Source organism: Eubalaena glacialis, chromosome Y (genome assembly GCF_028564815.1).
Source record: "Eubalaena glacialis isolate mEubGla1 chromosome Y, mEubGla1.1.hap2.+ XY, whole genome shotgun sequence".
Taxonomy (NCBI): Eukaryota; Metazoa; Chordata; class Mammalia; order Artiodactyla; family Balaenidae; genus Eubalaena; species Eubalaena glacialis.
The window spans coordinates 4,929,655-5,001,743 of record NC_083737.1 but is presented as its reverse complement, the minus strand read 5'-3'; the positions used below and the strand labels follow the sequence as shown (position 1 = coordinate 5,001,743).

At 45.6% G+C, this 72,089-nt stretch overlaps 1 protein-coding gene across 2 annotated transcripts; it reads right to left on the bottom strand.

The window, feature by feature from the left end:
- Positions 1 to 38,636: 38,636 nt before the first annotated feature.
- On the bottom strand, positions 38,637 to 67,951 carry LOC133082909 (matrix-remodeling-associated protein 5-like). 2 transcript variants are annotated; one of them, XM_061179582.1, is made up of 7 exons: positions 67,905 to 67,951; positions 65,429 to 65,644; positions 60,166 to 60,295; positions 59,533 to 59,923; positions 50,662 to 55,656; positions 46,433 to 47,333; positions 38,637 to 41,625 (listed from the first exon to the last, which is right to left on the bottom strand). In XM_061179582.1, the coding sequence occupies exons 1-7, from the start codon at positions 67,949 to 67,951 to the stop codon at positions 39,717 to 39,719; spliced, it is 8,589 nt and encodes a 2,862-aa protein (XP_061035565.1). In that variant the 3' UTR covers positions 38,637 to 39,716. The 2 variants fall into 2 exon arrangements, with proteins under 2 accessions (XP_061035565.1, XP_061035566.1); XM_061179583.1 differs by lacking the exon at positions 67,905 to 67,951 and adding an exon at positions 67,411 to 67,441.
- Positions 67,952 to 72,089: the final 4,138 nt, after the last annotated feature.

The window sequence follows — 72,089 nt, the reverse complement described above, 5'->3', positions numbered from 1 at the left end:
TCGTATCCTCTGGTCTGTGGCTGCATTTCTGTGTCTCATATTACAAAACCCCAGGCTCTAACGGTGTGCCGGTGGCGGTGTACTCAAGATGTAAGAAAGACGAAACATCTTGAACTTTCCAGGAAGGAAGGAGAGGGGCATTTATGGTCTTGACTGTAAGTATTCTAGGAGTCTGGAGAAGGGTGAGGGTACATGCTACTACAAAGACCACGGTCAAGTTCACAGGGAATTTGGAGCTTTTGTGAACGTCCAGATCAGTGTAGGTCTGGACAGGTTGAGGGGGCTGATGGGAAAGGATCATGTCCTACAGGAGTCAAGGTCACTTAGGGCCGAGACAAGGCTGATGGCCTCTACTTGTCCGGCCATGAGTGAGGACAGAAGCCATCCCTCACTGTGTGTCCTCAATCCTGACATGCGGTGCCCACCTCCCAGCCCAAACGTCCCCTGCCTGGGCTTGTGGGTTGGTGAGCTGTCTCCGGGCGGAATGCATTGTTGTTTCCCTGGTCAGTTTTTGTGTCTCTGATATTGTCTCCTTGTAACACCCCAGCTTGAGTTTTCCAATGAGGACGTGGAACATTGAATGACAATCATGTTCTACCACGTGGTAGGGCTAACACCTGGGCCCTGGCATTCTCAGACCAGGTAGGTCCCTCTCCTCCACCAGCGCTCCTTGATTCTCTGGCTTCACCTCTGAGCTTCAGTGATGCTTCTTGATTCTCTGGCTTCCCTCTGAACTGCAGTGATGCCACTGCAGTGATCAAGATTCTTCACACAATGTTCTCACCACACGCACCTTCCCAGCTGTGGGACCTGTGATATAGAGGCAATAGCTTGATGATCCATTGCAGACCTGCCTTGCAGCTGAAATAACCTTCTAGGAAAACTGTTCTGACATTTTTATAAATAAAAACCTCTTGACTAGGAGCCAATAAAAATACCCCTGATACTGAATTCTGCTGTGCCATGGTGAGCTAATCATAGGAGGTCACTTCCATTCACAGAAACATTAGCAGAAAGGAAAAGTCCTCGAGGAACAAAATGAAACCCATCTGGCCCATCCTTGAATAGAAGGAGAGGTTGGGTTTTCCTAGCCTGGCTCTTGTGAGTTTTCAAGGCTGGTCTAGGTGGCCACTGGTGGTCGATCCTTGCAGGGGTCACTAAACTGAGGATGATTCAAAGACTATGATTTAGACCCTACGGTGGACAGTTTGGGGTAATGGTTGTGTTCAGTGGCTGTGTTTCTGTTGGTTGCAGGTGGTGATTAAGGGCTTATACTTGCATTAAGGTGATCAAAAGTACGTTTTCATGAGATTAACCTGGCGACAGCAGGCACGATGATCTGTGGCTTCTCCCCGATGCTGGGCGTGTATTAGACTCCTGAGGAACTTATTAAGATGGAAAATATGCAAGCCAAATGATACTTTAATTACATGTTGCAGACTAAATATAATCCAGAGGAAGCCAGTCTTGTGACATGCACCAAGAACCTAAAACGTTTGCACGGCCTCCTTGTTTTACATGATCCCTCAGACCCTGAGAGCTATTTCGTTTATGTTTGGCTAAATCAATACATTTTGTGTCTGTAAACACCAGAAGCAATGCTTCCTCAGAGAAAAGTGTTTATTTTCAGGGCCACATAGAGACATTTCCCCCAAATAGAAGAGTGCGCTGAATTTTTTGACGACCCGTGGTTGCATTCAGCGCTGTAGCTCATGCTTGGATGGTTGTCTCACACGGAGCTGAATTTGTAAACTTTCTGAGACGTTCTGTCCATAAAAGCAGATTCAACCTACTTACTTCCAACTCTTCAAGCTAACAAACTTAATTACTAAATGGCATGCAGCATAGAGGCTGGATTCTTTTTCTAATTGAAAAAACCCACTTTGAAATCAAATGTAGTTTCCAAAACAGAGAATAAAGAGAGATGTAATTGTTTGCACTTTGAGACACCCAATCACATCTCTCTATCCCTATCTATCTATCTATCTATCTATCATCTATCTGTACATCCATCCATCTATTTAACCATCCATCTATCTAAATATAGTATATCATCTCTATCTATGTATCTATCTATGTATCTATCAATCTACTGAGTGTATATGGGTGTATTTTTTTTTCTTGCATTAAAAAAAAGCATAGCAAAAACGTTGGCCACGTGATTTTGGGTAGAAAACTATTTTATTTTACGGAATAATGACCTGCTGGGATCATGGACTTTTAAAGATATGACATGCCAGTTTTCTGAGGATCAATTACTTTTACCAGCCTAACAAGCATCCAAGAGGGGGGGTTCCTTGATGGATGTTTCTTCATTTAAGCTGAATTTGTACAGAAATAAAATGGGGAGGGGCTGTTTCTCTCCCACAGCCCCTGAATTTTCAATGCATCCATCGTGTAGGTCTTCGTTTGTGAAAAATATTCATAACACTATCAAAACTTGGATTAAAGTCCTTAAAATGGAGCCCATACACATGGGCATTTGAGAAGGATAAACCCAAGTGGTTACATTGTAGCGTAAATCTATTTTGGGCTTTGAATTATTCAATTTGGTGAGTCACAGTGGGTTAAATGGATAATTGCCAGTTCTCCACTCCCCTTGTTGGTCAGTACACATGCCCAGGGGTCTTGTAGAGCTATTGCCCCATGGTTAAGTTTAACTGTGGGATTGAGGCAGATTCAGTGGGTTTCTTTCATCCTGGCAGAAATTAGGTCCATTTCAGGGTTGAGTGTAACATCTGGACGTGGGTTGTTTAGCTCTCCTCAAAGCCTGATCTTCTGGCATGCGAAGAGGAGAGCTATATAATTAGTTTGAAAATTTTAAGGAACTTTGATCAGGCTGCACAGCTGTGTCATGCTTGTGGGCTTTGTCAAATGTGGAGAGCAAAACATTCTTTTCCTTCAGTGACACACATTCGAACGCAAGCCTGGTTTAGATGTGTTTGTTGTCACACGAAATCAAAATAAGGGACGCAGAAAACTTTTAGGAAGGGTGAGACCTCACCCTGTATCGTCTTTAATTTGGCAAACGTACACAAAACTCGTGAGGACATTTACAAGGTCAATTCAACCCACAGGGTTGAAAAAATTTAGGGTGCAGTTTTGAGAAACAGAACAGAGATGGTCAGGCAGATGCTGCCTATGGCTGTTAAAGAGTTCTGTGGGGTTTCGAGCACTAGTCTCCAAGCAGGAGCTGTACTTCCACCTCCCTGGGACACGTGACGATGCCCGTGGACATTTTTGGCTGTCATACTGGGAGAAAGAGGAGCTCCTGGCACGTGGTGGGTGGAGATCAGAGACGCTGTTCCACACCCCGCAGTACCCAGGACGCCTCACCCCAGCGTCATCGGGCCCCAAATGCTATCCTTCCTGAGGTTGTGAAACCCTGCTTTAGCACGGGAGACTCTTCTGCTATCTGTTTATCTGTCTATTTGTCTATGGTGGCGATTCACAGCCCAGGGGCAAATTTTCCTTCCAGGGGACATTTGGCAACATCTGGGGACAGTTTAGAACCATTACAACTGTCATCATTGACCAACTGGCGTTTCATAGGTGTGGGGGGGCAGGGATGCCTCTCAAAACCCTCCCATGCACGGGGGAGCCCCCCGCCCAGAGTAAAGAATTATCCAGGCCAAAGTGTGAGTTGTGTTGAGGTCAAGAAAGCCTGTTTGAGGGGTGACATGGCTAAGAAAAAATAAGACGTGGACCACGTGGGCAACACCGATGGAGGAATACAGAGGGATGCCCCTGGAGGTATTCTCTGCTTTTGTTTTGCATCTGCATGAAAGGAGGGCAGAGGAGAGAGAGAGAGACAGAGAGAAAGAGAGAGAGAGAGAGAGGGAATAGCCAGGCATCGGATGCCAGGGGACCGTCCTGGGGTGAGGGCACCCAGGACGAATTGCCACTCATAGGGAAGCTGAAAGGATCGGAAAGGACAGTTTCATATTCGATTTTTAACTATTTGTGCAGGTTTGCGATTGTTCTCTCCGTCATTCCCCAAACTTTCAGCGAGGTGTGACATACACAAAGAAGTCCCGTGCGACTTATGTTACGTACTGATTCCTTCGTTGAATTTTCCGATGGTTTTGGAGGAAAGGAAAGTCGTGCTTCCTTGACTAATTAGAAAAGGGGCAAAAGGGGCATGTGTTGGATGTGTGATTAACAGGGTGAGTAGCGGAGGGGAGCCTGCACCCCGCACCTTCCATGCACTGGAATCCCAAGAAAGGCAGCTGCTTAACGTCCTTCACAGGGCAGGGCATGGAGTGAGGCTTAGTTAGAGCTGGAAGACCAATAGGACCACGAAGGAAACGTTCATGAGATGCCTCTTCTCCAATTACCATGTCATGAAGATGAACTTGAGAAGTGATGTCTTTGGTTGCTTGGCTGTCAGATCCCTTTCTCTCATACCTGGAGAGAAACCTGAGCCTAGCTCTACGGGGATGCTTTGGGATAACATCTCTTGGCTGTAGGTGGTGGGCTTGCCTTCCGGCTGAAATAACCTTATAAGACATCGTCTTGAGGTCTCAGGAAGTGAGCCCCCTTGAAGCAGAGCCGATAAAAATACCCCCTCTATTTAGACCTGCTGTGCAAGGGTAAGATAAATCACAGAGGTCATGTCCACACACCAAAAGGTTAGTAACGGAAAAGTCCCCTGAGAACATAATGGCTCGTCCCACATCTAGAAAGAGAGGTCAGCTGGCTTGTTTCCAGATGGAAGACTAGTCTCTAAATCCAGCCCACGTTTTCTCCACCCCCCATGGCTGCTGGAAAGAACATCTGGCAGGTGTAGAATAAGAGTCATTTCAGAGATAACCAGAGAAAATCCGCCAGCCGTAAGAAATTGAGATGCAGTTATAAACTACAAGGTTGTGTCAACCTTCATTTCGTAAGGGTAGCTTTTATAAAAACATTATTCTATTTCATTAAAAGCGGTGGCTGCCATGACCACATCCCCTAGAGCCTGAAACCTAATTTGAACCCATTTTTTATTATTTGTAGCTGCAAATCTTTCTTGGGCAAAATTTCAGAGGTTTATTTGGAAAGACAAATTCCTGTATAAATTGGAATTAATAGAAACAGTAACAAATTTATATGTATACATATATGTACGTTATCTATAGGTAGAAATATATAAACAACATATAGAAATATATTTATATACATGTACGTATATAAAATAATATGCACATATTAAATATATTTATATACATAGATGAATATAAATAAATAATATATAAATGTGTATACTAATATTTATATATGCTAATGCGTGATATATACACACACACACACACAATATCAACAGTGAATTTAGGGGTAATGCAGGAGATTCTAGTTTGCCTTTGGTTTTGAGGATCATTTTGTTATATGTAGTAAATCATCTACAGGGTCTTCATCTGGGAAATAAAAGTCTAGGGTGGGACCCTGTTCCCTGCCTGAATTTCACAGTCTAGTCCATAATGGATAATAAAATACGTGTGAAGTGAAATAACTGTTTTAATCCAGGGAGGGATCTGGTGTGTCACTCATCATAAACCCACCCATTTTCATGGTTCGGGTTTTACCCAAGGCTGATTTGGATCCGTTGGCTTGTGTTAAAGCTGCCTTTACGATACGCGTTCTGACCTTCATATATTTTCAACGATTGGAGAGAAGAAAGAGGACGTGTGTCTAGCCGTGACATCTCTGTGAGTGTGGCCATGTGTCAGCTCCCTGCTCGGAGGTACCATGGGGCCAGCATCTGGCCGGGGATAAAATGACCCCTGGAAGCAGGGCGTGAGTGTCTGATTCAATGGGAATGACAGCATTTTTTCCTCTCTGCTTTGTGCTAAATTTAGCTATCGTGTTGTTTCACGTTGCCCCCCAGGGAAGTGAAGTCATGCTTATTTTGGGTTCACACCTCCGAGCAATGACCTTTCCAATCCAGTTGCTAATGTTTCTGATTGAATGGCTTTGTCCTCCCGCCAGAGAAAAGCCTGTGAATGCCAGAATACGTGTATGTGACAACGCACAGATTCAAAGCAAGAATACGATGGTGACAGCGGAGGTCCTGAAGAGAAGAAAGGACCCTTATTCTTCAGTGTCTTAGAATCTAGCTGGAAAAAGAGGCATTTCTACAACCAGCAAGTAATCAAAGAACACAAGGTCAGTAAGAGAGGTTATAAACATTCACCGTGGGAGTTAGGAGAACAGAGAGGTTCATCCTGATTTGGGGGGCTTAGCAGACATTTCAAGGAAGAGCTTGCACTAACTAAGCCTCTACAGTTGGGTTTTAAAATTTCAATAATATGAGAAGGCTGGAGATTCTTCAAACTGGGACTAGAGAGGGGAGATGCAGAGGCCAGCGTGGTGGATTTGAGACCAAGCAGAGATGGAGCTGACGTGAGGAACTGGGGCTGCTTTGCGGGACATGAAAGGTCTGCTCAGATCGGGATTGCCTCTCTTTAAGGACAGGGGGTTATTGGGAGAGATGAGGGCTTTGGGTCATTTCTCTGCTGTGGAGGCTGCAGCTGATATAGAGAAGAGACCTGACCTGGTGAGGATGTGGTCCCCTGTCCTGTTTGGTCTACGGGTCCAGGTTGAAAACTGCGCGTGCGCGCTACTTGAAAACATTGCCTTTGACGGTCATGAAACTTGCTGTTAGTTGAGGCTGGGCTGGCTGCTCATGGACGTGGCCAGAAAACTCCTGTCTAGGTTTTGTTTGCACGTAAACCCCTGAAGGCTGTGTGGAGTCAGACTCTTGCACATGCCTCGAAAGAATAAAAGATAATCAGAACTGGACAATGGAATCCTTTCACCTCTTCCCTGCTGAGTTTTGGAATCCATTAAAAAAACGACAACTCAAGTTCTTTGATTTGAAATATTTTGTTCAACGACCCATAACCGATGGTGAAAAGGATTCTGGCACCAAAAGCACTAGAATCTGAGTCTTTTATACCACGTGGCTGCCCTTTGGGGGATCACCCTTTTCTTTAACGTTTTTCCCGTCCGTGGCATTCGACCAGCACTCCGAGACCCTGGGCTGTGGGATTTTATCGTTTTGCTCAAGCCATCTGAGAGAGCCGGGCAGGAACCGCGGTTTCTCCCTCCCCGGAATCTCAGGGCAGAGCGAATTGCAAACTTCTCCAGAAAGGAAAGAGCAAGGCCCTGGGGACACATCATAAAAATCTGGTTCCAAGACAAACTGATGTTAATGGTCCTTACCAGGGAGGTTAATCCTCTATCCTGTGTCCCAGATAAAAATCAGTGAAGTCGGGCAAAAATCTTTCTTGGTCCTGTTCCTTCTTTTCCTATGAAATGTAGGGGAGCCAAAAAAGTGTTAAATTAGCACAATATGTGTGCCTCTCTGCCTTGGTGGGGTTTCAGCCGCCTGCATTCCTACTGATGCAGTGATAAGGAATTCTTTTTCCAGGATAAGAGCAACCAGCATGTTTGGTGAGGTCCCACAAATGAGGCCATACCAAGCATGCTGCAAAAGCTGGAAAAAAATGCCTTTAGATATATGACTGTATTTATATTTCTTAGTACTTTTAGGCTTTTAGCCTTTTTTTTGTCCCGGGCTCCAGGCATTCCTTGACTTGTTGCCACAGAGGGATTCTAAATCTCTGCCTTCATCTTCACGTGGATTCTCCTCTGTGTCTGTATCTCTCCTCTTCTGTGTCTTGTAAGGACCCTGTCCTTGGATGTAGGGTCATCCTCATCCAGGAGGACCTCATCTCAGACCCTTCACTTCATCACCTCTGCAGAGACTCTGTTTCCTAATAAGGTCCCGTTCCCAGGTCCCTGGTGTCAGGGTGTTCATACGTCTCTCTGGGGCCACCATTCAACCCACTGTACTCTGGATGCTCCCTAAGGGATGTGCATACAGGCTGCCCGGTGCTTTGACAGGTTGCGAGCTTTGGGGATATGAGGGCATCTTCCCATTCAAAGCTCCACCCGTTCTACAGAATTTAGCTCTTACTGAGCTCTCTCCTTTGATCTTCTTCCAAGGATGTGTTTAAACGACGTGCAGTCTTATTATTCCTGCTTTCTTTCCTTTCTCTCACACTGGGAAGTCTACACCACTGCTAATTCACCGAGTAGGTCACACATTGTCAGAGTCAATTATATCACCACCAGCACTGTTTATTCACCAATGCCCTTGTGCTGAAACCAAACAATAATAACAGCAGCACAAGCAACGATGACACATCAGCTTTTCTTAAATCTAGATGACGTTCCCCACTTGCCAACATCATCCACTTACGGTCACTGCAAGGTTAGAGTAGGAAATGGGTGTCTAAGAGGTTTTTATAAAGATTTGCACCTTGGTAGCACTAGATATTTGCCCCGAGTATAAAGTCGTTCAACTGAAGGACCATAGATCTAAATTTCAGAGCTGCCCAGTTCTTATAAGGAGTCCTAGCTCTTCCTAAGGTGGCGGAAGAGGGAGACGTTTTGGCCAATCTGGATGCTGTTCAGGAGAGGAATTTCCCCCAGAAAACACAGAAGCGTTACCACGTGCTTCTCCAGCAATGCCGCTGCCTGCGGTGGGGCTGTGTGGAGCCGGGGCACATCCCGCGAGCCCTCGTGTTTATGCGTGCGTGGTCTCTGGGTGGCTGTCCATGCTCTGTGCTTAGAAATGATTCTACCCTCGATAAATTGGTGCAGCCAGTACGGAGAAAAGTATGAGGTTCCTTAAAAAAACGAAAAACAGAACTACCATATGACCCAGCAATCCCACTCCTGGACATATACCCTGAGAAAACCATAATTCAGAAAGAGTCATGCACCCCTATGTTCACTGCAGCTCTGTTTACAATAGCCAGGACATGGAAGCAGCCTAAGTGTCCATCGACAGATGAATGGATAAAGAAGATGTGGTGCATATATACAATGGAATACTACTCAGCCATAAAGAAGAATGAAATAATGCCATTTGTAGCAACATGGATGGACCCAGAGAAGATCATACTAAGTGAAGTAAGTCAGACAGAGAAAGACAAATACCGTATGATATCGCTTGTATGTGGAATCTAAAATATGACACAAATGAACTTACCTACAAAACAGAAATAGAGCTACAGATGTAGAAAACAAACTTATGATTACCATGGGGAAGGGGTGCGGAGGGATAAATTGGGAGATTGGGACTGACATATACACACTACTATATATAAAATAGATAACTAATAAGGACCTACCGTATAGCACAGGGAGCTCTATTCAGTGCTCTGTAATGACCTATATGGGAAAAGAATCTAAGAAAGAGTGGATATATGTGTATGTATAACTGATTCACTTTGCTGTACACCTGAAACTAACACAATATTGTAAACCAACTCTACTCCAATAAAAATTGTTTAAAAATAGTAAAAAATTAAAATAAAAAAAAATGATTCTACCCTCATCCATCCCCTGGAGGACAGAAGGTCAAGAAGCCCATGTACCTTGGATGGAGCGCAGAGTTAAGATTTAGTTGATCTGGGCATGGAGCTCTTTTGTGGTGTTTATCCATGTCTCTCTGAGCTGTCCAGCATGATGCTGGTGTATCTGACATGCTCCCGGAGCTCCTGTAAAATGAGTCAAACCGTCAACGAATGAATGCATTTGGCATCACATAACCCAAACCCTTCAAGGCATTGCAGACAGTTCCAAACAGGGCGTTCAGTGTTCACGCACATCAGCCCAATGTGTAAACGTGTTCCTTGCCAGAAACCAAACATGTGAAAGTGATCACCAGGCACTCTCTCTAAATATATCGATAGTTCCCACCCCCGAGGACAAGTCCAGATTTTACCTTTATCCTTTCCAGACCCTTCTGGCTTGTCTTCACTTTGTGTTAGCTGGGCTTCTACATCTATTGTCTTTGAAAAAAAGGATGTGATTTATGCATGCCGTCTGTCAGCCACGATTCTGAAACGCCGATGATAAGAAGTGGTCCGCATGTGTTTCTGGTATAGTTTCCACTGAATGCAGATTTTTACATTCCACCCCGTTCCTTTTCGCTCTAACACACTGTCATTGAATGAGTTTTTGTGGAATGAATGCCGTTTTAACTAGATTCTGGGAACACACGAGGGTAGGACTTTGGTATGGCACTGCAATGGGATCCTCCCATGTTGCCTGCTGGAAAGGCTGGGGTTTATTTTCTTTTACTTCTCTGTTCTCTCTACTCTTGGGTTGAATCATAAACATCATCTGCATATACAAATGTCAAATCATCATGTTGTACACCTGAAACTCATACAATGTTTTATGTCAATTGTATCTCAGCTTTAAAAAGAGAAATGCCATCTGCATAATGTTTTATGTCAACGTATCTCAATTAAAAAAAGAACAATAAATGTTATCTGCTCCTTTCCTATAATTTTGTGTTTCTCTGCATAGGGGGTGTAGTGGGTTGAATGATGGTCCCTAAAAGGATGCTCCTATCCTAATCCCCGGAACTCGTGAATGGGACTTTATGACAAAACGGTCTTTGCAGGTCTAATTAAGCTGAAGCTCTTTAGACAAACAAATCATTCTGGATTGTCCAGGTGGCTCTAAATTCAATGACAAATGTCTTTATATGACATGCACAGAGGACAAGACAGACAGGACAAGGCCATGTGGCCATGAAGTCAGATATTGGAGTGACACGGTCACAAGTCAAAAAAATGCCAGCAGGTCTCAGAAGCTGTAGGAGGCAAAGAAGAGATTCTACTTCTGGGCTCCCCAGGGGACAGTGCATTCCTACCCACAGCTTGATTGAAGACGTCTGGCCTGCAGAGCTGTGAGAGGATAAATTCCTGCTGTCTTACGTCGCCCCGTTTGTGGTCATTTGTTACAACAGCAGCAGGAAACTAACACAGGAGGTGATTGCATTCTTTCGGTTGTGCTGATGTCATGCATTCTTCCGTCTGAAACAGACATTTGGTGAAAGTCAATAGGAATAACATGACTGCTTCCCTCAAGCATCGTCTGTCATGATGTCGGGGCACAAAGGACCATTCTTTTCCTGTCATGGCTATTTCACGTGATATTCAGCCATGATTTAGTACAGAAATTCCGTGCATTTTATTTCTCCGCGTCCCGCTTCTTCAACAAATGTGGTGCCTTTTGCATGCTATTAAATGCTTCTTATAAGACTGCATGTAGGGCTTCCCTGGTGGCGCAGTGGTTGGGAGTCCGCCTGCCAATGCAGGGGACACGGGTTCGAGCCCTGGGCCCGGAGGATCCCACATGCCGCGGAGCGGCTGGGCCCGTGGGCCACAATTGCTGAGCCTGCGCGTCTGGAGCCTGTGCTCCGCAACAGGAGAGGCCGCGATGGTGAGAGGCCCGCGCACTGCGATGAAGAGTGGCCCCCACTTGCTGCAGCTGGAGAAACCCCTCGCACGGGAGCTAGGACCCAACACAGCCATAAATAAATGAATGGATAAAATTTAAAAAAAAGAGAGATAAGCAAAACATTCTCTCTATAAATTTGATCTTTAAAAAAAAAAAAAAAGACTGCATGCAGACCATTAATTTGACTGTGTCACCCAATATTTATCAAATGCCTACAACGAGCCCAGCCTGGCCACCGGAATTGCAAGGATCTGCGGACTCCACACGTCCCATGTTGGAGGTCACCATTCAGGGGAAAGAAAAACTGGGATTTCAGTCAATTCTTGGTATTTGCAGTAGTTAAGTCCTACAAAGCTACCACCGGTGTCCTTAAGGGAAATGCAAGATTAGGTTTCTACAGCCTCTGATCACAACATTTTCATCAATGATCAATATCTAACTTTTTTTTTTTTTTTTAATTTTGTCTTTGGGGTTGTGGGATCTCAGTTCCCCGAACAGGGATTGAACCCAGGCCATAGCAGTGAAAGTGCCGAGTCCTAACCACTGGACCACCAGGGAACACCCCAATACCTAACCTTGTTTGACGTGTGTTTTTATTTAAAGACAGCGTATTGAATAGATATTAGTGATTCATCCATGTTGCTTTCATGGCCAACAGCGCTAGATAATCACTCAAGCCCGAACCAAGCTTATGCAATGTGTGGATTTTCTCCATTGGGCACATGGCAGCCTTCTTGTGCTTAGAAACAGCAGACAGCTCTTCGGCACGATGCGTGGGGCAGTCTTAAACAGCAAAATCATAAACAGAAGGCACCGCACTGAGAAGAACATAGTGCTCAAGAGCCCGTGAAAAGGAGACTTGTTTACAGTCTAAGAGCTGAAACAAGAAGGTAGAATGTTGCCCTCTTCAACCTCAGCCAGAAATGTGTGTATCAGGAGACTCTCTCTCTCTTTTTTTTTTTTTTGGCTGCTCTCTGTGTGTCGGCCAAGGACAGCAAAGCACCAAGGGTATTGATTTGGGGATTACAAATCCACTTTAACAAGTAGGTGAATTCACGAACATGGGATCTGTGAATAATAAGGATGCGTTGTGTTTAGAAAGCAACCGGAGAATAGCCATAAAGCTCAGGTCCGTCAACTTTTAGAAATACACATCATTAACTGTTTGGGCCGTTAGTCAATTCTACACCTTTGGAGTTTTGCTGTGTTGAGCTATTTTGTGAAAAGCGTGTTGTGTGACAGCCGTGGTGTTAAGCGTTTTTCATGCCATTTTTTTGTTTGTTTGTTTGTTTTTATTTACTCCACACAAACTCTGTGAAGTAGTTGCTACTGTTGTTTTTTTGGTTTTTAAAGATGACACCGGAAGCAATTAGGAAACTTGGCTAACCTTGAAAGCGGTTGTTCTGGGACTCGATCCCAGGTCAGACAAACACCCAGAAGTTATTATTAGGGATGAAAGGGTCCCCGACCTCCATCTGCTTTTCTAGGTTTCCTGCCGGTTTTCCCCCGGTCTCACTTCTGCGAGCCTTCCTGGTCCATTTGCTTTTCCCATTCCCTGCCCCTTCTCTCTGACCACACCCTCTCCTCTCGATGACTGACTCCTACAATTGGACGTCCCAGCTTCCAAAAATCATTTTGCCCCTGAAACCTTACCAAGTTCCCCCACCCCAAATGGAACTTGCCCTCTTTCCTTCTTCCATAGGCTTCACTCACACGCTACACGGTCCACCCCAGTCTCCCTTGTGTCAGTTACCTGTCTGCAGGTGACTCCATTGCAGAGGCAATGATTGTGTTGTGTAGGCTTGGATAAGCTCTTCACACATCACAATATACGTGCAGTCCTGCATACTTGTTGCATTGATTGAAACCTAACATCGTAAAGACAGAAACACGCAACATGGGTTCAAAACACTTAATTCCAGGTTTCACATATGTGAAATCACCTAATCTACGAGGAAGAAGGGTACGATTATGCATCCTGGGAAAACGCCACCAAAGGACTGTTTTTCCGCCTGGAGTCGTGAAGACCAGGATGCTGGCTGGAGTTGTTACAAACCCTGGGATGGAACACGAGCTCCTTGCGTTGGAATTCTGACCACACATTTCCTGACTGGGTGACTCGGGGCTACTTAGAACCGTCTCCTGAACCAAGAAAGAGAGGTAGCGAGAACCCCTACCTCACCGTTGACCGTAAGACTTAAAAGAGAACAGGTAAGCATCACACGCCTCCATTGCCTTTTGTATTACGAGCACTCTGCCCGAGTTGGCTGACGCAGCCATAAGTATCCTATTAACAATGATTGTTTGCCTGGGGGGCACGTATTTTATTTTATTTTATTTTTATTTTTACTTTTTTTAAACATCTTTATTGGAGTATAATTGCTTTACAATGGTGTGTTAGTTTCTGCTTTATAACAAAGTGAATCAGTTATACATATACATATGTTCCCATATCTCTTCCCTCTTGCATCTCCCTCCCTCCCACCCTCCCTATCTCACCCCTCTAGGTGGTCACAAAACACCAAGCTGATCTCCCTGTGCTATGCGGCTGCTTCCCACTAGCTATCTATTTTACATTTGGTAAGGCCAGACACTATCAAACTCTTAGAGGAAAACATAGGCAGAACACTCTATGACATAAATCACAGCAAGATCCTTTTTGACCCAGCTCCTAGAGAAATGGAAATAAAAACAAAAATAAACAAATGGGACCTAATGAAACTTAAAAGCTTTTGCACAACAAAGGAAACTGTAAACAAGACCAAAAGACAACCCTCAGAATGGGAGAAAATATTTGCAAATGAAGCAACTGACAAAGGATTAATCTCCAAAATTTACAAGCAGCTCATGTAGCTCAATAACAAAAAAACAAACAACCCAATCCAAAAATGGGCAGAAGACCTAAATAGACATTTCTCCAAAGAAGATATACAGATTGCCAACAAACACATGAAAGAATGCTCAACATCATTAATCATTAGAGAAATGCAAATCAAAACTACAACGAGATATCATCTCACACCGGTCAGAATGGGCACGTATTTTAAAGCCATCCTATCTTATCGGAAAGGAGGTTCTGATTTCAACTGCTAGGCTAAAAGAAATGAATGTGGTTTTCAAACTTGGCTTTCCATTGGAGTCTCTCAAATGGAGCATCTATGTGGACGGGTAAATGAGATCCAAGTGTCTCCACTGGTTCTGACCCGTGACACACATCTGCCTTGATCACCATCTCCTTGGCTCTGATAGAAGCATGGGATTGTTTTCTCTGTCTCTCACTGAACCAGAAAAGGGGGATTTAAAGCATTTGGTGGGCGATCTTCCAAGGGACGTTGAGAGCAAAATGCACACAGCAACATATGTCTGCTATTATCTTGTGTGTGCGGGGGCGCGAGAGGGAGGACTTTTTTAGTTTAGTTTTGTTTTGTTTTGTTACAATGTGTCATGTTTTTTCAGGGTTGCCCATCTTTTAAATTGTGGTAAAACACACACAACATACAATGTACCCTCTGAACCATTTTTATATGTACTGTTCAGTACTGTACAGTTAACGCCCAATCCATACATGAGTCCTCTTGCAAACTTGAAACTCTATACCCACACATGCCATTTGCTTTCATTTTCAAATTTTTTTAATTTTAATTTTTTTTATTGAAGTATAGTTGATTTACAATGTTGTGTTAGTTTCAGCCGTACAGCAAAGTGATTCAGATGTATACATCTGTATATATATGTAGATATATTCTTTTTCAGATTCTTTTCAATTCTACATAATTACAAGATATTGAATGTAGTTGCCTGTGCTCTACGGTAGGTCCTTGTTGCTTATTTATTTTATATATAGTAGTGTGTATATGTTAATCCCAAACTCCTAATTTATCCCTCCTCCCCCTTTGCAATTTGCTTCTAAATGTATGCTTGCTCCTTAAAGAGTGAAAAGAATTCTTTTTAATAACTTTTCAGAAAGAAACGTTTGCTCCTTAGAAACGCGGTATATACCACTCAGAGTATAAATGTGGGCATTGCCAGTAGGGGCTGCGTACTCTAAAATGCCACACACGTCCACCAGATTCTGTGTTAAAATACTGGTCTACCTCATGTGTGACATTCCACAAAGATTCAAAAGCAGAAGATGGCATAATCACCCCTGTCAAGGAGGAGATGTGGGTGTGTGTCTGTAGGCTACAAGGAAGACAAAGCTGCTTATTAAACTCTAATTCAAGAATGGGGTGATGGCTAGGACAAAGGCAGGGAAGAGGAAGGGGGAAAAAGGGTTGGACCATAGGAATGAATCATATTCTCTGAGTCAGTCTAATTCTCTACACGCCAACGTGAAAACATTTATGGACATTCTCCTGACCTCCTAGCTGGAAACCTTGTATAACCTTTACCCTTAACCTAGCAGAAGTTACAAAAGCCAGCTACCCACCAAAATTACCTCAAATAGACACATCCCTAAGCTCTGATGGAGAGAAAAAAATTCAAATGCTTGTTCAAGCTCTCATCCCCCTTGGTATATAGCTAGGTCTCAGAGAAGTGGAAGATAGGACCAATATTCTTGATAATCTATAAAAAATGCTGAGGTTTCCAAACTCTCTAAGCATACAATAGGTCAAGAGGGTTTTTTGTTTTTTGTTTTTAAATAATACATAATTGTATAAAATAGGACTGCAGAAACACACCATATAAGTAAAGCACATTTCCAGAGTTCCAGAGAAACATTCTCAGATCACTCCAACATTTGATTATTGGGTCTGATTACAAAAAGAGTGTAAAAGTTTGTGTAAATTGTTGAAGGTTGTAAAGGGCATGAAAACACACAAATATACATGTGCGCACACGTACATAACAATGTTCATCCTTTAGGGGTTTAGGGGAAGGAAAAACACTTACCCTACCTTCTTAGGTTCTGCTTCTGGGACCCTGTAAATTAAACTGACAAAAAGGCAGATTAACAGGAGAAAAGGCATACCCATTTCATTTGATATTAATATTTTTATGTGGCATGGAGACCTTTCTAGAAAGAAGTGAGAACCCCAGAGAAGCAGTTAGGCTTGAGAGATAATATACCATTTTGACAAAGAACAATACATTTGTAGAGAAGTCACAAGGCAAAGGTAAAGGGGTTTAGAGCTTTAGGGGCAGCAAAATGTGGGAAGGTAAATATATGGGTGAAATTAATAGGAAATAAGGGTTATTTTAGTAAGGTTTGTTATACAGATTCCTTTTGGTGCCATCTCTGGGGTGATGAAAGTCTAAAATCTTCTCATTCTTCTCCAACACAAAGGGAAATTAATGCCTTCCTTTTAGGCATACAGGGGGAAGGCAGAGAGTTGTTTTATTGTTTTGGTTTGGTTTGTTTGTTTTGTTTTGTTTTGTTTGGTTTTTGTTTGTTTGTTTGGCATCTGCTGTTTCTCAATTGTTTTCAGCTCAAAATAATCCTTAAACTAAAGTGGCCTGTTTTGGGGTGGCATATTCTGGTGGCTTAGAGGCTGGTCTAGGTTATAAGATCCAAACACACGAAACGTCTTGTAATGTGAAAAAATGGTCAACACGGATTATGAAGGCCGTGTGATGCACAAGGGAAGCAAAGTTACTGGAATTTGGGCATCGTCTGAAGATATTTCAAATACAGTTTCCTTAACATACCGACTGTCTTAGGTTCCAGATGGTGTACATTCGATGTGATGTGATACATTCGGTGACACAGTACTTTTTCCTGGTCTTACCTTACACTCCTACGTAGAGCATTTTATATTTTCCCCAAAGACCTCGTCTTTGATTTTAGTAAAACAGGTGATGTGGTCCCATAATAGGACCGTTGCTGGTACCATATTCTGGGGACTCTCTTGGGTCTTAGACCCTTGAAAGCAACCTTTGTGATGTGTGCTTCATAGCTGGTCCAAGACGAGAACACAATAAATGTGCCTAGAATCAGTGTGGCCATAAAATACCTAGAGGGAACTCTGCTAAGTGTTGGAAACACAACAGTGGGAGAACAGCCGGAACCCTTGACTCGTTCACACAGGTAAGAGGGACATCGTCAAGGGGAAACCGAGCAGGGTGGGTGTGATGCGAGCTTACGGAAGAGGCCCTGCTCCTACCAGACCTCAGAGGAGGAACTGGAGCTTACGAGATGGAGCCATTGGGCGAGAAGGTCCGGGACAGAGGAACGTGTGAGATTTGCAGCTGGGAGTGACCCTGAGTTGTTCAGGACACAGGGGGAGCTGCAGTGTGCTCAGGGCAATGATCAGACATGAGGCAGCTGGGGAGGATGAGAAAAGATGAACTGGGGGCCCGGGCGTGCCAGCCCCAGGGATGAGGGCTGGGAGCTTATCCTTAGTCAGCAGGGAGCCACCGAAGGTGTTACGGTTGTGTTATTGTTACAGAATCGGGAGAGAGGTCAGCAGGGAACGGCTGTGAAGATCACCATCACGGTGGGGCTTCAGAGCCGTTCATCTGTGTATGAAATGGTGTGTGCATATACATATATGTAAGAATATACATGAGCCTATATCATCAGCATATATATATGAGAATACGTATAAGAATATATGAGGAAATATATATGAGAATATGTATGAGAATATATGACAGTATATATAAGAATATATGAGAAAATACATATGAGACTATATAACAATATATGAGAAAATTATATGAGCATATATATAGGAATATGGATAAAATATATATGAGAATATATACACGAGCATATATTTGACAAATATATATAAGAATATGGGAGAAATATATATGAGAATATATATAACAATATATATAAAATATATATGAGAATATATATAAAATATGTATGAGGATATATACATGAATATATATATGAGAAATATATATAAGAATATGTGAGAAAATATATATGAGAACATGTATGACAATACATATAATTTAAAACACATATATGAGAATATATATTACAACATATACATGAGCATATATATGAGAATATAAATGAGGGAATATATATATATATTTCCTCATTATTCAGATATGTTCAGATATGTTCAGTTATGTTCAGATCACTGCAAACTCTGAATTAGTGCATACGAAACCATGACTTCTGGGGAAATACAGAGTTAGGGTCTTGTGCGTCTCCAGTTACAGTATTTTCATCAGCCGATCCATAACACACCCTGGTTTTATGTGTTTTTCTTTTTAAAGACACTTTATTGAGTACATATTTTCATTCATATTGAACTCACAGCCAACAGCGCTGAAACTTATGCCTGAAGGAAGCTTTTCTAACACAAGCATTTTTTCCCCTAAGACACATCACGACCTTCTCATGCTTCATGAACACTGGGCGGGACTTTAGTGCTATGCTTGGGGCCCACTTTAAACAGCAAAATTCACCAACAAAAAGCACCAAAAAATGGGAAAAACGTGGCACTCCATAGGCTGCAACAGGGACACTTGTTTTCGGTAAGAGAGATGACACAAGAAGACAGTGTCACCATTTAACCTCAGCTTTGGCCACACAAGCTTTTCACTACTCGGCATGTGGCCACAAACAGCTGTGCAATCAATAGTATTGATTTGGGCATTACAAATGGATTTTAGAGAATAAGTGAACTCACAAATATTGATTTTTCTTTTTTACTGTACAACACAGGGAACAATATTCAATAGCTTGTAATAACCTATAATGGAAAATAATCTGAATATATATATATATATATATATTCGGATCACTTTGCTATACACCGGAAACTAACACAACATTGTAAATCAACTATACTTCAATTAAAACAAAAGAAGCATAGCTAGGTCTAAATAGTCAATCAGAGAAAGAATTGTGTATTCTTTTAAATATAAACTTTTATATTTCTCTTCTTAAAATTTGCAGATGTTCCTGTGAACCTCTGTGGGAATAAATAAGGTAAGTATGTTTATTTCTTAAAAAAAAAAAAAAAAGAGTCTACCCCAGGAATTCCCTGGCAGTCCAGTGGTTAGGATTCTACACTCTCACTGCGGTAGACCCGGGTTCAATCCCTGGTTGGGGAACTAAGATCCCGCAAGCTGCACGGTGTGACCAAAAAAAAAAAAGTCTCCCCCCCCCAAAAAAAACCAACAAATATGGAATCCATGAATAATGAGGATGGACTGTATGTGTATGTGTGTGTGTGTGTGTGTGTGTGAGTTTTGGAGAGAACTAATAGTGAGTTTCAACTTGGACTTTCCCTCCCAAGGACTGTCTTGCCTAGTTTGGGAGTTTCCAGAGGATGATGCAGAAGAGACAGGTAAAAGTGAAGGAAGAAGGGTTGAGAACCTACTTGAATTACCTACTGATCTGTCGAGACCAAATTTCAATAGTCCTCCCAGGGTCCTGTGTTTCCCAAGAGAACTCACGTATACAGTGCTCTCTGCACAGTGAAAAGAATCTTGACGTTGGCAGGTGTATTCGTGGGACTGGTGAAGGGATTTCTGTGTCTGAGTACAGCCCCAGAGTGCTGCAAAGGGCAGGTAGACCAGTTCTATGGGAATAAAGACCTGTCCTCACTCAAAATATCAGATTAAAAGTTAAGCTTCAGGCAAGGTTGGGAGGGTTTGGACTCATAGCTCCCCCCTTTCTCTGTTTGTCCAAGAGGGTGGGGTTCGGGCGTCTTCCGGGGAATAGTGGTCTTTGCAACAGAGCACTTTTCTCTTCAGGATGGAAATTCCTCCTTAGAGCTCGTAGCCTCCTTCATCCAGGTGACCGAAACCATAGAAGAAGCATATGTCAGGATACCATATGATACAGTTAGGGTTGGGGTTGGGGTATCATATGGTATCCCGACTCACTAAACTGAGACTTTTGCCCGAAAGTGAATGGATTGATTGAATAGTCAATTAAGGTGCCTTATTTCTAGCATACTAAACATCTGGATAAGGTAAAAACTTAAGATTTTGTTGTTATGTTACCGAAAGTTGGGTCTGGCTGCTCGCCACTCCAAAGCCAATAAAAGGCCAGGTTGGGGGAAAGGAAAGGTTGCTTTATTTTGGAGGCCGGCAACCAGGGGGGCGGTGTGGACGTCAGTCCAGAGACCGATTCCCCTCCTCCTCCCCGACAATCAGGGGGCAAGAGCTTTTATAGGAGGACGGAGGGGCCCCCAGGCAGAAATAGTGCCCTCAGCTCTGACGGTCATCTTGAAATTGGTCCTGCGGTGGTCTGATCCGCGTCATCTTGACTGTTTTAAGTACAGTTAATCTTCAGTTCCAGGGTTGGTTTGTTTCCACTTCTTTCAGGCCAGTTCTCGGAATTGTGACAGCTTATGTCATGGCTACAGCCTGGTCATCATGCAGTTCACGTCTTCCACCTGGTGGGGTTTCAGTATCTATAAGACAGCTCACAGGACGTGGCTCAGAAGATGATCTACAGCCCTTGAGGAGGAACTAAAGGTCCTTGACTTTGCTTGATGACTGACTAAACTATTACTATTTTGTCCTGTTGGACTGTTTTCCTTTGTTCCTGCATTTTCTCACTTCTCTGATTAAACTTTTTCTTTGGCTAAAATTTTTTCCACAGACGGGAGGCAGGCCAAGGACGTGGGGGGCAAGGACCATGGGGTCCTGCTCCGTTTCAATAAGTATGACAGTTATACCATCTTATTAGTAAAGAAAGTACACATCAGCTGCCCCTTTCCAAACCGATCTCGGTCTGTGGACTGTGAGCACCATACAGCTGCAACTACCGCATTTTTTCTAATGTGCTTAACATATTTTATTGGTCTTCACCTTTCTTTTTTTTAACATCTTCATTGGAGTACAATTGCTTTACAATGGTGTGTTAGTTTCTGCCTTATAACAGAGTGAATCAGCTATACATACACATATATCCCCATATCTCCTCCCTCTTGCGTCTCCCTCCTTCCCACCCTCCCTATCCCACCCCTCTAGGTGGTCACAAAGCACCGAGCTGACCTCCCTGTGCTATTGGTCTTCGGCATTTGTTTTTGTTTTGGGATACGCCCTGTCTGTTGTCTGTCTCCCCAAGTGGATGCTCATGTTCCCAGTTGAGTTTGAACGGGGTGACACCCTACCTTCTTGTATCAGGTCTCCTACTGAAAACAAGTGTCCTATTTGCAGCCTTTTTTGTGCCATGTTTTTCCCAGCGTGCGAACCCAGTGCCGTCCTGTTTGTAATTAGAACTTTCCTGTTGAAACTAGACCGTTCGTAAGTTGGACCCTGTGACTTAGAACCTGCTTGAGTAACACAGTCAAACCCCGAGGTGAATTATAGGTCCAACCGCAAGCCTGGTGTTTGTGACCCCTCCTAGTGGGTGAAGATGGGACGTTGACGTTGTCAGCATCTTCCTACAGGCATCCCTCTCATGGACAGGTTTGCTTCTTTTTTTAATTAGTTTTTTTATTGGAGTATCGTTGATTTACAATGTTGTGTTAGTTTCTGCTGTACAACAAAGTGAATCAGTTATATATACATATATCTATTCTTTTTTTAGATTCTTTTCCCATATAGGTCATTACAGAGTATTGAGTAGAGTTCCCTGTGCTATACAGTAGGCCCTTATTAGTTATCTATTTTATATACAGTAGTGTGTATATGTCAATCCCCATCTCCCAGTTTATCCCTCCCCCACCCCCTTTCCCCTTTGGTAACCACAAGTTTGTTTTCTATATCTGCGACTCTATTTCTGTTTTGTAAATAGGTTCATTTGTACCCTTTTTTTAGATTCCACATATAAGCGATATCCTATGATATTTGCCTTTGTCTGTCAGACTTACTTCGCTCAGTGTGACAATCTCTAGGTCCATCCGTGTTGCTGCAAATGGCATTATTCCATTCTTTTTTATGGCTGAGTAATATTCCATTGTGTATATATGTACCACATCTTTCTCCGTTCCTCTGTCGATGGACACTGACGTTGCTTCCATGTCCTGGTTATTGCGAATAGTGTCGCTGTGAACACTGGGGTGCATGTATCCTTTTGAATTATGGTCTTCTCCAGATATATGCTTCTTCTTGAGGCTTTCCCCAACATTTCTGGCAATGTCCTTAATTCACTGTCCCTTTGGTTTGCTAGAGAAGCCCCGAGCTCTACCCGTTAGCTGGTGCCAGAGCCACGCAAGGAGGACGCTTAACTGAATGTTGACACGGTCCTTGCCAGTGTGCCCTCACCCAGATGATCCCTGAAGGAACGTTCATCCTAAGGTGACCTTCTGTCTTCCCGTGGTGTCTCTTCAGCGGCCCTGAATCACCGCACAATCAAACGTCCCCGCGGTAAAATCAGCCCCTGAACTGACAGCGCCCTGCGTGTTGAAGCTTGTCATCCCTGCCATCTTGCTGAAGTAGCCCGGGGTTTATATTTTGAGTAGAAGAAGAGGTTACGTGGGATGCAGCAAATAAAGATCACAGAGCAGCTGTGCCTGTGGGGATTTGTGTAGTCAGGGATTCATGGGAGCGCTCCTGGCTACTTAGTGAAAAGGCAACCCCGGGGAAGGTGAGCTGAAGCTGGACAGTTTATAAGAAATGCCTGTGTGGTTCTCTGGACAGCCGGTACGTAGGTCAGTTCTACGTACATTTTCCATAGTGAATGACCGTATGTGCAGGCAAGAAGTGGAGCTGCCGTGAGAAGTTGGAATAATATTGTAGGACTGTAAATCCTTCCTAAAAATATACAGAGAGAGAGAAGGAGGGAAAGAGAGGGAATTAAGGAAAATTGCAAAATGTGGCCATTCTATTTGGTCGACAAGGGTTAGAAGCCTTCTCTATGCATTAAGTCTTGGGAAACCCGGTAGGCATTGATGGTAGATGAACTAAAATGCAGAGGTACGTACAGACCGTTAAGGTCTGTTTCCATTCCATTCTCCTGTTTCCATTTCAGACCCTCTGCAGGGACGTCACGGCACAGTGGACAGAGCGTCTGCACTTGCTGTGACCTCATTTCTGATTCAAGATCTGCAGCTCACGGCTGTGCATGTTGGTCAACAGTGGACCATGTCACCGACGTGGGGAGTGGCAGGGCTTAGGTGTCCCAGCTCTGACTCCAGAGGTCCAGGTTTGACCGTTATGAGTATCACCTGGCCTCCGAAAGCCCCAATCCCCACCTGGCAAACAGGGAAATAATATCTCTTGTACCAGGCATTCCTGAGAATCTAGAGAAAGGGTGAGCCTGGGGTTGAGCCAGCCTTGGTCCCTCGGGACACCTGAGTTACCTTCCACCGTCTTAACCTGAGGACGCGGCTTTTCCTGTGAATTATTGTAGTCGTTTTTTTAATGACGTCTGACCAAAAGCAATCCATGCTGCGGCACGATCTTTTGTTGTAAACGCCCCTTATAAATTATACAATTTACAGATGAAGAAAAACTTTATCCCTTTGTTGTCCAAAGAATATATTGATGATTTGATTTGTGGTAAAATGTTACAGCATTCAGCTAGGTTTCAAACATTTTGTTAATGTCAGCCATGTCCATGGCCATTCAAGCATCTCATTAGTCAGCTATGTACACGGCAATCTTAGTTTCATGAAGATAACGGTTTGCAGTATTTACAGGCATGATTCTGATGAAAGTTTTTGTCTGAATAATGCCGGTGTATCCCCTAATCACAGCGTTCCCTTCTGTCGCTCGGAACTCACGTCTCCTTTCTCCTGGGTTACTGACGTCTCCCCGTGCTCTGTGGCACGACTTTTGTTTACATGTTTGTGTATCCCTGGTGTCTGTGGCTTCTGATATTATGCATCATTTTACTCTCGTAGTAAAATAAGAAAATTATAATGGAGGGTTTTCCAAAACTTATGGCGGTATTCCTTGTTCCTCCTGACCCTTCCTTTGTGCCCCCGTGGGTACAGTCCCTGAAAAATAAAATAAAAATCTGCCAGGCCTGCCACTGCCCACGCACAGAAGTCATCCTGTTTCCTGGTCTGCTGCTGCGTTTATTGCAGGTTTGGCTTCGGCGTGATTCATCCTATAGGCATGTGGACGGAGCTGTAGTGAGCTCTTGGTAGAAGTCCAAGCTTTCCTAGGCACCACCCTTAGGACAAAAGCCATTCACCAAGCCTTGAACGGGCCCAGCCTGCTTTATTTATCCTGGCAAATTGGTTGGCAGTTGGCTGTTGTCTTGTTGGCACGGAGACCATATCAAAGTCACTTCAACATTTAGCCTAATGAGAATTCCATTCATTGACCATGGATGGAATTCATGGTCCTTTGTGATTCTTCAATCTGTACCTACTGGGTCTTCTCTCTTTTGCTCGGGTCCCTGGCTTGGCCAAGGAAACTTGTGATCCGCCCCCCTCCCCGCGTGTTTTCTCTTGCTGGCTTCTGTGGTTGGGAACAGGGATGGCAGCAGTCAGCACATCGCTGCCATGTGCTGAGAGGGAAGTCTGAGCTCCAGAGCTGTCTTTGTGCGTCTGCGATTCTTTCTTGCTGACAAGAAAAGAAAGAATAGGGAGGGGGTCTGTGTCTGGGCCTCCTGGTGGAGAGCCGGTCCCCCCCCGCCAGCCCCATATGCAACCAATCACCCTGGATCCTCTACATCCAGGCACACAGCTTTGCAGGCCAGCTGGGACTGTGCCTCTGAGTGGATTTTACTGGGCTTTGCAGCAACTTTGGGTAGGTTTTCTGGGTTGGGTCTTTATTGCCTCCACTTGGGCCAAGTAACAAAGGCTTTATAGGAGGCTAAGAAACCTTTCACCAGTCTCCAACCAGCACCCACTTGGGGTTATGACGATGCATCTTTAAGTCAAAATCAAAATCTCCAGTTTACCCCCTTGTAGGCATCGGCCTGATGCTCCACATCCTCACTGAGCCAGCTATGGTTTGATTTTTGCCCCAATACCTCTACCTTCCTTCTTTTGGTATCTTTTTTTTTAAATTGAATTATACTTGATTTACAATGCTATGTTAATTACTGCTGTACAGCAAAGTGACTCAGTTGTGCATATATATATATATATATACACACACACACATACATTCTTTTTTATATATTCTTTTCCACTATGGTTTATCATAGGATATTGAATATAGTTCTCTGGGCTGTGCAGTAGGTCCTTGTTGTTTATCCATTCTTCTTTTGGTATCTTTAGCTCAGATCATATCAATGAGTGTCTAACAGTCAAAAACATTAAACTTTGAAATAATGGAATAGATACATTTTTTAAAATGTAATTATTTCTGAATCTGGTGATATTGAATAGAATCTAGTTAATTTCTAATTATTTGCCAGATAACTTCAATTCACCATCTGGAAAAAAACAGCTTCACCTTTGGACTTACCCCTTCTTGCTGAAGGAAATACTTTCCTGTTAGTCACTCAGATCCAACTATTTTTAGATAGGGATATTTCCTCTTTGACATGCAAATAATCACCACATGTTAGAGAATCTTCCTGTCATACTTCACAACCACCTTTTCTCCTTTCTCTTTTTGGTCGACCCCCTTCAATCAAGCCTTCATTAATTCTTGTCTGGATTATGAAAATCACCTCCCAACGAATTTTACCAGGAGCCCCATTAATTTTTCCCAATGGGAATCATGCCAATTTACCATGTCCCCATTAACTTTCTTGAAGTTTCTTAGCAGTCAAAGAATCTATGGTATGTCGTCAAAAACAAACAAAACCCCTAGAACTATTCCATATCGACTGTGCCATTCATCTTATCATGGACAATTCATCATAACACAGCACAACGGGCATACTCAGCTTCCTCTTATACCCCACACTCCGTGAACCTCAGCCCTAAGCTAAATCGAACCATTCACTGTTTCTCAGAGACCCAGGAATCCACATCCTTGTGTCTTCCTCAAGATCATTTTCTTCCAAGGATGTTTGTCTGCCATCTGTGCTTGATCAAATCGTAACCCTCCTTGACTGACGCTTCTTCTAAGACCCTTTTCTCATCCAATTGTATACCCTCTTTAAAACTCTTTCAACTACTCCTGTTAATGAGCGTTTAGTTGGTGGTCTATTCTGTCCTTGGGGTCATTGGGTTATCTCACTCATTTTTCTCCACCGAATTGTGAATCGATGATCAATAGCAGGTCTTCACTAAATATGAGAAGACGTAAAGCAATGTCACTGATACATATGTAAGGACATGGAATTATCATATCTCTCTAAGAAGTCCATGCAAATCTGACTGCCCGTGGACCTCTACAGCTAAGAATAAAGGTTGGATCTCAAAAGGAAACTCAATTCGTAAACAAGTTGGCACGCCATTTTATCAGCTATTTTAATAGCAAACACAATAAAAATGGCACTTCTGTCACATAAAGCTAACATAAACAACACTTGATAGGGCAAAACCTATTGCTACCTTGTACTGCTTATAAACCCAAGACACAGAGTCAGGGGGGAAAGAAACGTTTCCAAGTTCCTAAACACAGACACATGCAGAATTTGGGCAGTAAGTGAGAGAATATGAAGTATTCCAAGTTATGCTTTTATTATTTTGCTTCTTTTCAAACCATGTGGAACTCATTAGATTTCTTTTCCATGCAGCACTCTGCTACACAGAGACAATAATGTATCTGGGAACCAAAAGGACCAGAATTGGTGGTAGGTTGATGTGTGAGAATCAGACCTGGGAAGCTTTGACCTGGAGAATCTTTCAGGAAGCATGGTGGGTTCTGAGGATCTCCTGTAGAGTCCACTATAAACGCTCTATCCCATCCTTTGATCTCAGATCTCTCCCACATGAGTGAATCTTTATTATTCAGTTCTGAGGCTTGGATTACTCACTGAGGCGGGTTCTGTTTATTGTGGTAAGCTGCTTTTTAAAAAAGTGGTCTCTCTGCATTTGATGTAGGGAATCCCAGTCAGAAAAGAATTGTTTATATATTTATAAGGTCCAGAGTCCTGGTGAGTAACTCGGTCAAAGCCGAGGCGTCATGTCCTCGGGGAACACTTGGGAACTCAGGTTTGGCGAGATACCTGCTTTACAAACTCTGATCGCGTCCTGTTCTTCTTTATAAGATGTATCACAACTGTGTTTATCCATGGATTACTGTGTAGTTATTCATTAAATTTTTGCCTCCATTTTTGACGTTTTTATTATGCTCTTTTCACCTCGTTTGGCACAAGGCACATGTTTGGCATATGCTCAAAAATATGCATGTAATGAATGCATGAAGGAGATAAGCTATACAATAAGTGGTGTGTGAAGTGGACTGTCTTTCAAACACACACACTCAGATTTGTAGTGCTTGACAATTTCCATGGTGCAAATACTCCACTAGAGTTGAGGCCAAGCTATCCATGGTTGACCAGATGGCTCTCAGAATTCCTGGCTGTTTGACTTGGCTTCTTAGAGCCAAGGTGAGCCACTGCATACACAGTTCATCCACAGTGTGTGAGAAAGGTCTTTGGTGCACGGAAACACCCCTTCTCAACAAAAGAACATGGTTAGTAACTTAGGGTCAGAAGGATTCTTCTTGCTTTAATTTTTTTATTGAAGTATAGTAGATTTACAATGTTGTGTTAATTTCTGCTGTATAGCAAGGTGATTCAGGTATACATATATAAGCATTCTTTTTAAAAATATTCTTTTCCATTATAGTTTATCACAGGATATTGAATATAGTTCCCTGTGCTCTACAGTAGGCCCTTGCTGTTTATCCATCCTATATATAATACTTTGCATCTGCTAACCCCAAACTCCTAATCCATCCCTCCCTCCCCCCCTCCCCCTTGGCAACCACAAGTCTGTTCTCTATGTCTCTGAGTCTGTTTCTCTTTCATAGATAAGTTCATTTGTGTCATATTTTAGATTCCACGTACAAGTTATATCATATAATATTTATCTTTCTCTTTCTGACTTACTTCACTCAATATGATAATCTCTAGTTGCATCATGTTGCTGCAAATGACATGATTTCACTCATTTTTATGACTAATATTCCATTCCATATATATATATAAATATATATATATAAATATATATATATATATATATATATATATATATATAATCTCACATGTTCTTTATCCATTTATCTGTCGATGGACATTTAGGTGGTTTCCGTGTCTTGGCTATTGTAAATAATGCTGCTATGAAAATAGGGGTGCATTTATCTTTTTGAATTAGTGTTTTGTCTGGATATATGCCCAGGAGTGGGATTGCTGGATTATATGGTAGCTCTATTTTTAGTTTTTTGAGGACCCTTCATACTGTTCTCCACCAACTTACATTCCCACCAACAGTGTAGGAGGGTTCCATTTTATCCACACCCTCTCCAGCATTTGTTATTTGTAGACTTTTTAAAGACGGCCATTCTGACCGGTGTGAGATGATACCTCATTGTGGTTTTGATTTGCATTTCTCTAATAATTAGTGATGTTGAGCATCTTTTCATGTGCCTATTGGCCATTTGTATTTCTAGAAAGAGTCTTCTTAAATAAATATTTGCTTTGTGTTGCCTGATGCAGATTTTCTTGAGTAGAAAAGCCCTTGTTTCTTTTTTAGAGCATCTGTCAGAACTAGAGTTTTGAGCTTTACCTAAGAAATGCTGCTCCAGACACATTGCCCTTCTGTTAACAATCAGAAATGTTGTCAACCGGTGGCTTTGGGATGTATAGGCAATAGAACAGAACAAGAAACATAAATAAGAGATCTAACAATTGGGGAAGAGAATAAGCTATATCTTTTCACAGACAATACGATCAATTAAGTAGCTCTGCTGAAAATGATGTATGTAAAAAAGACCTCCATGAGAAGATTTAGCAAAAGTATTCAAGACTTCCATGAAAAAAAGATCACAGCGTTTCTGGCAGATATAAAAAGCAGCTTATTAGTATGAACAACTCATGTCCTTGTGTGGGAAGACTCAATCTCATAAAATACAAATATTGCAAAACTAATTCATATTTTTTAAAAATTCCAATTGAAATGTCGATGACTTTTTGTTAGGAAATCTTGGAAAATAAAATTTATCTCAGGGCAAAACTGGGCCAGAATGCAGATGGCAATATGGGAAATACTAAGAAACGTGCCCTGTCATGTTAAAATATGATATAAAACACCCTATAATAAGCCAGAGAACCAAAACCCACAGGGGTATTTAATGTGAGGGAAACTTCTGATTACTGGAAAAATAACACATCAATACATGGTATTAGAAAAATTGGTTTAATGAGTCAAAAAAGTTAGGTTTTTTCATCTCATACCGTAGAGCCAAGTGAGTTACAAATGTTTTGAGTTTTGATATTTAAAAATGAGAAATATTTTAAAAGTATGTAGGAGAATACCTAATCTCAGAATGAAGAAGGACTTTCTAAACATACAAAAGGATTTAAAAAAAAAAGAGGGAGGGCTTCCCTGGTGGCGCAGTGGTTGAGAATCTGCCTGCCAATGCAGGGGACACGGGTTCGAGCCCTGGTCTGGGAAGATCCCACATGCCGCGGAGCAACTGGGCCCGTGAGCCACAACTACTGAGCCTGCGCGTCTGGAGCCTGTGCTCCGCAACAAGAGAGGCCGCGATAGTGAGAGGCCCGCGCACCGCGATGAAGAGTGGCCCCCACTCGCCGCAACTACAGAGAGCCCTCGCACAGAAACGAAGACCCAACACAGCCAAAAATAAATAAATAAATAAATAAAATTAAAAAAAAAAAAAAAAAAGAGGGAAAAAAAGAGAGATACAGCTACAAACAGTTTCAAAACGCCTGTACTTCCAAAGATTGCAGTTCTCCAAACAACTGAAAAAAAAATGATGAGTGGAAAAAAACATGTGCTATATTTAGAACAAGTATTGATGCCTTGTTGTGTATTTGCTGCACTTAGGGTGCATTAATGCCTTGTTATGTAAATTATTCCATTGCTCAGCAAGAAATCCTAAACAGCTCAAAAACTAATAACTAATACCTCCATGAAATGGCCAACTTATGTATTTTGACCATTAATTAAAAAGTATGAAAGACAGAAAATACAGAGCCACCTTTGAGTATAAAATTAGGAATTGTTAAAGTGAGAGCAGTTCTTAGGCATAAAGGGTAGAAAGATAGCATCCTTACATGCCAGTACGGTGGCCATGGGAAGTGGAAAGCCTTTTAAAAAGGTTTTCGACAGCACTTCCAAAACGGTTTGCAAGAGCCTTAAAAATGTTCACACCCTTCACTGTTGCAATGATATATCTCAGAATTCAGAGATTTATGAGACAGTCTTTGCAGAGACAGCCAAAAACGGAAAACAATGTAGATATCCACCAAGATAGGATTAAATACTCAATGGCACATCCACTGAACGGGGTATTAGCCTGACTAATGACATGGGGAGATGCAAATCACATTGTTACGTGGAAAATAAATGGACTTAAAGCCATATAGTTTGGCTTATAAATAGAATATACATATATATATATTATATATATATATATATATAATATATATATATATTTTTTTTCACAAAATCTGAACATGTTCAGAGAGTTTATCCTTGGGTAATGGGATTGTGAATTTTTGTGTATGAATAATTTCCATTTGTTCCTATATTTCTATATTATTTTTAGTTATTTATAAAATTTATACTATAAAATAAGGGTTTAAATCTCAGTAGAGTAGAAGCTTGCTATGTGACAACATTAGAAACGTGGTCTTTTCCTCCCAAAAGGCCCCCAACTCCCAGATCCACCTTCTTTCTGGGCAATTCCTTCTGTCCCTTCAGCAACCTGGCCTCATGGTGGGTGGCCTTGTGTGCACTTTTCTGGTTTCTGCTGGAAAGACGTCAAGAAAGATTATTTTCCTCCATTTTGAAATGTACTCAATGTGGTATTTTCTGCAGGAAAAATGTCAGTGGTTATTTTTTTTTAGTTATTAGCTTAAATCCCAGCTTTGACAAAACATCTCATTTTCCAGAATCAACAATAAGAAAATGAAAAAGCAGTGGATACTAATCCAGTTCTCTGAAAATTGTGTTTTTAATCTCTTCCTTTAACTATTCATTTAAAATAGACCTCCAGCTCCTGCCATCGTTCAGAAAGAAAAATAGAAAGAGAGCTTTTATACAGAATCTATTTTTATAATCATTCAGAGCCAAGGAAGTCCATAAACTCCAATTCTTCATCCAGACCCAGAAAATGTATCATTGAATTATTTTGACATATTTCATAGATGCTATACAACACAAAATAGTAAAAAGAGACTGCATGAACCTTCATGGTACACATGAATTCTCTTAGATGTGCTTGTTTGTGTTTTTTTAATCATTGTTTTTCAATGCACGTCGCCAGACATTAATGGAAAATAGCCTTGTTTTTTCCTTCCAAAAGCAGCATGTCCGCATTTTTCTTTTAATAACAGAAAGCTGAATTAGGTTTTTCACTAACAATGCATCACTACTCCCAATCTTTCTAGGACTTTGTAAAAATTAAAATATACTTTACTCATTCTGTCTCTTAAATGATAAAGGGGTCGTCAGAGTCCAGATGCCTTCACTGCAACATTGTACAAAATTTTAACGTATGCCACGTTTAATAATCCAACTGAAATGTTGACCTGGACTTCAGACAGTCTTTCTCTGCCACTCGCAGACGGCAAGAATTGGAGCTGGCCACGGAATCCCATGAACTAGAGTAAAGACATAATAGTGAAAGTTCCGTTGCTAAAGTCACAGTGTATATGAAAGATTTTGAAAATTGCCAGTCTTGTGCAAATTTGAGTTCCACTATCAATCCATCAAGATGATACTAACAATAATAATAATGACTTTTTAAAAAAACAATTTCCATGGCACGCCCTTGAGAAATCTTATCTTATTTAAACATCACAACGTTTTTATGGCTTAATGTGTCACGTGGGACAATGCTATAGGTAAGATAAATAAATGGCTGAATGTTTCATGTGGGATGATGGTACGGCTAAGATAAACCTCAGGCTTGCAGACGCGTAACAAAATAAGCATGCTTTTCCACTTTCAAGAGCAAGGATGGTTCTCAAGAGCCATGGCGGCCATAAGAGGAAAGGTGATGGGGACCAGAGCCCAACAGAACTCACAGGGCAGCCCATGCCAGGTGTTTGTGTCCATGGTGATTCAGGAACTCAGGTCCTTCCTATCTTGTGGCTCCTCCATTCCCTGGTCCCTTGTAACCTCTTTACTCAGTTGGGGGACGGGAAGAGAGCCAGAAAGGCATCTCTGCATCTTCACCTTCTCAGCCTGGAAGGGACACATGTCATTGGTGAGAATTAGTCACGTGACCCCACCTCCAAGTAAGGGATCCCGGGAAATATAGACTCTGCCTGGGATGCTGTACTCCCACCAACGTTCTGCCATACGGCAGCTGGTGCTTGAGGCTTGGGGGCCGGGTAACCAAGCACCTCTGCCTCAGGGAACCTGAATTGCTCTTAACATTTTAGCAGTGAAGGAATTGAGATAACTAGGAGCCAGATTTAGATCCAGGCTACAATGTGGTAGGATTGCTTCTGAAAAAATATGTCTTCTGGGCACTAAAATGTGAGTGGCATACCAAAAAGAGGACCAAGATTTTTAAAATTCATTTTTGGGGGTTGAAAATGTCCCCTAAGTTATGTGTTCCCTCCTCTGTGTGACTTTTTGGATTACCCAACTCTACAGTTGGAATCCCATCTGTTTACTTCTCCATGTGTCACTACAGACACTCCAAAGACAAAGAGAAAAGACATTTAAAATAAGAAATAACCTTTAAGACGATGTTAGGACGTGTGAAAGGACCTGGATACTATGAAGGATTGTGGCATTCTCTTCTATGGATGGAAGAGTTTTTGTAAACAGATGAGAAGCTGTAACTGGGACAGATGGATCCTGTATGATATTTTTATGGTGTGTGGACCAGGCCCAGGTGGGCAGTGGTGAGCCCACCACTCAGGGCAGAGTGTGAGATTTATGTGAATATTTTGTGTAGTAAACAATTCGGCCGGTAATTTAAAATTGATTGTATAGTATGCTTAAATGTGAGTCCTTGAATCTTGAATTCCAATACATATTCACATATACAATTTTATATTAATTTGTGTATACTGTATACATTTATATATTATATACTATACCTGTCTACCTATATCTATCTATCTATCTGTCACCTTTCTATCAATGTATCTATCTGTGTCTATGTATGTATGTATGTATCTGTGTAACTATGTCTATCTATGTATCTATCGTCTATTATCTATCTATCTATCAATGTAACTATCATCTATCTATTTATCGTCTATCTCTCTCTCTCTATTCTGATTTCCTGTTTGTGCCCTCACTACTTTGTCCTCTATCTCAACTTCCTTCTGACTGCCCAGCCATGGGAAACTTTCTACATAATCTAAAAGTGTCCTAGCGAGTTTTCTAAAACAAAAACATATCTTTCCGATGATTTATGCTACCCTACTCGGGGGGCGGGGCACAGCTGTGGGATTTTTAAAAATATGACTTTTGACCTTTGTTCCACCATCCATATGTTATCTCGGTGGTTTTCCCAGTAATCCTATAAAGTGAGCGGTATCACGGCCATCGGACACATACAGAAATGGAAGTTCGTGTAGATGACGCCAAGGTTCCCACAGCTGTTAAGGGGCAGAACCTAAATTCCAGCCCACTTCTCAGCTACTCAAGGCTTCGTTGGTTCTGCCGTAAACTTCTAATCAGCCTCATGGTTGAGCAGAGCCCAGCACAGCACACAGGTCGGTTCTGATTCTGATTCTGGTTCTGCAACATGGCTTTGGATGGACAAGTCACAGCCAATGTCGCCCGGTGTAGGACTGAACCATATCATCTCTATGAACCCTTCCCCAGAAATCAACTCTTCCAAGAGCAGTGGTGAAGCTTCAGTGGAATACAGTGTGTGGAAGTGTTTTGGAAACCATAGCTATATTTTTTAAACCCTGGAGGAAAATAGCAAGGATCATGGAAATAGCAATGCATACTAAGAACAGGCAATGGATCGGGCTGTGTTCTAAGCACCTTATTCCCTATCTTCACAATGACCCTATGAGGTGGGTGTGCAGTAATTCCTCTTTCTCAGAAGTCTGGAGACAGAAGCATAGAGAGCTTAAGCAACACGCACCGAGCTTCTGATTTCTGGATGGAGAGGGGTCCTACAGTATGGTGGAAATTAGCACATTAGAATGTCCCATGGAGCATTAAACCATGAAGAAATGCAGTGGATCCTGGTACAGATGTGCCAAACCATTGGCAGGATGCCAGCACTAAAACCCTCTACGTGTTCATCTCAGCCTCGATGAACATATTATCGCTGGGGCTTCTGTCGCAAAGATTCTGGTCTAGTTAGTGGGTTGAACGGTGGGCTTCCAAAAGATATGTCCACATCCTAATCCCTGGAAACTATGAATAGGATTTTAGTTAGGAAAAGGATTTTTGCAGATGTAATTAACTTAAGGATCTTGAGATGAGGTCCTCTTGGATGAGGGTGGCCCTACATCCAATGACAGGGTCCTTCTAAGAGACAGAAGAAGGGAGACCCAGACACAGAAGAGAAGCCCCGGGAAGATGAAGGCAGAGACGGGAGGGACGCGGCCACAAGCCCAGGGACGCCTGGAGCCCCCAGAAGCTGGAAGAGGCAGGAAGGACCCTCCCCTGGAGTCTCCAGAGGGAGTATGGACCTGGGACACCTTGCCCTCAGACATCTGGTCTCTAGGATGGGGGAGGATGAATTTCAATTGTTTTGAGCCACGTGGTTTGTGGTCATTTGTCCCAGGAGCTGCAGGAAATGAACATACCAGGGCATGAGAAATTTTTAATCCCCTTAAGTAATTACAACTGGAAGCCAAGGAGAACCACTAGCTTGCCTTGTCATAACAAGATTAACGTACAGTAGAGTCTCTTAGGAAGGAGGCTGAATAGCCAGACGCTCAGGATGGAGCTAAAAGGACCTTTGGGCTCCCCCCACCCCGCAACATACCCCCCATAACCTCAGGTCCTCTTGGGATCCAGGAACTCACCACACTGCCCATCCTTAGTCTGGTCTTACATGATTAAAAGTGCAGAAAAATATCCTGCTCGGCATCTTGCAGTGTGAATTCAGTGGCAGGTCACCCCTCACCAGGACTAAAGTCCTGTCCAGATTCTTCGGAATGAGAGCTGCATTTGCAATTACACACCGAATCTTAAAGAGTGGGTTTAAAAGCCTGGTTTGGGTTTTGTTTTTCAGTGAGGACCTGGGAACAGTCGAAGAGTGACAATTGACGGCTAACTGAGGACTTGTGCTTGTGCACACAGATTTACAAGCACATATACCAGATGTGAGAAGTTGGTCATTTGGGAGGAAAAAAACCCCCTATCTTTTAGTTAGTATATTACTTACAAATCACAACAGAACCATATGTGATTGCAATGAATGATCTCAAACCACATACACCCCCATTCTGAGCAAACTATTTTAAAAGACTCTTAGGATAACTAAATCTCAAAGTACTTGAGTACCTCTCATTGTGACTGTCTCCACTAGAAAATTTTTAAGATTTGTGTTTGTTTTCCACGGATGCTATAACCAATTATATCAAACGGGTTGTCTTAAAACCAAAGGGATTCATCCTCTCTCAGTCCTGGAGACCAGAAGTCTAAGATCAAGGAGTCATCAGGGTCAGTTCCTTCTGGAGGCTCCAGGGGAGGGTCCTTCCCACCTCTTCCAGCTTCTGGGGGCTCCAGGCGTCCCTGGGCTTGTGGCTGCATCCCTCCCATCTCTGCCTGTGTCTTCACGTGGCTTCTCCTCTGTGTCTGTGTCTCTCCTCTTCTGTGTCTTGTAAGGACCCTGTCATTGGATGTAGGGCCACCCTCATCCAGGAGGACCTCATCTCAGATCCTTCACTTCATCATGTCTGCAAAGACCCTATTTCCATGTGAGGTCCCATTCTGACATTCCAGGTAGACATGGATTTTTGGAGAACATTATTCAACCAACTACGATATCATAGCATTTTCAACCAAAAAGGAAACACTTACTTAAACTCTAGTCCAAATATGCCTATTACTTTTTATCTGTTGCTCGACCCCAGGTCACCTTGCTGGAGGCTGGAACTTTCTTCGAAATATTTTTGCTGCGGGGGGAGCAGTTCTTCCCTCCTATGCATGTTATCCTGCCCAGACATCCCTCTTTCTTAGCCCAGTAAAAATGGCTTCTCCATCAAATAAATATCCCTTAGACTTCCATATGACGTGGCCTTTGAGTCCCCTGGGACAGGAACACCCCCCCTAGAACCACGATTAATGCTTCTGAGTGTCTCAACCTTGTAGCAACCTGACTTGTAGTCTTATGTCTTTTGAGAAGATGCAGAGTGTAGACCACGATATACCTCTTCATGTCATGCTACCTCGCCTACATCAGGACAAGGCAAGTCCTTAAGAATGTATGTTGAAGGAAATCCCTGGCAGTCCAGTGGTTAGGACTTCGTGCTTCCACCGCAGGGGGCACAGGTTCCATCCCTGGTCGGGGAACTAAGATCTCGCCAGCCACACGGCGCGGCCAAAAAAAAAGAAAAAAAAAGAATGTATGTTGAGTTCACCCACAGAAGTTTACCACCAGTTCTTAACCTTACATGAACCCAGAATGATGGGACAGTGAGATGCTTTACCAGTTTTTTTCTAGGTGATGTGTATGTAGCAGCCTATGCCTTGGTTGCTGTACCATCCTGGGTCTCATCTTCTGAGGCAGTCAGCCCAAATGAATGTGTTTCTAAAATTCCTTGCTGCATTTATTTCTCTAGCACAGTGGTTTCCAACCAGGAGTGATTCTGCAACTCAGAGGGCATGTGGCAACGTCTGGAGACATTTTTGGTTGCCCAACTGGGGGAGAGGAGGGTGGAACGTGATACTGGCATGTAGTGGGTGGCGGCCAGGGGTGCCGCTCACAGCCCACAGTGAAGGACAGCCCCCACCATGGAGGATGGCTCAGCCCCAGAGAGCAAGAGTGCCGAGATTTGGAGACTGCCTTAGCATGAGAGACTCTATCTGTTGGTCTGTCTCTCTGTCTCTCTCTACCCACCTATCCATCCATCCATTTGTTATCTATCTTCCCTATCTATATATCTATCATCTATCTAATCTATCATCACCACCATCATCATCTATTATCTATCTATCTACTATCTACTGATGTATCTATCAGTCAACTATCCACCTATCATCTATGAATATACGTATCATGTATGTCATGTATCTACCATCTATCTTCATCATCTAGCTAGCTAGCTATTATCTATCTACTATATATTTATGTATCTATCAATCATCTGTCTATCCATCTATCCATCCACATATATATCATCTATTTATCTCTATCATCTATCTCATGTATCTTATCTATCATCTATCTATTGTCTACCTATCAATCGTATGTATCATCTATCATATATTTATGTACATATCTATCATCTATCCATCCATCCACACACCTATTTATCTATCTCATCTATCATTTATCTGTCTTATCTATCATATCATCTACCTATTTTCTTCCTATCTATCATCTATCTACCTACCTATCAAATTGTATCTATTTAAGATCTATGGTGGTGGTTCTCAACTAAGGGTGATGGGGGGACATTGAAAATATCCGGAGCCATTCTTTGTCAGCCCTGGAGGGGAGGATGCTACTGGTATCTCGTGGATATAGCCTACAGATGCCACTAAAAACGCTACAGTGCACAGAACAACCCTCACCCCAGAAAATGATCCAGCCCCAAATGTCTGTAGTGCTAGTGTGGAGAAACCCTGTCCTGGATGAAGGGTTTGTCTATGGAGGATGAACTCTTCAAGCAGGATGTGTTTCCTACACATCAGGGTACCCTGGTGCCCATCCTGGTACCTGGCACACCCCAAGGGCTGTGTAGTTATCCTTAAGCAAATAAATGGATTCATAAGTGAGACAGTGTCCGTGCTTCCCACAGTCTTGAAAAGCCAAACTCTCTTTCATTTCAATGACTGCCATTCTTTCCAGATTGGCAGCATGGTCAAAAGTCACATTCTTCCCAAATATTTATCTTGAGTTTGCTTTTTTCCTTCCTCTCGGGGGAAGCCAAAGAATGCATATTTAAGGAATACTGCTACACGCACCCAAGATGTCTCTTCCCTAAAGAAAACTGGCTGCAGGATTGCTGTGGCACCCTTTCTTCAGCCTCAAATTACCCTGCTTCATACTGGAGCTGGTCCCACCTTACCTTCCTGTCAAAGACTCTGCTGGAGCTGCCACCTTGGACTTAAGTTTCCTTGCTGGTGAAATACTCACAGAAAACAGAATAATTCCAAGGTGGTGGATAAAAGCAGTTTTTCAACCAATCTGATCTAAGCGCAAACTCACCTGAAGTGCTTTTGCCCTTGAAAATATCACTGTCATGACTGCCTGTTTCTTTGGAAAATACTATTTTATTATCCAATGTACATTATTTTGACCTTAAAAATACAGTAAAGCAGTCATGGAAATAACAGATCTATTTTCCGTGGACACAAATTGACAGGAGGAAAGATATTTCTGGGCTTCTCTGGAAGGCTCTGGATTTATTCTGTGCGGTCACAACTTAGCTTTGTCCTCCCTCTCCTGTCGTCTCCCTGGTCCCGCACAGCTCTCTCCGGATAAATTTTATTATCAACAAGGAAATCCAATATCTCAGCAACCCCTACCGGAGGGTCGCTGGGACAGGTACTATAACAGTGGTTCATGAATTTGAAGGAAGTCGGGAAGGAAACTGGTTTTAATTGCATTTCCGTGCCTGCTCTAATGTATCCAAGCCTTGTAAAGACCAATAATTTATTATTTTTAATGAGACAGAAAGTATGTCTTTCGCTTTCTACTCTCATCGTCTGATTGGAAAGAAAAATATATATATATATATAAAACACTATATAAAAAGTGAGTTCCAGGGAGAAAGCGTTCTTTCCTATAAAATGGGAGCTGTACTGTAGGACACTTGTACATGAAACACAAACAAACAAACAACCCTCTGGTTCTCAGCCCTTGTCGGGCAAACTGGAGTTCTGAAGTGACAGAAGAAATAACGGAAAGACGGACACTCATTCTAGAACGTTCTATCATGTTAAAACGGCAGCGGGTTAACTAGGTAATGCATCTTCTGCGGGGGTAGCAAGGCACTGTGAATCTCTACAGCTTCTTTGCAGTGAATGCTCCTTAGATATCCTACAGACGCCCGTTCAAACATCAGGATGGTGCCAGCAACACAGAATTTGTAATTTGCGCCCAAGTCCTGTGAAATGCAAGGCAAGAGCTTATGGCATCCTGTAAACATGAAAGAAAGTCCCCCAGAGAGGCTGACACCTGCTTCCTGTGTCTGCGTTGCTTCCTTTCGTCAACAAGCACAGGTCAAGGTCGACGTGAGCCTGAAACCCAAGCCGGAGGGGGCCACCGTGCCCCGGGACAAATCCTTTCAGAGCCCTGACTCTCTGGCCCCAGCTGTGAACCCAAAGGAGGCTCTGTTCTAAGTTCCGAAGCAGCGGCCGTGGAGTCCACGGGGTCCTCCCGGGGTTTCAGTAGACGTGGACGTAGGTTGTTTTTGAGTCACGGCCCAGTAGGTTTTTGGCGGTGCACTTGTAGAAGCCTGCGTCCCTCTGGGCGGCCTGTTGGATGGTTAACGACCCCTGTGGGTGAACAAACCTGTTCCCGTAGAGACGGGGCTGCGCTCCCGCGGTCAGATGCGATTTGTCCGGCAGCTCCCAGCTTATCTCGGCTTTGGGAATGCCCACGGCCATACAGTTCATCTTCACGGTGCTCCCGGGCCGGGTGTAGATGACGGGCGTGGGCTCACTGGTGATCCGGGGAGGATAGGCAATCACGATCACCGGGACGTTCACGACGGAAGGTCCGTACTCCGTGTCCGCCTTGCACACGTAGGTGCCCCTGTCGAAGACGGACGCGTCACGCACGGTGAGGGTACCGTTTTCCCACAGGGTGAAGCGTCCTCGGACCTGGGGACCCTCCAACACCATGCCGTTGGGCAGCGTCCACGAGGAGCGGGTCTGCCGGGCCCCCGGAAGGATGCAGGGCAGCTGCAGGGTCTCCCCGTTGATGATGCTGACCAGGTTGTGGTACTGGTTGCTCGTTTCGGGTTTCAGCCCCACCTTCAGAGACACCAGCCTCTCCGTGTAGCCCGCCGAGTTTCTGGCCACGCAGCGGTAAGCCCCGGCGTCCACAGAGGAAAGGCCGCTGATGTGTAGCATCCCGTCGCCCTTGTGGTAGAACCTCTGCAGCTGGTGGCCACTCTGCAGCTCTGTCCCGTTGGGAAGGACCCACAGCAGGGTGGGCGTCGGGGTCCCAGCTGCTGAGCAGTTGAGACTGATGGTGTGGCCAGCCATGGCGGTGATCTTCTCGCTGACCGGGTCGTGGAAGATGGGCTTCTCCACGGGCTCCAAGACCGTGAGTTGGACAATGAGTCTGGCTTCCCCACCTTCATTACGCCCAATGCACGCCAGCTGGACGGAGTCGCTCTTCCTCAGACTCTTGATGTCCAGGGTACCGTTGCGATGGATGGTGATGCGGTTGCCATAGTAAGGGGCCGGCAGGACCACGCCCTCGGGAAAGGCCCACAGCACCCTTGGCGTGGGGATGCCTTCCGCCTTGCAGTCGATGAGTTTGCGACTCCCTCCTGGGGCAATCTCCCGCACCGTGGTGATGGCGTTGGGGTGCCCGTTGATCTTGGGCGACTGGACGTTGACGTGAATCCAGACCGTCTTCCTATCCTCCCCGGCGCTGTTCCTGACCACGCAGGTGTAGTTGCCGCTGTCCGAGCGCTGGGCTTTCTGGATAAGGAGAGTGCCGTCCTGATATATCTGGTACTTGTCGGAGGAGGTGGGGATCAGCCTGTTGGCTGGAGAAAGCCAGGTCACCCTGGGCGTGGGTTCCCCTTTGGCCTCACAAGCCACGGTGACCACGTCCCCGTAGGGGACCTGGACCACGGAGTACGTCTTATTCCGGATGACGGCGGGCTCGGTCACCACCTTGACGCGCACCCTCATCTCATCCTTGCCAACCTGATTTTCGGCAAAGCAGGTGTAGTCACCTTCCTCTCGCAACCCGACCTCGTTGAAGTAGAGGGTTCCGTTGTGGAAAACGACGTAGCGCTTGGTCCGTCCACCGCTGTCGTCGGACTGCATGAAAGAGTTGACCAGGCTGCCATCCGGGAGGCTCCAGGAGATCTCGGGGTTGGGGAGCCCGGTGGCCCTGCAGTCCACTTTGAGGTCACCGCCGTAAAAGACCCTGTGGTCATTCTCCTCTTTGTGCTCGATCTTGGCTGGTCTCATGACCACATTTACCTTGAGCATGACGAAGTCATCGCCAACCTTATTCCGGGCGACGCACAGGTAATCCCCCGCATCTTTGTCCGTGACGGATTTCACCACCAGGGTCCCGTTGGCAAACGCCTTGATCCTGGTATCAAAGCTGACCGAGAGAAAGAAAACAGAGTAAGATGTCAGTCTCCCCAACGCTCTCTCTCCCGGCTTGAGGTCACCAGAACGAAACAAAAACTTGTGGTTCTCAGAACCTTCGGTGCATAGGGCTGCTGCTGAAAATGTTGGATGGATTTTGCAGCCCGGAGGGGACAGCCATCCAAACGCAGAAGTGATTTATTTACCACAATTAAGAACGCCCCAGTGGAGCCTGACCTTTGGCTGGCCTGGCCACTGATTCGAAGATGTGAAATGCAGTCTAAGACATCAGTCCGGTTTGTGTGGGCGTGTGTGGATCAAATATTTGCCTGGTTGTCAGTGTGGAGCTTGTTGTAATGATAAAATCAGATAAAATTCTAGAGTCCTGGACAGAATGAATATGCATTAACCTTAGGAAGAGGTGAAATTTTTCCTAAAAATTTTATAGACGATTTTTACTCTTGACAATTTTTATGATGTTGTATCCCATTATGAGGCAAACAGGCAGCAAAGTAGCTACAGTATGAATCACGTAGTTGCGGTTATACCCAGAGTTTCGATGCTACGATTGGATTCTTCAGAATTTGGTGCTATTGGTGTAAAAGCTTCTTCCCTAGAATCTGTAACGAAAGCTTCATGACCCTCACCAGCTCGTACCCTCCTGCTGACATTGCATTTCTCCACGTGGTAGACCTAAACTCACACACTGCTGAGTTAATATTTGAGAAAGATTTTTCGGTTTAAAAAGGCAACATGGAAAGAAAGACAGAAATATCTTCACTAGGCGTGTGACATTTTTATAAATATATATCGGTATGTCCTCCAGCAACACAGAACTAATGTTTTGAATAACAGGGCAAAGAGATTTGGGAGGTTCCTACTTTAAACGTGTCCAGATTGAAAATCTCAATTACTTATAAATTATAATTCTGGCATCTGCAGGGAGAGCTTGATTATTCATCCCTAAATATTTCCTGCACACTGTGTCATTCTAATAGCACGTCTGGAATTGTGTCACTGATTTAAAAAAAAAAAAATGTCTGCCTATGATGGAATTCAGCCTGATTATTGTTCGTCAAAGCACCTACTAACAAGGACCACGTAACGTGTTTTGTTGGCCATGAATGAGAGTCAAGTCAACATGAATTAGTAGGTCATTCGATAGGAGCGGAGCAGACAAAGGCATTTTAATGAGTCTTGGAGTTAGAATCCAAAAATGTATATAGTAGCACATGTCTGTAAACATTTAGAAACTTCTACAGCAGCAAATCCTAACCTTCGTCATTATCTGAATCAACAGAGCAACTCTGAAAAAGATGGATGGCTACACATTACAGGAGACTTAGCTTCGAGACATGAAAGTCCAATCTCTGTTTTAAAACAGTCCCAGTGTGTAGGCAGGGCAAACAGCCTGTTCTTTTAAAAAACTCACATGGGCTGTTTAATTACACTTTTCTAAGAATGTAATTAGCCAGAATCTAGGAATAATGAAGCTACAGAGACTGTGGCTTATGATTTATAGCGAGATACTAGTAGAATGGCCCCAATTCACACTGGAACTACATTCGTTCACTTCAGTGTTCATTCAGCACTGCCTCAGCCTCGCCAATGTCCATGGGAAACAATCCTCTGCATGGCAGGACACCGGCTCAGCTGGAAGATACTGAGGGGAAAATTGGGTATGTGGTATTCTGGACCGATTGTGCAGGGTACACTAGGCACCAGCCAGCCATCTGAAGTTAAAATACGGGTTGTGAGAAGGCGACTTCGCCCTTTCCCTGCGTTGGAAGGAGACTGGGCAGACCAGACGTAGCCGCGCAGAACCTTGGATGCCGCTTTTGATCACATCCCGGGGAGGAACCCGCGCTGAGGCGGGTTCCTGTCTGAGCTGCCAGGCTGTGCGGGCTGAAGACACACCATAAGCCAGGGGGTTTCCAACATGGCGCCACTGATGTGTCTTTGCTTCCATGTTGCCAATCATTGTCTCTTTCCTCTGCATCTTGGAACACTTATTAAAGAGACAACGGCTTTTTGGGATCTACCTCAGGGTTTCTCAGCCTTGGCACTATTGATATCAGGGGCTGGATGACTCTCCGTGGTGAGGCATTCTGTGCACGGCGGGGTTTTGAGCAGCATCCCGGTCTCCACTAATTAAAGGGCAGCAACCCTTCCCCACGAGTTGTGACAACTAAAAATATGTCCAGACACTGATGAGTGCCCCCTGGTAGACAGAACTGTCCGGCTGAGAACCACTTCCATAGATAGACAGGTGATAGACAGATAAAGATAGATGATAGAACAGATAAATGACAGATGATATACAGATACAGAGAATACATGATAGAGACAAATGGAAAGATACTATATAGATAAATAATACATATCAGATAGGTGATGACAGATAGATAAAAATAAATGATAGATAGATAGACACAGATGATAGAGAGAGAGAGGTAAGATGGATGGATAGGTAGGTAGACAGAGCTAGAGATAGATGAAGATAGATGATTAGATAAATGTCAGATGATATATATAGATACATAGAATAGATGACAGATAGGCAGATGGAAAGATGCTAGATAAACGATAGATATCAGATAGGTGATGTTAGATATAGAAAAATAGATGATTGGTAAATAGGTAAAGAGTTTGCGCTAGATATAGATAGGTGAGGGTTGACAGATAGATACATAGAATAGAGGATAGATAGGCAGATGGAAAGATACTAGATAGATAAACGATAGATATCAGATAGGTGATGTTAGATATATAAAAATAGATGATTGGTAAATAGGTAAAGAGTTTGAGCTAGATATAGATAGGTGAGGGATGACAGATAGATACACAGAATAGATGATAGATAGGCAGATGGAAAGATACTAGATAAACGATAGATATCAGATAGGTGATGCTAGATATAGAAAAATAGATGATTGGTAAATAGGTAAAGAGTTTGAGCTAGATATAGATAGGTGAGGGTTGACAGATAGATACATAGAATAGATGACAGATAGGCAGATGGAAAGATACTAGATAGAGAAACGATAGATATCAGATAGGTGATGTTAGATATATAAAAATAGATGATTGGTAAATAGGTAAAGAGTTTGAGCTAGATATAGATAGGTGAGGGATGACAGATAGATACACAGAATGGAGGATAGATAGGCAGATGGAAAGATACTAGATAGAGAAACGATAGATATCAGATAGGTGATGTTAGATATATAAAAATAGATGATTGGTAAATAGGTAAAGAGTTTGCGCTAGATATAGATAGGTGAGGGTTGACAGATAGATACATAGAATAGAGGATAGATAGGCAGATGGAAAGATACTAGATAGATAAACGATAGATATCAGATAGGTGATGTTAGATATATAAAAATAGATGATTGGTAAATAGGTAAAGAGTTTGAGCTAGATATAGATAGGTGAGGGATGACAGATAGATACACAGAATGGAGGATAGATAGGCAGATGGAAAGATACTAGATAGAGAAACGATAGATATCAGATAGGTGATGTTAGATATATAAAAATAGATGATTGGTAAATAGGTAAAGAGTTTGCGCTAGATATAGATAGGTGAGGGTTGACAGATAGATACATAGAATAGAGGATAGATAGGCAGATGGAAAGATACTAGATAGATAAACGATAGATATCAGATAGGTGATGTTAGATATATAAAAATAGATGATTGGTAAATAGGTAAAGAGTTTGAGCTAGATATAGATAGGTGAGGGACGACAGATAGATACATAGAATGGAGGATAGATGGGCAGATGGAAAGATACTAGATAGAGAAACGATAGATATCAGATAGGTGATGAGAGACAGATAAAAATAAATGACAGATAGATGATTGATAGATAGATAGATAGATAGGGAGATGGATAGATAGATAGTTTTCCTTGCTGAGACAGAATTTCTCAGCCTCAGCACTACTGAGATTTGCGGCTGGACGACTCTCTGACGTGGGGCTGTCCTGTGCACTGCGGGTTGCTGAGAAGCATCTCTGGTCTGCACACACCACAGGCCAGTAGCATCCCCTCCTCGTCCCCCAAGTCTCATCAACCAAAAATGTCTCCAAAAACTGCGCAATGTCCCCGGGGGACAAAATCCCGCTTGGCTGAGACCCACTGCTCTAGATTCATACATCTGCGAACTGACGACGGGGCAAGGCAAGGTGCTTTTTTTCCTAGCCAAGATGAACTTTTAGAATTGCAGATGTGCTACCTTTGTGCTGCCATATGCCTTTAATTTTTTTGCTTTACCTACTTTCCTTCTATTGCTAACACATTTGAAGATCTGAAGCTCCTATGTGTTTTGTTGAGATTAGAATGAGAAGACAACAAATTGTTTTATCTAATTATTTAAATAGTTAAAAATACGATCGTGAAAACAAAAGCTATTGGTTTATCTTTCTTTGGAGGCGGGGAGTAGAGGAGCAGGGCCAAGGGCTAGGTGTTTGCTCTGCATCTTAATTGATAAAGATGAGATTGGGACTTCCCTGGCGGTCCAGTGGTCAACACTCTGTGCTCCCAGTGCCAGGGGCAAGGGTTCGATCCCTGGGCGGGGAACGAAGATCCCGCATGCCGCCCGGAAAAAAAAGAAAAAAGACAAGATTTCATCGTGTGAGAAAGAAATGCCCCCCACCCGGCCCACACAGGAAGCAGCAACGCCTGTGCGTCAGCACTGCCGACAAGGAGTCATTCCTTTTTCTGCCCGACCCCATGAGGAGGTTTCCCCAGCATCCAGAGGGGAGACAGGCTCAGGAGCCCCGGGATCGCTGGCGGGGCAGGAGCGCCACGTACCTGAAGAGCGCGTCTATCATCCTCTTGGACGGCAGTCTCCAGAGGATGCGCGGCCAGGGGTCTCCGGAGGCGCTGCAGTCCAGCTGGAGGGTCCCCCCGTAGCGGACGTCGGTCCTCTGCGGGGAGGTGCCGGTGATGCGTGCGTTGGCGGCGGCGCGCTGCACGGTGAGCCGCACGGTCCTGCGCGCCGAGCCCACCAGGTTGGCGGCCACGCACTCGTAGCGCCCGCTGTCCTTGGGCGCCAGGTTGCGGATGTAGAGGGTCCCGTTGGGGAAGACGAAGAGGTTGTCGTGGATGAACTGCGAAGGGCGGATCTGCGTGCCGTCCCAGAGCGCCCAGCGCACGCTGGGCAGGGGCGCGGCCTTGGCGGTGCAGTGCATGTGGATGCTGAGGCCAGGGGGCAGCGAGATGTTCTCCAGCTTCTCCTGGTGGATGACGGGTGGGAGGGCTGCCACGTGCAGGCGGATGGCGAGGCTGTCCGCGCCGGCTGCGTTGCTGGCCACGCACTTGTACACGCCTCTGTCCGAGAAGGACGCCTCCTTGATGGACAGGGTCCGGTTTTCGTGCAGCGTGACCCTGCCCTCGACGGGGGACACGGTCTGCCACACTCTCCTGTCGGGGAAGATCCAGGAGATCTGGGGAGCTGGGGTCCCCTTGGCCAAACACTCCATGGCGACGGTGTCGCCCAGGTAGACGGTGACATCCTTGTAGTGGGCGGCTAGGATTTGAGGCTGCTGCCCCGTGACTGACAGCAGGACCACCATCCTGTCTGCTCCGTGCAGGTTTTTGGCCGTGCACATGTACTGGCCGCGGTCCTGCACCTGTACGTTTCGGATGACGAAGGTGCCGTTCTTCAGGACTTCAAACCGCTGTACTCTGGTGTTGGGGGTCATGAGGGCACCTGGAAACCGAAAGCAGGCACCATCAGGTTCAATGTAAACACGGTCTTTCCAAAGGGACGAAACAAGGATTATGAGTTAATCTGATTCTCCTCTTTATGTCCAGACAGAAAAAGCAAAAGACCCACCACCCAGCTTCTCTGATATTCTTCTTGACTCTTACACTAATCCCCAAATCAGGGCATATGCCACCTTCAGGCCAAGGCAGCAGGTATGGTTTTCAGAGAGGGTTCTGGAAGCCGTCACGAGCCCCAGGGTCTCCCAAGGTGGCCTCTTCATTTACTTTAGGTACTGGAGAGGCAGCCCCACTTTGCTCAGCCTCTGCCTCATTGCGTGGAGGCTGTCCTCCTGAGGTCCCCAGGTCGGCTGCAGGGATGCCCCAGGTTCGCAGTCTCTGTCTGCCTCTGTCCGGCCAGGCTCCTGAGAGCGACATAGGGCTGGTCATTCTCTGCCCCGTCTGGTTGAGTTGTGCTCTAACTCAGGCTTCCGGATGGTGCCTGAGAGTCCCACTTCTACAGTCAGGGGGCACACACCCCTCCTTCTCCCCACTGTCTATACTCCCTGTATTTTATAGCCCATCTCTCAGGACTCTGCCACAGTCAGGGTCTGTAATAATCAAGTGTTTCTGATGCTTTGACATGTTGGGGTCTTGCTGACCTTCCAGAGATGGCCAATTCCTAGAGATAGCAAAGGACCCACCTTCCAAATGCAAACTGACACATCCAGAGCCTACCCCCCACTCCCTGCTCTGAGCGGCTCCCATACTCTGGGCCACAATCCACCTGCCCTCATCCCCCCAGGACAGGTACCAGACAACTAGGGCAGCCCTTGCACCCAGGACCTGCTGGAATTATTCACACCAGCCCATCCTAACCCTGCTCACCCTGCCTCACCTGTTCCTTCCTGCGAAAATCACAACAAAGGCTCTTGTCTGGGTTTCCCCCTTTCCCTCTGCCTCCTGACCGACCCTGGTGCTTCCCTGTGTAACCCTGCATGGTGTGCTGTGCCCCCTCCTCTTGGGAACCGTGAGTGACCAAGTGTCTTTTCAATGGCAGTCATCTCCTGACCTGTTAGCCTCGCCATACCTGAATAATAACAAATCCTATATTTAAAAACTGGAAAGCCCCAGAAAACCCTGAGTTTCAATTCTCCCATCCTATCCCATGCTGCTTGGTTCCTGGGTCCATGTGCCCGTCAATGGGCTATTCATTTTAGTTTTGACAAACTCCTCTGCTTCTTTTCCTAATAATTTTCTCTAAGCTGGGAGTCCTGCCTTTGCATGGAACCTTGGAACCCTGGACGCTCTCCCCAGCCCTAGCACTGAGGATTCAGGCCCTCTACCTCCTAAGTTACCTGAAACTTCCCACGACAAGGCTTTCCGCCATGGATGGGGTATTCCAGGTGAGTATTCCCAACCCACCTGGTCATAGGGAAACAGGTGTTGGTTGATGACAGTATAACCTCCCTGCCTTCTAGGTGATGCAGGTCATCCTGCTCCGGGTCCAAGCCCTCCTGAATGACAGGTGACTGTGGGCATGGAAAGCCTCCTGCTGCCCCTCAACCACCTCCCCATTGATGGATTTTATGATGCAGAGATCCGAAAGTGCTTGTCTATTTCATTGGGTTTGAGGTGGGAGGGAAGGTCCACTAAAACCTCCTGCAGATCACGATGGGCAGGTAGAAGGTGGCCTCCTATTAGCACTCAATGAGCTGATTTGGTTTATCGGGTAGAAAAGGTTCAATAAAATAGACATCGTGCAGCTCCAGGACCACAGAAAACAATGCTGGCTGGATGGGAGACTCTCTGGTTTGGGCATGAAATGAGGAAGAACTGTCTAAAAACTGGAGCTAGCTAACAAAGGAGAAGCCAGCAGTAGAAGTGGATTCCTGGTCAGGTAGAGGAAGGTGCATGAATGTCTAGGGAGGGGGCATGGTCCAGGGATGCTCTAAAATGGCACAAGGTATGGCAGACCCTAAGGATGAATGCAAATGGGATCTCCAAGGGGAGGAATATGCCTTCCTTCAAAGGCACAATCCTTCTAGAACGAAAACCCCGTGGTGTTCCCCATTTGCTATTTCAAGCAAGTTCCTTATTAAATCATTACGAAAGTGTTTGCTGTCAAATGCTGAGCTGGTCAAAGATGTTGGTAATTTCCCTATGCTCAGTGCTCTCTGTTCACCACAGAGAATGTACAGCTCTCTCTAGTGATATCAGCACTTGTCATTTCCTAGATTATCTAAATGGTAACCGAAAAAAACCCCAACCCTCTGAACAGGATCCAAGCCTGAAGGACACAGCCATGTTGAGAGAGAAGGGAAGAGAAAGGGGAAAAGGGAGGTCCATTCGTGGAGGTTGTAGGCCCTCCGCTATTACTTTCTTCCGTCACCTAGAATCTGTTTCGCCATCGGGAAAGCCGATGGTCATCTTATGAAGCAAAGTGGCCTTTGGGCATCCCAGCCTGCCAAGTAGAGACCGTTGTATAGAGCCTTGTTACGGACTGAATTGTGTTCCCACCACAATTCATATGTTAACGCCCTGACCCCCAGGACCTCAGAATGTGGATGTATTTGGAGTTGGGGGTCTTTAAAGAGGGGATGAAGGTAAAATGAGGTCATTAGGGTGGGTTCTGATCCCATAGGACTGGTGTCCTTAGAAGAAGATGGGATTAGGACACAGACACACATAGAGGGACGACCCTGTGAGGACGCAGGGAGGAGATGGCCGTCTACACACCAAGGAGAATGGCCTCAGGAGGAACCAGCCTTGGTGACACCTTGATCTTGGACTTCAACCTCCCCAAACTGAAAGAAAATAAATCTGCTGTTCCAGCCGCACCATCTGTTCCGGTGCTTTGCTATGGCAGCCCAAGCGGACTCATACGATCATATCTCTAGGTTCAAGTCAAAGCAATGCCTGATGAGCTCACACCAAGCTGCCCTGACCTTTCAAGCCAGTGCGAGGACAAGAGCGATTTGCACAATTCCCCTCACGCCCCTCTGCACCCCGACATGGCTTGTGGATGACTTCTGTACTGGACCTCACTGGGAAGAGGCAAGAGCGGAACAGTCCTAAGCCTTGGTTAGGAATGCCCTATCCAAAGAACCTCGTACGTGTTTCCATGACTCCATTAAAACCTGACACCCATTTTAATTCCTTATTTCCTGTCCCCATAAAGGAATACACCTGTCGGTAGATTCTCAGATGTCCTTTCCCATCCCATCTACCTATCCCTCTGCCCAGCGTTTCTGGTTCTACCTGCACTCACAGACTCCAGTAAGCCCCTCCCCTACACCAGCCCTGGTTAAAATGCAGATGTTTAAACACCCTACCTGTGGACAGCTTTGTCCAAGTCACGAAAGGCTTGGGTTTCCCCATAGCCTCACACGGGAACATGACATCTGTCTCGGCAGTGACGGACACGGTCTGGGGGGATTTGGTGATAATTTGGGGCTTTTCCCCCAGCGTCCAGAATTTGGATGCAGGTGGTCCTCCGGAAGAGAAGAGCTTTGAGCTGCTCTGATGGAAGCTTCTGGAAGGCTGGGCAGAAGCTGTTATGAAAGGGATGGAGCTCCGGGTGGAGTAGACCAGAGGGATGTTTCTTAAGTTTGTTGAGGGTGGCGCCATGGTCCGGGGAAGGTGCAATACAGGAGGCGCTGGGGGACCAAAGTCCACACGGATGATGCTCTGAGAATGTGTCCTATTGTAGGGACCTGGGCTGACTTTTCTCCCTCTCATCCCTGGGGCAGGAGAGGTGGGGATCTGAGGCTTCGGAGTAGCTGCCAACTGTGGAAAAGAGAGGGTCCTGTTGAAAAAGAAAGGGAATCTTCCATCAGGATAATGAGGAACTCTCGAATTTGGAAGCTTGCCAGCTGGGTCTCTTGGATCAGGGATGTTGTTGTCTCCAAACAATTTGGAGCTGCCGTTGAATGGGTCAGTTCCCTGGTCAGTCGACTTACTAGGAATGCTAGGTTTGGACCCAGGCAACGGAACGACAGGAGTTGTTGAACTTGGTAGTTTTGGAGTTGTAAAGTGTTTATTCTCTGGCGGATCCCTTGACGGATATGCAGCGATTTCCAGTTTGCTGGTCAGGTGGGGCTGGAGAGTGACAACGTATCTAAAGGAGCTTTGTGTGGCCGTGTGTGGTGGCCTCATGGTTCCTCTCGGTGGGACTGGTGTGGCAGCAACTCTGGCTGGTTGGTGGAAACCTTGGACCCTCCCAGCCTCGTGGTGGCTATCTGGACCCCTTGGAAGGCTGTTTTTGGTTGTACCATCAAAGGCTTCCTTTCGCGACTCCTGCTTTGGAGTGAAGGTAAATTTGTCCTGGTGGGAAGAGGGAGTGGATAATTCATTTGGCTTTGATACATGCTGAGTTCCTTCGTTATTCACTGAAGGTGTTCCGGTTGCTGGGGTCCCCCCAGCATAATGGAAGAAAATGGTTTGTTTGGAAGCGTTTGACGTTGGCAGTGTTTCTGACGTAAGAGGTGTGGGCTTTGCGGTGGTTTCTGCCAGAGACACAAGAGTTGTGGGTGGGAATGGGGTTGTTGGCTCCTCCACCAGGGCACGTGTGGAGACTTCACTCTGGTGTCTAATTTCAGAACGGATAATGGCTGGAGTGGTTTCACGATGACTCTGACCACTGATGGTGGTTTCTGCCTGACTTGAAGATGCCCCTACTTTTGTGATGGCGAGAGTAGTTGAAGGGACCACTTCTTCCTGTTGCGAGAGCATAGAGACTGCAGCAGAAGGTGAAAACTCAAAAGGAAAACCTAGGTCCTCCAACTCTTTTAAAAAGGGTGAGTCTGTAAGAGCTTCTGAAGAGCTGGTAACAGGTGGGTCTGTCTGTAGCCGCTCAGGCTGGGCTGCCCTTGGAGGAGTCCACCTTGCAGTTCCTGGAAAGCCAGAAGGAGGGGATGCCTCCTTAAATACTCCCACAGTGGAGACCTCGGCCCCAGAAGGGGATGCCACATGAGTGACTGACTCGCCAGGGACTAGACTGTCGGTTTTATAGTCCTTGATGTTTGTGACATCGTAATTCTTAATTTCCTTTCCGTCTGATACAGGCTCGTATGTGACTGGAATTGTCTCTTGGAATTCATCATGAGATAAACGTGTTTTGGTGGTGGTTGTCCTATGATCTTCCACTCTGGTTATCTCACATGGGTCTCCAGTTGTGAGAGAAACGGTGGTAGGTGAAAGTACAACTTCTGAACTGGGGGTAACAGTGTTTTTATATTTATTTTCTGGGGAAGGGCTGGGCTTGGACACAGACGCTATAGAGCTCATGGTGGAGGTGATATATCGATGTTTCTTTGGCCTCTTCCCATGTTTCCTGCGTGGGGTTCCCTTGGGTACCGGTTCTGCATGCTTCTCCACGCCCACCTGCTTTGGGGTACCAACTGTGCCATCAACCCAAGATGTAGGAACCAGCAAGCTCTCCGCTTGGCTTGGAGTCTTCACTTCAGGTACCTGAGTCAGTGGTGTCAAAAAAGTGACCGCTGGGGCAAAAGTCGTGGCCGGGGTTTGTTTATGCCGGTGTCGGAATCGATGGGGGCGTAATCGCCTCCTCCCGTTGGGTCTCTTTCGGGAAGGATGAGTGGTCAGTGGTGATGGGGAAGTGGCCTTTTGGGTTGGCATCATCATTGCTAGCGTGCGGGTGTCCTTGTCAAACAGAACGCCAAGTGTGGTTTCCCTGGGATGCTTCAAGGCGGTGATGCTGGCCATGGCTTCCAATGCTGAGTCAAGCACAGTGGTAGATTCGATGCCTTGCCTCTTACTCTCAGGACTTCTGGAGCTTTTGGGGTCTCTCTCTAGCGGACCTCCTTCCTGTAGTGTCGTCTGAGAATTCTCCTCTGTGCCCTTGGGAATCAGTGGGTGGCCCTGAGTGCTTAAACCACTTTTCACAAGCTTCGGGCTCTCTGTTTGCTCTTGTAGAGCTGTTTGTGCTGGGACTTCGGGGTCCCCTAAAATGGGATCTTCAAATGGCTCAGAGGTCCTGGTGTTAGCAACCCACAAGGCAGGCACTGGAGTAACGTGTGTGGAGGTCTGTTCTTTCGTCGTATTTTCACCTGGTTGTGAATTTGTCTCCAGACCTTGGTAAAAGTATGGCGGAGTCTCAGACTCAGCCAAGGAGATGGCATCCAATGGAGACTCATACTCACTGGATGTAGACCCTGGCATGGATGCAACATCTAGTGTAGACCAGCCCTCTGTGGCTATGTTTTTGTTAGTGGGCTCTTTGCGGACCATATCCAGGGTCTGTGGAGTAGAAGATTCATAAGGCACAGATAGCAGGGTCGTGGCTGTAGCCCAATTCGAGTCAACTACCGTGGCAGCTGAAGCCTTGGTCTTCTCAGAAAACTCATCATCAATTAATTCTTGCAGGTGTGTGCTTGTCACTTTGGGGTCAGCAAGAATTACCCCATCGTGGCCAGACTGGACCAGAACCATCCTGGTTGAGGAAACAGTGCTAGAAACCTGCTCTTCGTCGCCAAATAAAGACACATCTCCTGAGGAGTCCTCTGCACTGGTTGTGGTCTGCACAGGTGATACTGAGCGGGGAGGAACAGCAGGCAAAAGGGGGGTCACTTCTAGACTCTCTGATGGAGGAGTGTTGGCTTTAATGACCTGGGGTACTTCTGTTCCCTTAGGTAGATTTCTCCCACGTACTCTGGCTAAAATATCTGCCCAGCGCTCTGGATTAATCTGTTTGTTTGCCATGTTTATCCTTCGTCTGGACTCAAACACTCTGCGACCTTCCGCGATGTTTGTCTCTGGTTCCTTTTCGGAAGTCTTCCAGTGTTTCAGTTTTCTGCGCCCTTTCTTGGTTTTCTGACCTCCAATGATGGAATCGTCCTTTGCTTTGATGAACATCTCTTGGTCCTTTGGATGGAGAACTCTCCTCGTTGTGTTACCTTCGTCTCCTATGCCGGATCCCCCTTCATCCTCCACGACATCGCCTCTTCCTCTGGAAAGGGTCTTCCCACCTGGGCGTCTTCCTCTTTTCGATGACCTGGCAGATCCCTTCTTAGTCACTGTGATCCCCACCGTAAAATGATCTGCCCCTTGCTGGTTGACAGCCACGCATCTGTAGTAACCACCGTCGCTACCTTGGACCTTTGGGATGGAAAGAGTTCCATCGGCCAACATGTATGCGTGCGACATGTTAGCCATATCGTTAATTATCCTTCTGTTTGGAAGGATCCAGCTAATCTCGGCCTCAGGTATGGCCAGTGCATTGCAAGGCAGCATCACCGGCTCCCCTGGGTTCTTCTGAATGGTCACTGTATGTCCATCAGGGGGCTGAGTGACGGGTCGTTGCACAAGGACCCTATAGACCATTCGGTCCATTTCATCCCTCACCCGAGCGATGCACTGGTACAAACCAGCATCTGACTGCTCCGTGGATTTGATCTTCAGCCAGCCGCTGGTGAGGATGGAGAATCTACCGTCCTTGTCTTCCATTGGTGCTTTCAGGACAGAGCCATCCGGGAGCACCCAGGAGATGGATGGGCTCTCAGAAGCCTTCACGTTGCAGCTCAGCTGGCATGGACTCCCTTCCAAGACAGTCTGGGCTCTCTGCACCGCTCTGCTGGGCTCGATCATTACCCAGCTTCTGCCCCGAGACGGCCTCGCGTCTTTGGCGGACACGGTGAGAGCATGTTGAGAGGAATAGGACAGCAGCACTGTGTTGGCCGTACTCTGACGCCGGTTGAGTTGGAGGTCTATGGACGGCTGCATAACCCACTCTGGTTCTGCCAGGATGTGGGCTCTGACGCCCGTGTAGTAGAGGGTCTCATCGTCGGCGTCTTGCCTGTACTGGTAGCCGAGTCTGGGGTCTTTGCTGAGCGTGAGTTCTCGGTGTAGCTTCACAGGGACCTCGCTGTAATAGGCAATCAGCTTCCAGAGTTTCTCATAGTTTTCTCGAGTCATCGGACACTCAAAATCCAAGGCGACTGTGGCATTTATCTCTATCTCTTGAGGGTCTGTTTGGTTCAAGTGTAGTTGGTACACGTCCATGGGCTTCTTGATGTCACAGACCAAGTTCACTGTGTTCCCGTGTTCGTCGCTCATGTTCAGAGAGACGTTCCATACAGGATACTGGAACCCCTGCAGGGACAACGGGTTGTCACCATCCTCCTCTTGATTCTGGTCTTCCTCGCTACTCCTGCTCCTGTTCTGTCTCAGAGGGGACTCGATAGAGGGCTTCTCACAAGTGATGTCCTTCAGCTTCTGAATCTCTTGTTTGTGCAGCTTCCTGGGACTGAAGCACATGGAGCATAGCTGACCCCCTTCATAGGCTTTGTCCTTCTTACACTTCAGAATCCCTGAAACATGCAATCAAACAAACAGGCTGTAAGTCAATGACCCAAAGAATGGCCAGAGGGTAAAGCCTTTGTTTGCGTCTTTATCACCTGGATGCACTTCCACAATGATTTAAGACCTCACCCACCTTGCCTCTGTGGCGTCACCTCTGACTTTAAGTCAGTTTAGCACAGTGCGTGGTAACTAACCGGGCTTTTGGAACTTCTGGACAGTCAGTCATGAGTACTTTTTTAAAAGGTATTTTTAAGTTGAAAAAGAATGTCTATTCATACGTATTATACACGTAACCTTTTATGAGGGTCCAGGAGAATCTACGTTAAGTCCCTGCAACCCATGAATATATTTCCAGGTTATAGGGTCAACAGTTGGCATGAATCGTATCCTGTCTACCCTTTATAAGGATGTTTTCTCTTGCTAGAATTTTTCATTTCTGGCAGTGTTTACTTTTTGGATTCACATTCTACTCGTGGCTTCCCGGACATTAAATCCTCCAGAATTTTCTCCTTCTCTGGCCAACACTGACTCTTTCACTGTTTCCTCCTTCTCTGCCCAACTCATTATGGATGATGTGTTCCCTGAGTCGGTCTCGGCCCTTTCCCTTCTTGCTCTGAGGTCGTAGATGGCCTCGCCCACGTGCACGGTTTCAGTTACCGTTCACTCGCCAGTGATGAATTCCATCTGTGCTCCTCCAGCCCAAACTCATTCTTCTGAGTCCCACACCCAATGCCCTACTTGACACGTCTATTAAATGGCACAAAGCCTCCTCGAACTGACACCTATAGGACCAAATTATGTTTTCTCCCTGCTAGACGTCTCGTGGCTGTTCTGTATTCGGAACTGGGGAGACTGGAAAAGTAGGAGGCTTTTTGACAGTCTTCTTGGCACTTCTTTCCCTTCGCGCTGGGAACAAAACAGCCAAACTGCCATCACTTGGAGTATTACAAACCTTCTAACCAGTGTCACTATGTCTACTTTTGCTCCTCTGAATGCAGTTTTCTATTCGAGTTTCAAAGTAAAAATCTCAAGATGCAAATAGGATGGTTTCACATACCTCCCCAAACACACAGGCACACAAATACAAGACATACCACACATACACACAGACACACATATGGACACACACAAACATATACAGACATAACGCATACATATGAGCACACAAAGGCACAGGCATGTATCTCCAGAATGGCTGCGGTGGCTCTCTACCCCCAAAAGCTTCATGATTCCACCACCATCGTGTAGAGTTTCTACTGGGAAATGACGGTTTTCAGCCTGTCTTGGACCCAGTGGGGTTTGGGCACTGAAATACGAACGGAGGTGACGTGTGTCTTTTCTGATTAAGACAATTAAGAGGTCAGTATACCTGTCCTTCCTCATCTTTTGCCTGATTTAGCAAATCTGATGTCAAATGTAAAGTGGAGCCATCGATGAAAGAACCTGAATCTTACCGTCTCCGTGGAGGAAAGACACCTGGCCACTGCAAGTGCCTACATTAAACTGTGACAAACCAAACCAAACCAAAACTACAATGAGGTACCAACTCACACCAGTCAGAATGGCCATGATTAAAAAGTCTACAAATAATAAATGCTGGAGAGGGTGTGGAGAAAAGGGAACCCTCTTGCACTGTTGGTGGGAATGTAAGCTGATACAGCTACTATGGAGAACAGTATGGAGGTTCCTTAAAAAACTAAAAATAGAGCTACCATATGACCCAGCAATCCTGCTCCTGGGCATATATCTGGAGAAAACCATAATCCGAAAAGATACATGCACCCCAATGTTCACAGCAGCACTATTTACAACAGCCAAGACATGGAAACCACCCAAATGCCCATCGACAGATGAATGGATAAAGAAGATCTGACACATATATACAATGGAATAATAGCCATAAAGAAGAATGAAGTGATGCCATTTGCAGCAACATGGAGGGACCTAGAGATGATCACACTAAGTGAAGTAAGTCAGAAAGAGAAAGACAAATATCATATGATATCGCTTATATGTGGAGTCTAAAAAAATGATACAAAAGAACTTATTTATAAAACAGAACCAGACTCACAGACATAGAAAACAAACTTATGGTTACCAAAGGGGAAGGGGGGGAGAGGGTACATTAGGAGTTTGGGATTAACAGATGCACAGGACCATATATAAAACAGATAAACAGCAAGGACCTACTGTATAGCACAGGGAACTATACTCAATAAATAACCTACAATGGAAAAGAATCTGAAAAAGAATATATATATATGCAAAAAATATATATATATATGTGAAAACAAAATTGTGACATGTATAAATGAAAACAAAATTATGACATAAGGTGTGTGGGCTGGAAGTTCCTCGATGGCCACAGGCTGAGAGGCTAAGCTGAAATGAAGGATAGCAAGACCTCTCAGAGGAGGAGAGCTTTCAGTGAAGATCCGAATGCTGAAAAGAAGCCAGACCCTTGAACATCTAGCAGAAGAGTTTTCTTGGTAGATGGTGGCCAGGTCCAATGACGCTGAGCTAGAAATAGGCTCCGACGGTGCACGGAACAGAAAGCAGTGCGGTGTGGCTGGAGCAGAGTGAATGCAGGGAAGAGTGGGACCAGCCCATTGCAGGAGGGTAGGCAGTGAGTGGGCGCACCGCCGTCGGAACTACGGTAAGAAGTGTGGGCTTCATCCTAAAGGCAGCGGGAAACCAGTGGAGACGGACGCAGCGCTGGGGCATGAGCAGGTGTTTACTCTGAAAACGTGTCTGACAACCGCTTGGTGGGGAGTTGATTGAAGCGGGGTAACCGACCAAGGCTGCAGAAAGACCTACTCAGGACTTCCCTGGTGGTGCAGTGGTTGAGAATCTGACTGCCAATGCAGGGGACACGGGTTCGAGCCCTGGTCCGGGAAGATCCCACATGCCGCGGAGCCACTAAGCCCGTGCGCCACAACTACTGAGCCCGCTAGCCACAACTACTGAGCCTGCGCTCTACAGCCCAGGAGCCACAACTACTGAATCCTGCACGGCTAGAGCCCATGCTCCGCAACAAGAGAAGCCACCGCAATGAGAGGCCCGCGCACCGCAACGAAGAGTAGCCCCCGCTCGCCGCAACTAGAGAAAGCTCGCGCACAGCAACAAAGACCCAACGCAGCCAAACATAAATAAATAAATTTTAAAAAATAATAATAAAGTAAGAAATGTTTTTAAAAAAGAAAATAAAAAGACCTACTCAGAGCACTCCATTTGCCTCCTTAGAGACAGGAGAAAGGAGTAAGACCCCGGCTGGTGGCTGTGAGGATGGAGGTGAGCCAATAGACTCAGTAGGAGAAACTCAACGGGCTCTGAGGATGGGTTCCAACGTGGGGCTTGGGGAAGGGGGTGCAAAAGAAAAAGGAAAAAGAATCTTTCTTATTTTGATGCAAAATCTACTTTCTTGCAACTTCTACCTATCAATCCTGGGTTTTTTTCCCCCCCTCTGGTTCAATACAGAACACCTGTATCCCCCATCACAAGAGAATAATCACATAGCCACCCCAGTCTTCTCTGTTCCAAGCATCCTTGAATACTTCCTGTAGGACGAGGGTGCACAGAAAATCCAACCTTGAGCTGTAACCCAAGGTTGAAAAGAATACTCCAAACATCCATGCTATGGCAACCATAGTCAACTGTCTGTAACTGATTAAATGATAATTGCTCTACATTTCGATAAAGGATACATGCATTTGAATTATGCCATGGAGATGTCTTGACATTTCAGTTATATCACTTCCTGCCTCACTGATTTGAGGATGTGATTTCACCCGACCTGAGATGAAGCAATGGTGCAGAAAGTAAATTTGTCCAGAGAGGTAAAGGTTGGGCAGCTAAGAGTCAGGCAGCCACTCTGCTGTTCTTACCTTTGGATCTCGCACCCCATTCCAGGAACCACCTCATGTCACAATCACAGGACCACGGATTCCCGTGCAGGTAAAGATTCTCCAGAAGTGGCATGCTCTGAAGCATGCCGGTGGGAAGAGTTCTAATCATGTTCTCGGCTAAGTAGAGGTGTCTCACGGTGGAGAGTCTGAAATAATCCAGAAACGTGAACGTGGAGAACGTGGCGGGGTGTAGCTGGTGAAGCAGGTTTCCCTCTAAGTGGAGGAGCCTTAGGGACGTCAAGCCACTGAACGCCTGTGGGTGGATAAACTCTATTTTGTTGTGGTCCATGTGTAGTCTTATTAAGCTCCAGAGCCCCCGCAGGGTCTCTCCCGTGACCACCGGGAGCTTATTGTAGCTGAACTTGAAAACCTACAAAGACAGGGAGGATGGAAAATCCTGTTTATGATTCAAAAACAAAAACAACAAACCAACCCACAACCAGGAACAGAAATCAGAACAAAGGGCAGGAAAGTAATGACATTAAGCTCGTTTCTTATGTTAAAAAAAAAACGGCCATTTCAATCATCGTTAGGGAGCCCTCTATAGTTTCCCCTCTTCACGACTGGTCCTAGAGGCTGCTATTCGTGCTGTTCATAAACGCCCGGGTTTACCTGGAGAGAAATGAGGTCTCTCAAAGCCCCATCGGGGATGCTGGGGATGTCATTGCCGTGAATCATAAGTAGCTCCAACTTGGTCAGTCCCGCAAACGAGGTTTCCGACAAAGCCTGTATGCTATTAAACCTAGAAAATAAATAATTGGAATGAGGAACAGTGAAGTTAAATCCCATCTGGGGAGGATTTCCCAGCCCACCCAGGGGCAACTTAGCAAAATGTTGATTCTAAGGTTGTACTGGTGCCATTGCCAGAGCATAATCCTCTCTCTCTGTGTCCTAGTCTATTTCTAAGGTTGCAAAGAAACCGACACATTTTTATTAGCCTTCGTTCAGTGAAGGCATGATCGCTGGGAATTCTGACCTGGAGTACACTTAGGTGGTCACAGGCTATTTTGGGAGATACATAAGATTTAGACCTTTAAACGCAGCTGGTCGAAAGGGCCCCTCATTGGAAATCATAACAAAGGCACGTGGCCAGCATGAATGGAAAACAAAAAACCAAAAAACCAAAAGACAGCTTTGGAAGTGGCTTTGCATATAGTAAGACAAGGACGTTCTCTGAACTAAAGGACCAAATGAAACAGACACCCTTATTTCACAAAGACAAGCTCCCATTTCTGATGGGTGATGGAAGTTATCTGTAAACATTCTGGTGCGTTTGGGGTGTTGTTTTTGCATAGAGATTGGTAAAGACGCTTCCTTGACCGGTCTGGAAATTCCTCACTGCTCCGTTGTTAGTGACACCAGGGAACCCCCAAAGGGAATCCCTGGAGAACCAATTATAAGATGAACAGAGAATCCTGTACCTTGCTGTGTTGCAGGGCAGGAACCTGGGGTCAGGGCTTCTGCGGAAATCAAACACATCTATCCTGACATTACTTTTGTATTTCCCCTTATCACCTCAACAAAAGGAAATGCATCTGCAGAGAAGGCCGGTAAAGAGCTCAGAGCTAACTCAGAAGATGATAGCTGGGTCTGGTTTTCTCCTTAAACACATACGTGCCCCATACCTTGGTGATCACAGCCTCTAGGGAGGTGAGGTCCACCCCGCTGCTTAACATCCTGCAATGCACAGGCCAGCCCCCAGGACAAGGAACCATGGTATCCAAAATGGTAAGAGGGCCCCAAATGTCAAATGTGCTGAAGCGGAGAGTCCCTGCCTTAACCCAGGTTGGGACAGTATGGGGAGCTCATGTGCTGCCTCATTTGTTCATCATTATTTAGGATTCTACCAAGAAATCTGCCTGAGATGGAGAACACCCAAGAGAGGATGAATATCAACCTGTAAACTCTTTTCCATTCCTTGTTGCCTGAGGTTCGTCTGGAAACAGTAAGTGGGAGAATATTATCAGGGGAAGTAGGTGAGGTTGGCAGGGACCAGGTAATCTCAGAATTGGGAGGATGTAGAAAGGAAAGTGCTTCCTTTGTTCCAAGTCCAGTGGGAAGTCACTAGAGGGTTTTCAGGAAGGGTGTGAGATGAAGACAGTTATGTGGTGAAACAACAGAGCTCCACTCTGTGCAGGATGCATCAGAGACAGACAAGAGAGGAATGAGGAGACCAAGAGAACCCCGGGGAGGGATGCTGGTGTCCATGGGCAGGGTGGGAGCCGTGGAGATAAACGTACATGGGAAGTTTCCAGACGTGCTTAGAGGAAGAGGCAACAGGCATGGCTGAGGGATGGAACTGCAAATAAGGAAAAGACTGCAGGGGAAACACTTCCAAGTTATATTTGCCATGCGATGTTGAAGAGGTTTGTCAGACGCCACGGTGAGGGTGGGACTCAGGAGTCCCATCAAGACCTGAGATGCGCACATGCAGGAAGCATTCCCAAACGGACGCATGGACTAAGGACTTGGGAGGAGGTGAGACCACCTGCAAAGACCCCAGAGGTAAAGAAGAGTAGAGAGGCCAGAGGGAAGAGGCAGGTCTTGACTCGGAGGCAGCGGTGGGGCAAGTCAAAGGCTCTGTCTCTCAGATGGGTCAGAAAGAGTGTTATGTTCTGCAGCACATTTTCGTTCAAGGCTGTGCTGGGCTCGCCAGTGTTCCCTCTCCTGGAATTTTTTTCTCTCCCCAAAGTCTCACTTCCAACTTGACATCCAGCTACAACGGTGGAGGCCGCAGCGGGGAGAAGATGAAGGGGAGGAAGATATTTGGGTGCAGAGGATCACCCTTGTTTGGATTCCCTCCCCACCTGAGTAAATCCCCTCCAAGTCCTGGATGGGGGGCATATCAGCTCAGGAATCCTTCCTGCATCATCTTCCTGGTACTTGTTTTTAAGAGAGTGACAGATGCAGGTGTTGCTGCTGTCAAGGTTACGAATGGGGGGGGGGGATATTTCCGGGACAGACAAAAGACAAGGGAATCACCTGAATGGCAAGTGCAGGAAGCATGGTATTCTCTCTGCACACCCAAGGGGTGTGGGTGAATTCTCTCTGCATCTGTCTAAAAGCCAGCAGAGAGACGGGGAAACTCACGTGGCAGTCAGGAAAATAATTTGACCGGCAGACTGAAATGACCTGGTGTAGAGTCCCATTCTTTAACTGATCAGCTACCCATCCTTCTCTCCAAAGTATCTCCCTCAACTGTTGATGGGCAATAACTGACTACATAACCAGCTAAATGGAATGAGTTTTACATCAGAAACATAGGATCGTTTTGCAATATATACGCATATCAAATCGTTATGTTGTACACCCGAAACTCATACAATGGTGTCAACGATATCGCAATAAAAAAGAAAGAAAAACAGATATATGTAAAATTGCTTCACAGATACCCGTTAGGATCCCAAAGCAAAATTTAAAATGAAAAAGAGCAGTATGGGCATTTGAGAAATTTCAGAAAGATGTCATCAAAACTCATCTTTTAATCAAAGGGGGAAATATCTTTAAAGGTCTATAAATCAGACATTTAACTGGATGATATTTTCTTACTCAGAAATATTTGGAAAGTAATTCTTGAAAAAGCTCTGGGGCTGCCCAAACAGGAAAGAGCAGATCTTTCTTTCAATGCTGAGTGAGAACCCTAAAAACATCTGTGTGGGAATGAAACTTTTTCATTACTGCTCTGCCAATAATCCCTCATTCCTTGAGAGTTTTAAACCCTTTCCAGACCGCTAATAGACAACTCAGACCCTGAGTTCTATATGTATTAGACGTTGCTATTGTTTGGTTTTTTTTTTCCCCAACAAAAGGCACAATGCCAGCCTCATTATCTGCTTTGAGACTGGTTTCCAGAAATAGTGCTGTGATATTATACGAGTGATTTTTAAAATGTGGCACATTGAATAATGTTACAAATTAAGCCAGATGGAAGTAATATATGTGGGTGCAGTGAAGCTATTCCTTACTTTTTTTTTTCCTTTATCTTTAATATCACACAAAACCATCTCAAGATCTTACTGGAGACGGTAGGAAAAAGAATCATTTTTGATATCTGTCTTTCATTCTAGTGGCAAAGCCTTTAGGACACTGTAATTCATTGTCTTCACCATTAATTGTTTAAAATGAAGAAGAACTATGAACTATGTTCTCATTGAGACGTGACATAGGTTCCATGCTTACAAAACACGTCATTTTAAAGATGGGTGGAAGAAAACCATCCTGGAAACTGTGAATGAGATGCAAACAGCTCCACAAAAAAAACAGTTTATAGGTCTTGCAAGTCTCAAGCTATCACACAGCTAACTTTTGGGGGAGGATGCATGCAGTTTCTTCCCCAAACCTCTAGCCAACCTGACAGCCCAGACCCTCAACACACAACAGGTGAGGCATTCGGGGCTCCTACACAGGAAGCACAGCAGAAAACAGTCTCCCTGCACCTTCAATCCCACACTGTCTAGGGGGCTCCCCTAACGCCTAACAGTAGCCCCGATTCTGTGCCCTGACAAGGGGTCAGCCTCGAGGGATTAGGTAGTTTAACCCAGCAAGAGGGACACTATGCTGAAAATGGCTCATGAAAGGTGCAATCCCTAGACAGAGCTATTTTGCACCCCAGGAGGTGTAAGAAAGAAGAGAAATCATAGATGAGCCCTATTTTCCTTTCTACAAACTAGCACAGCCCGTCCTACCCTGACTCAAAGCAGCTCCAGTTCCTCTTCTGAATGAATTGTACGATTGTGAAAAGGAAACTGGTTTTAAAATTGTAAAATGATTTAAAGATGGTAACAAGGAAACTGTTACTATTCTCTCTCCTGGCAAAGCCAAATTGTTTTCCCCATGGAACGATCATCATCGTGGTTAGATTTTTCAGAGCGTCAAATTGTAAAGTTTGCCAAGCTTTTTTGGAGGAAGCTATTTAACGGTCTATTGCTATGGATTCACAAAGTGTTTTTCTTATTGTCTTAACTTCCCATTCTTTTATTCTACTCCTGGACTTTATAATCAATAAATGCAAGAATTGTTGAAGCTCTGTACTCAGAGATGTCTAGGCATGTTTATAATTTTTTGTTCGTTGACTCATATTAGGCCATTTCATCTTATTAAAATGTCCCCACAGTGGCTATTCATCAAACCCTAAATAATTTTGTTGTTTTATGGGTGGTAGAAAGTAGCTAATATGTTTTGTTGAAGAAGTCCAAATGATCGTTTACTATTAAAGTTGTACAAGCAATTGTTTAATATGAAAATTGTACATGAGTACCTGTAATTCACAGCAACATACACTAACGTATAGAAAGCATATATGGGTATAAAAGGAAACTAAAAATATAAAAATTCTACCTTGAAATGCTGCATTAAAATATCTGTTTAAAAGATATTAATATTTTAAATAGGCAAAATCTGAAAAAACTCTTATTTCCTCAAAGTCACAATTGCGTCATGCAGATAACTTACAAAATGTCACAGATGTCTCACTTATTCTTTTTATTATTTTGTAATAGTTCCTGAAGTCTATTTAAAATACGATTACTATATTTATGTGTGGGTCATACGCTTTCATATCTGCAATATATTAAAGCACTGTTATCAAAGGAGACTTATCAAGGAACTGAAGCTGTCCGAGATGGTTCGTTATTAAGCCTTGTGATAGAAGCTTCCGGTGATGGATCAATTCAGATAACAGGCCCAAAGGACCACATTTAGTATAGTTACAAATGCCCCCTCAATTCAGCCTATATAGGAGCGCATAACGCAAGACACAGTGACACATAAAGGAATATATATTCGCAGTTACGTAAACGCACATACACATAACGAAAAACCAAATCAACACGCATGCAAGGAGGCTGAGACTGCTCCGAAGGAACGTGGTACAAACCCCAGATTGATTCTTTCCACATGTTTAGAAATCCCAGCGGGCACGGAAGCCAAGGAGCGAAACGTGCAGTGGACCTCGCTGGGAACGTAACAGGCGCAAGGGTACGGACAGGCCAGCGCGGCGCGCGGGTGTCCCCAGAGGAGAATCAGCACCACGGAGAGTGCTCGCCACTGCGCCCGCGTTGGCATCTTGTCGGGGTGGGTCATCCCAGGACACCTGTCGTGGAACCACAAAACCAGATGTCAGGTAGCGCTTCCGTACTTCCAGCAGATTTTACTTGAATTGTGCACCATGGGGGTAAGCTTCGCAAGACATCATACCGTACATTTTAGTGACACAAATCATGTGCATCAAGAAACACAAAACTTATTTTTTAAAATCTTTCGCCATTCACTTTAATCGTTACTATAGAATATAACCTTCCCTCCTGACTCTGAGATGACTTGGAAATCTCACTGTGCTGTGAAGGAGGGTACGGAATACACATGCCCACATACACACCCATAAATATACATACGTACATATGTGTGTGTATAAATGTATACATACACACACATATATATTTGTATAAATGTGTATATTTGTGCTTATAGATACAGAGAGACGAGAGATACATTCATGTTTCTATAATAAAATAAACAATAAAGTAAATGTTATGTGTCCACCTCCAATGTTATTGCCGAGCCGTTACTTATTGTATATATATTTGAATAAAAAGCTTCTCAGGAAGGCCGTTATTATCAGAAGGGTTTCCTTCTTTTAATGACATTCCTTAAGGTTTTAATTATATCTTCTTCAAGTGCTTACAGAGGCATTCACTAAAGCGAAATATGTTCCATTATATGTGGTTTTGTTTATGATCCTTATTTTTTTTTTTCCCTTGGAAGAGCCAAAATGTTGTGATGGTGCGGCATCATAGTTCACCGGAGAGGAAATTTGGGGCAAACCTCTGAAAAATCTGCCATTAGAGAAAGAGGAAAGGAATTATTTCCTGATGAAGAATCTTCAGGCAAACAAAAAAGATCAGTAAGACAAAAGAAAAAAAAGGAAGAAGAGAGAGAGAAGAAGGAAGGAAACAAGGAAGGGAGGGAGGGAGGGAAGGAAAGAAACGGTCAGATACATATTAGGTTGCATCAGCTACGTCATTTAGAATGTCCGTGATTATTTTTTCATGCATCGGTCATGCCCTCCTTCATCGACTCATATTTCTGTCAACTCTTGCATGAAGTTTATTTACAAATAAGTAACACACATGGAAAGTAAAGCGCACAGAAGAGAAACGCGCCTGTCGGTCCGTCCCTGCTCTAGGCAAGCCCTAACTTCTGATCATAAACTCTCCCTCCGCTCACACGCGGTAGGGACACCCCGAGGCCGCAGCCCTTCCAAAAGAGATGCTCTCTAAACTCCGGACGCGTCTCCCCTTCCAGCTGCCCCTCAAGGGCGGACGGTGCAGGCGGCCGTGCAACAAGCAAGCGCAGCCCCTCCGCTGCGCCCTGGAACGAACGGCTCCTGCAGCTTTGCGAAGAGCAGTTGGCTGGCTCTGCTGAGCCCAGGCCTCCCCGGCTCCCGCCTGCGCGCTTGACCTCCGCCCTGGCTTCCTGCCAACGGCGTCCCGATGCCCCCTGCCCAGCCGCGCTCCCCGTCCTGCCTTCCACCCGGGTCCCCCCGGGAGACCGCAGGAACGCTCCCCAGGGAACCCTCGTCCCGCGGTCCCGAGGGAAAGCGCCCTGAGCCTGCAGGACCTCCCGGCGCGCCCGGAGAACCCCGGGAGGCTGGCCTCGGGACCCCAGGCGGTGGACAACCTGGAGGGGCCGGGCGCGCGGCCCTGCGCCCCTGGCCGGCTTCCAGCGCCCGCTCTCACGCGCCGGGCAGGCGGCGCGGTGAATGCCGAGCTTTCCCCGAGCGCGGCTCGGGGTGCCCCGCGGGTCTCTGAGGCCTGGCACCCGGACAGCAAAGGACGTCTCTCCCAGACGGTGACCTACCCAGCTCCCGCGCGGCTCAGCTCCCGGCCGAGGGGGGCTTTGCGTCTTCCCCTGTCCAGGGGAAGACGAGGGGGAGGAGGTGGAGAGTCTTAGCACCCGGAGCTGGAGGATCTGCGAGGAGGCCCTGCAGCTGTGGTTTCCCCCGCCAACGCAAGAGCGCCATCGGTTACGCCGGGGGATCCCCTTGGTGGCTCCCTGGTAACCAGGGAGGGATGCGTGAGAGGTCGCGAGGGAGAGGGAGGAGAGGAGAAAGGCTGGGGGTTCCTTAGACCTACTCAGCGCATCTTCCGGAGCAGTCCGTCAGCCTCTCGCCTGGACGGTAGCTGGACCCTCGGCTCCTCCACTGTAGTGCCAGGAACCAGTTCAACACGTCCGCTTGCCCTCGCCCCCCGCTCGGCCCCCCGCGACACAGGTCCGTCCCGCACTCTCGTCACCACCCCCCGGCAGACAGAGCCGGGTCCCCGCCGCGCGCCCAGGCCGCCCTCGGTCCTCACCCGTCCTTCGGAAGCCGCGGCACACGGGAGCGCTGCGCCCGGAGCATCCGCGGGGCCGGCGCGCGCGCGTCACCGCCGGGGGTCCGCCGGGGCCATGCCCTTCCCGGGGCCGGGGGCGAGGCGGCGCGGCTTCCCAGCGCGGCGCGGCGAGCCGGCGCCCTTTTATGCGCGTCGCCCAGAGACTTCCCCGAGTGCACGCCTCGGCCCACCCCCGCCCTGCCCCACCCCGGGGAGACGGGGCGCGGGCCCCGGCGCAGGGACCCTGGCCGCGCCGCTCTGCGCTCAGCCCTCCTCCCGGCTCTTCATGGCGCCGCGTCCCGAGTGGGCACGCCTCGTCCACGCCGCCGGGAGCAACGGCGGGGGCCAAGCGCACACGGCTTTGGGAAGGAGGGCTCCGGGTCCGAGACGAACTCCGAGGACCCGAGGGAGGGGGAGAGGCCCGGAGCGCGGTGCGAGCTGCAGCCCAGAGTCTGCACCCGGAGCGCCCTTGCCAGCAGAGTTGGAGAGGGTCTCCCTCTTTCCACGGAGGAGAGAGGGAACAGGGTTTGCACTGCCCCGGGCGGGCCGCAGTGTTCTCTGGCCGCGCCTCCGAACCCGGGGGCTGGCAAGAGCCGGCTGCGCCCGCCGGCATACCCACCCCCCCAACCCGAGGGGCAGGCGCGGCTGCAACGTGAGCCCCGCGGCCACGCCCTCCCGCCTCTGCTGAGGCTCCTGGCCGCCAGCCTCCCTCCCCCTGCCAGAATCCTCCCGCCAAAGAGGTGGAACGCTCTCGTCCCGTTCGGGGAGCCCGAGGGGGGCTGGGCCGGCGCTCTGGGGGGCCTGGTGGTACTTGCTGGGGCAAGTGAGAACCGCCCGTGGACCGGGCGAAATAACAGAGGTTGGAGAGAGCCGTGCGTCCCCAACGCAGAAGGGGAAGGGAGAGAAGGAGGTATCCTGGTTCCCAGGAGGAATCAGATCTGGGGAGAGGGACCAAGGGGTCAGGTGAGGACGGTCACCAGCACAGCCCCCCTGGGCAGAGCCCCCCCCCGGGCAGAGCTAGGACAAGGGCACCCACTGTGAAGAGAAAAAAACAGGGGTGTCCCAGGGCCGGCATCCAGGAGGGGGACATTCCAGGTGTCCTGAGTGAGCCTGCTGCATGCCTGGAACCCGTCCAAGAGCTGCTAGGAGGTGTCCAGAAGTGAACCTTCAGATGAGTTGCTTCTGATGGACCCAGCATGGACTGGCTTAGTGTCTCCCGAAAAGTCTGTAGGAGGGACTTCCCTGGTGGCGCACTGGATGAGACTCTGTGGTCCCAGTGCAAGGGGCCTGGGTTGGATTCCACATGCATGCCGCAACTAAGACCCACTGCAACCAAAAACAACAAAAAAGTGTCTAGGAATTCCTCACTGCCCCTTGCCCAAGGTGGCGGGCATCCACCAGGTAGATCAGGGGCCAGTTCATAAGTGGGTCCATTCACTGCGTCCATAGCAATAATGTGTGTTGACATATTTCCAGGGACTGGTTTTAGGGATCCTCTTTCTCGAAATGCCCCAAACCCTTTAATTACATCTATTAAAAACCTGTCCCCAGAACATCTCCTTAGCTTTCTTTCGTGGCTTTGCCATCCACCTACTCAGCTAAACTGGAAACTCAAGTCACGGTCCCCATGTGCCTCTCCTCTAGGACCTTGAAGTCAACTGGTGGCCAAGTCGAGCGGATTGTGACTCCTAAGAATTGTTGAGCCCAACGGCCTTGCCCGCTCGGTACTCTAGTCTAATGCTCAGGTCTTAGCTACTGCCTGCCTCTTCCTCCATCAGTTGCTTCTTTGTCCGACCACCAGCGGGTCACCCAAACTTGGAGGGCTGCCCCATGCTCAAAACAAGTTCTGAAGTTGTCCACGGTGACACATGACACGGCAGGGTCTTGCTAGCCTGTCCAGGGACCTTGTATCTGCTGATGTTCTGGCTTTGAAGAAATGGGAGCAGATCCCTCCTCCTTTTTCTTCTCCTTCTTCACCTCTTCTTCTTATCCTCCTCCTCTTCCTTCTTATATCCATGCATGTTCTCATCTTGAGGCACGTATTCAGTCCATCGTTTGTCCCTTCCCTGCCGCTGTTTGATGATCTCTTCCTCAACCTCCATCTCATAGCGCTTTCCAACATTCCTGCCCATCCATGTGGCCCTTTGCTTGTATTATGGCCAATTACTTGCCCTTGTCTAACGATATGGTTACGTTTCGAAACCTGGAAACTAGCACAGAGCTTAGCACACACTAGGTGCTCAATCAAATGCATGAATAAGTGAGTGAGGGAAAGAATGAGCTTCAATCCTACTAAGAAATGTGTAGATTTAAAAAGTCACAGTACATAACGGATATGACAAATCCATGAATATAGCATTACGGGTTCTTAATGATTCCAAAATTTTTTTGAAAAATCAATAGTTTGGTGTATTTATTCCTTTTGTTTCGACTTTTGTTCTGCTCCCTCGGTGGTTAGCTCCAGAAACCATGTTTGATTTACTGTTGGAGCCCCAGAAGTGCCAACAAAATTCCTTGAATACAGAGGGTTTTAAATACATGCTGGTTGAATTCAATTTACCTGTTTCCCCACAATTCCACAAGGTGGAGGCTGAGGAGGGTTGAGGGGATAAGGGACAGGTCAGTAAGTTAGGACAGCACGTAATGTGCTTTCTGAGGAAAGGAGTGATTTGACCTCCATAGTGACAAGAGGTTGGGGTCCTCCAGAGTAACCAAACACCATGTGATTTGGTGGATGGCAGCTCCTTGCATGGTGCACCCAACGATTTTATCAGCAATTGCTTCTCCATCTTTCTAATTCTAGCAGCATCTGTCTTCTTGAAGAATTTTGTCTGCATCACCATAAGAGCCCGCCCATCCACTCTTCTCATTGGACCCCCTTAACAGCAGAGCCATTGGTAAAGAGTACAGACAGCTGGGCTTACGCCCCCCTTTCCTCCTTCCCACTCTTTCTTGGCTGGGCAGAAACCTTCCCGAAAATCAGCTTCCCCAAATGTAACATAAAGACAATGATGCCCATCTTTCAGGGCTGTTGTGACCACAGGATGCAATCCTGTAGACAAAGACCTGGACACAGTACCTATGTCGTACCTGTGGTTAATACACAGGATCTGTTGAACCTACACTCCTTTATTTTTTAGTCCTTTCTTGTATCTTTCATCCTCTTATCTGATTTCTCCCCAAGGCAGGATCTCTGGGGATATAGTGGCTGTTTCTTGCTTGAGCTGGAGCTCTTAAACGCTCTGAATCTTGAATGGGAGAGTTTCATGTTCCAGGGGAGGCTGTGCATGACCACGGGATTATATGGTTTTTTGCTTAACAGGGATTGTAAAAGTAAATCCTGCATCACCGGCTGCTACCCAGCCTCCATAATCAGAAGAAGGACTGACCCTAAGTATTCTAGGATGACTGGAGAGAAAGGAAAAAAAAAAAAGTCTGCACAGGAAATGTCTACTCGCATAACTGGGAAATCCCAGGGGTAGACTAATAGCGGGGATGTATCTTTATTTGAGCAGAAACAGACTTTCAGGAATGTTCCATGTGAAACTTGCCCCCGCTCTGTCTAGGGTAAGCCTTAAATGAGAATACAAGCTACTGGCAACCTCTCTGAAAATGAGGGGGTATTTTTGTTTTGCTTCGTTCCTTAATACCACAGTCAGTGGAAGTCTCCCATTCTGTTGCATTTACTAAAATGCTTCCAGATTTTTCTCAACAGCGAACTTTCAAACAGAACAAAAAATAAGAAGTACACATCAGAGGAACTCCCCAGATCTCCCAAGCACAGTTGAATTATATCTGCAAAATGGGCTGGAGCAAATTCTGCTCAGCGGGGAGGGTAGAAATCTACAGAAGCATCATCAGGTACAGACGTGGAGTCAGTCCGACCCACCATGGGGGACACGCCGAAGGGGACTGCTCAGCAAACTGGAAGCTATTTCTCCATCCCTCCCCCTTATCTGAGCCGGAAGCATCTAGAACAAGTCACAGACACAGGCTCTTCCACTCTGGGTCTCCAAATTCTGCTTGGTAGGAAACCAAGTGCAGTGGGATAAGAAATGGAATTTCAGCTCTCTCCTCCATACCACAGGATAACATGCAGACTGGGGTAAGCAGCCCACGCCGAGGCACCCGTTCAAAGACCTCAGCTCTGGATGGCAACGTGTCAGA

Coding starts and splice junctions, on each gene's coding strand:
- LOC133082909 (XM_061179582.1), bottom strand. CDS start 67,951: ATGCTCCGGGCGCAGCGCTCCCGTGTGCCGCGGCTTCCGAAGGACGG. Junction 60,296..65,428: donor GTGGAAAGAATCAATCTGGG/GTTTGTACCACG, acceptor TTTATTTTCTAG/GTTTAATAGCATACAGGCTT. Junction 59,924..60,165: donor GAGACCTCATTTCTCTCCAG/GTAAACCCGGGC, acceptor CTGTCTTTGTAG/GTTTTCAAGTTCAGCTACAA.